Here is a 71,107-nt window from a genome sequence, read left to right as displayed (position 1 = left end):
GGCTGAGGAGTTTTACAAGGAGCACAGGGAGAAGCCATTCTTCACGCAGCTGGTGGATTTTATGTGTCGGTTGGTTTGTCCCCACACACGAACACAGGAGCAGGGCGAACAGACCAGCTCCTTTTTCCACAGCCAGTCTCATCTTCAATTTATACTGTGATATTGGAAGCTCAGTCGAGGCAGCCTGGGGCCAGAGGCTTGGAAGTCAATCTCAGTTTCATTCTTTGTTCAACATCACATCCAGTCTCTGGACTTGTCTTCCGCTCCGATTAGTCCCTTCACCAGGTTGTTACGCAACCGCTAGGGCGCTGGCAGAGGAGCGACTGTGCGCATCAGACTCAGATTGTGAGCTGATATGAGCTTAGATTGTGTTCTTGTTCCTGTATTGTTGAGATTAAGTCAAAGAGAGTAACATACTCCTAGCAAGAGCTGAATTGTTAGAGGGAGGCGGCTGTGCTTTAAAGGGTAACTTTTCCCTGGAGCGTATTTTTCAGCAGCTCTTTAGCAGCTTATTTCAGGGAGCTGAGTTTCAGGAATTGGCTGGTATAAAACTTGTCTGATTAGATAAGCTGGAGTGAAAATGTCATTGTGTTAAAACTAAAAATTCTAGGCAAATATGAATAACATGTTCAAATTGCTTTCATTTAAAACTTTAAGTGTAAAACAAAGCTGAATTTAGTCAGTTTACAAGCAAACATACTTATTGCTGCTGCTCTGGCATTCATGAAGTAACACAGGTAAGCTGATATTAGCTCGGTTATCAGTAGCCGGCCAGCAGTCATACAGCACATGACTCACTAAATGCAGTTTAAGAAAAAAACATCACATTTAATAGGCGTGATGGCTGATGCTTCATTGGTTTCCACACCGTGCCCGTTAGTATTTTTGTGAAAGATTTCCAAACAACTAAACATTTCTTTCTAAGGAAGAGAAAAGTGTACATTTTTAGCCAGCACAGTGACAGGCGGAGGGTGGGCAGTGATTTGCTTTTCTGTCCTCCATACAACCAGGAAAGCGCTAGTAATTTGGTATTTGCAGTTTTGAGATTGTAACTTTTACAAAATCTTTGTGTACCTCCATGCATGACTCATGCCTAGTTGTGAGCAAAGTTTGCAGTAATAATTTGAAATCAACGAATCGTAATCTGAACCAAAAGCCACATAAAGCCTCCACCTGCACTTGTACAAGGTCCTTTCTAAGCTTATTTAACTGCAAACTACTGCTGCTTGAGAAAGTTATCGTGCAATTACAGAACAATCCAAATTAATTTTGTCGCTCCACATTCTTTTATATTTAGTATGAAATAATTAAATCAGCTATATTATTTCAATCTGGAGAGACTCAGACGGAGAAAGAAAGCGATTAAAAGAGTCTAATGACAAAATGAACATGAAAATAAACACAAAGTCCTTTGGCGTTCAGGCCCCGGCCGGGGATGTCGAGCTGGAACTTTGATAAGCTCGATAAACATTCCTGATGCTGCATAGGAATGTAATCCCCCCCGGGGGCCTGTACTGGTGGCGGCTGTCGAAGAAGGATGTGGCCTGAGTGCCAGGAGCAGAAGCTGGAGATGGGGCGGAGGTGGGTTGATCGCAGCTGGTAAGCGGAGGAGGCCGTGACCAGGAGGTTCTTTTCAACTGGAGCTCGAACGATGATTGGCCGAAGTGAGGCTTCATCCAACGCTGATAGGTCCAGGGTGAAGAGAGGGAGGCGCTGATTGATGAGGCAGGTGAGGCTAAAGAGCCTTCCAGATTGAACTTTTGTCAAGACTCCATATTCATTTCAAAGTTCCTTTAAATGGTTTTTCAGGTGACTTTCAGTTTTCCAGAGGATGATATTCACTCAATATCACTTCAAACTTGTTGCAAAAACACAATTTGTTCCTGTTTTAATGAGTAAATCTTTGAAAAAATACCAAGGATATCAATTTGACAGACAGGAAATAGTGTTTTATCACTGACAGCGAGCTTTTGGAAAAAAAAAAAAAAAAAGAACATCAAATGCAGAACCTGAAGAATGTTCTCAAAGGTCCTAAGCCAGGTCTTTGAATTTTTTTGGTTTTGCTCTTATTTTCCACTTCTACTGTGGATAGTTCTTGTATTCCTGAACACTTCTCCTTTTGCCCTATTCTCTCCGTAGTAAAGTCACCACACAATCTGCTGTATTATCAGCTACAGGGATTAGGGCCAATCCACAAACGAGTGAAAATGGAGCAAACATATTTGAAAGATCATCAGAAAGTCTTCACCAAGACCACTTAAGAAGATCACAAAAAGATCTGGCTTATCAGAAGTAAAACAATACCACAAAAAATGGTTGTTTAAAAAAAAAACAAATAAATTACAACTTATGTTTTGTTCAGATCTATAAAGACATGACAGTAATACATGTGTAGAATGCTGGATCAAAAATCATATTGCCCAATATTTTGTCCTTTCCACAAATACCTTCTCTGTTTGTTTCAGTGGGCCCTGCATGATGCTCATCTTGACCAAGGAGAATGCAGTGGAGGAGTGGCAGGCCATGATGGGCCCCAGCGATCCAGAGAAAGCTAGAGAAATCTCCCCATGGTCTCTGAGGGCCCGCTTCGCTGCCGACATCCTCCACAACTCGGTTCATGGTTCCTCCAACGAGCAGCACGCAGAGGAAAAGATCCGGTTTGTCTTTGGCGACATCAGCGCAGACGCAGCTCCAACTGCTGACAGCGAAACCAGCAGAACCACCTCAGGTATCCTGATCGTTTGTCATTCTTGTTTTTTTTTGTTTTGTTTTTTTTTTATCTTCAGCGTCACATACCAGCAAACATTTACGCTTCTTTTGTCGTACATTTCGTTTTTATGATAGCGAGAGATATTTCCGTCAGTAATGTTTTTCATTGGTTGAAATACGTTTTTGTAAGTTTAAATTTAAAGTTAAGATCTGTTTGTTTCAGCTGAATGGCCAGGCGGTTCTGGAGATGAAAACAAAGAAATATCAAGATCTACAACTGAAGACACCTCTAATATCTAGGGTCACCATGAGGTCTCTTTAATTAGGGGATTAAATGATCATGTCTCAAAAGTGGCTTAGCATGTGTAATGGTGTAAAAAGTTGGAATAAAATGGGAATCTAAAAAAATGGATATGAACCATTAGTCTTTTTTTCTTTCCTTTTTGAAATGACATTTTTTTTTTTTTTACTTTTTCTCAACAGTCATATCCTACTTCACAGCTACCATTACTCTAAAATATTAAAATTGTGCCCACAAGGCAGAAAATAGCCTTATGAGAAAAAAAAATAGCCATCTCTCAGTTTGTCATATAATTAAGAAAATAGAGTTAACGGGAACAGCCAGGGCTATAAGGTCTTGATTACTAAGAACATTTTCAGGCCAGGTTGTCCAGGGAATGACTAGAAAAAAAGGCTGGTCATATATGCAAGGTCATTTACAAATTCTTTAAAGAAAAAAAAAAAAAGAAAGGAGAAATGATATTTGATGCATTTGATGAAAATGAATTGGAGGGAAAAAAAACAATGGGCAGCTGTCTTATAGGACAAATAATATCTCAGCGTAATGACTTTAAAAACAATAAAACTCAAACTCCAAAATAAGCTACAGACTGTGGTCCTTTACCTACCGGCAATAAACACATCGTCTAAAATCTGTGATAAGGAGTCCATGCAGGACAGCACTTCTCCTTTTCACAGGAGGCTTGGATAAAAATCCTCAGTGAAAATAACTGAAAGGTTTTCAGCTGGCAACAGATAGCTCCACAAGTAGACAAGCTGTCATACTTATTAAAAGGCTGCTGCTGCAGTAAGTACACAGTGCACAGGGTGCCCACATTTGGCATCAGGGCATTTCAGTTTATATTTTGAAATGGAAAAACAGGAAATATTACCTTCACGTAAACTGTACAACATCCCTCTAAACACAAGGAGCGCTTTAGAGGAAACTGATTATATTTATCACAATGTCACAAGCAGCATCTAGAGATTCTCTAAGTGGACAAAGTAAAACATAAAATGTTGGTCCTCTGACTATATCCAGACCTGGGAGGGGAAAACTTACATGTCAAACAATCGACTGGCTTGTCCATTTATTCGTTGCAGGGAAATCTGCACATTACAGAGTCAATGTGTTTTCTCATTAGTGACAATTTAGAATAATATGACCTTCCTTCATTGCTTGCTTTTAAATCCCAGCCGCCTCCCATTACAAAGAACAGCTCAATTCAAGGAAATCAGCCCATTTTCTCTTGTAATTATAATGTGTGGCATCATGGGAACACAGTGCCTTTCAATTCAGTAACAGGGATGAAAAAAAAAACAGACAAAAAAACATCACATTTTACACCATCAGTGGGTGGTGTCTGTGTTATATTGAGGAACCGCAGTGTTCCTGGTTTAACAATAATTTCTAGTCTTTCCAGACCGCCACTGGAGAATCCTGACAATATGTTAAAGACAACACAGTTTTGATTAAACGTTTAAATACACTCGCCTGTCATAACTTTTAAGGTTTATTTGAGCCATCTTCCTTCAGCACACCCTCAAATAATCTGAATTAATATCCTTCTGCCAAATGCATCTATAAGATACAATTCTGGATGGATATTCGACCAATCTTCATGTCAGAAATAGTAGAACTCATTTAATTTAGCTTCCTGTTCAAACATTTTTAAAATCATTGAAGCTGATCGATCTGCTCCAAAATCAGTTTTGGTGTTTGGGATCATTATTGCCAGAACATCCGACTGGGTTCAAGTTTTAACCATTTGACTCAAATGTTCTCCTCCAACGAAAGGAAATTGACTCAGATGTCCAATAACAACGCAGGAACCACAAAAGCTGCAGCTGCCAACATGGATAACCTAAATGCCTCCTGGACAAAGGTTTTATGGTGTTTCTATGGGCAACCGACAACTTAGATACAACTGGAGATTGATCATGATCCCTAACATATCAAATGACTAAACCAAGGGACATTTGAGATATTTGTGAAATTAATTAACGACCAACACTGAGGAACTGATTCAATTTTAGACCCTTTTGAGTTTTATTTAGGCATTTTCTTTAATCGTAGAACACATACATTTGACATAAGATCAACTCTAGTGTGTTTTATATTTGCAAAAGAGCTGAAACATTTAACTTGAATCATGATAGAACAGGAGCTAGGTCTGGCTCCAGTGAAGGAATAAACAGTTTCTTAATTTACAGCAGTTTTCCCAGAGTCATCTGGTGAAGAAGTCTTTCATTGTCTTTTTGTGGGTGTCTTTGCTAAAACTGGTGCCAGTGCAGGACGGAGCAGGCGCCGCTTCTGGTGGCTCGTCCTTCCAGTCGTTTGCAGCCTCCATTAGGATGGCCTCATCGAAATCATCTTCCTCAGAGAAAGATCTCTGGAACATCTCCATGATGCTCCTCTGGTTCGGGTCCTGGGCAAATACAAGATATAACGATCATCTCATGGCAAATGTTTTTTTTTTTTTTGTTTGTTTTTATAAGCGAGGTGATTTATTGGGATTTTAAGTAACTTAACAAAACAATGCAATTGTTGTTTATGTTCACATAAAACCTACCTTTGAGTGGAAGCTTTCGTTCTCAGCTTTGTCCAAAAGGTTGGATTCAGACAGACCCACCTCTTTCAACACGTTCATTTTAGCCTGAATCATTGGCCTGGATCAGAACATAAATAATTAAATGACAGCAGACATCACTGCTAAAGTTTTGGTCTAGTGGCTGACAAATGTGCAAAAATGACTAACAAGAAAGAATATTTTCTGAATTTACATAATAATACTTCCACCTAATTAAGACGTACCACAGATGATCATCAGCAGTTCCTTTGGCAACCAGGTAGTGAATGTCAACGTTGCTAGTCTGCCCAATACGATGAACCCTGTCCTCCGCCTGAATGAGAACCTGCAGGAAACAGACAACATTTCCACTGCTCTGCAGGCTTTCCAGCTTCATCTGCTGCTACAGAATGACGACAACCGAACTAAAATCATCATTGGATTCTTCTGTGAGAATAAGACAACCTGCTGACCGGTGACGAGAGTGAAAAATAATAATATGAGACACCATGGATAAGAAACGTGCACTTTGTGACATCCTGTTGCCAAAGGAAGAAATTAGTGCATCTCATAAATTATGGATCTAGTCCCCAACATATTTAGACATTTCTTCTGTGGGACAGGTCTTAAAAAAATGACTAGTAATCAGTATTTTGTTATTCTGAAATAGAGAACAAATTAGTAGAAAACGGGGGAAAATACACAAACTTAGTACAGTATCGGTAGCTTCGAGTCTTCCAGGACTTGTTCCAACAGAATTAAACCAGAACCAGACATAGGATTTAAAACGAAGCCTCCAAAATCTCAAAACTTTTACAGCAGCATCGGCAGGTACAGGCAAACCTTGCAGCTGGATTTTCTACAATTCAAGCTTGTAAACTAAAAAGGTACAGGATGAGTTTTACCGACTTGAGCTGTACGCCAACAGAAAAGCATCTGCTGTGCAAAACTTGCCGGGGGAACGAATATAACAGCAGGTCAGAAAACTTTTCCAGAGCTGATGGATACAAGCCTCTTGGACAAACAGAGCCTCAACATTTCTCAGACATATTGATTCTTTTCTTTTTTTTTTATTCAATTATTAATAGGTTGTTTGTCTCTCTTCATTCTGTCTGAATAAAACTAATCCATTAACCAGAGCAATTTTAGGATGTTTTTAGTGATCACTGATCTCCCCTTTTCCTTAATCTCCTGCCTGGCAGCTTGGGTTTCACACTTTCTCATTTATTCATTACATAATAATGGCCGAGTATTGATCTATTGATCTTTCAGGGGAGCATTTATACGTTTTATAGCCACAAGGCAACAAAGCTTTGGAAAATATGGCACAAACAGAGCTACACACATACATACAAAGCAGAGACTGCAGCGCTTACTGTAGAGCACCAGCAGACAGTGCGGTATGTTTTGAGTCGGCTGTTAGAAACGTCTGGCTGCGACGGCTTACCCCTGGGTTCCAGAAAAGCTCGGCAAAGATCACCAGATCTGCAGAGTGCAGGGTGAGACCCATGTTAGCTGCAGTGACGGACAACACGGCCACGCAGGACTTGGATGAAAACTGAAACTTTTCACACAGCTGCTGCCGCTCTGCTGACGGAGTCGCCCCGTCGATGCGAATGAAGCTGACGTTCTGTTGGGAAGTTAAAAGCTCTTTTGAATACTCTTCTGTACCTTTTATAACATTACAACCCGAAAATAATCAACTTAGTATACAATTGTTAAGTGGAAGGTGAAACTATACACGGTTTTCAAAACGTGTGTGAGTAATTTAATCTCATATGAATGCAAAAGTTTTACATTTTGAAACTTTTTTAGAAACGAATCATAAAATCTTCATTTAAAAGAAAAATTTTTTTGAATTGCTATGTGAAGGAAATTTACCTTTTTCAGCAGTTCGGTGGTGATGTGATCCAGGACTAATTTGTGGTGGGCAAACACGAGAAACTTCTCCCTGCCGCACTCCAGCATGTCTGTGATGTACTCCCTGGCCGTGACGGAGTAACACAGAGACGTTTAACAGAGATTTATAGGAATATCTGCGTACAAAGTCTTTATCCTGTCCGCGATCCACTTTGATCTCATTGTTGTGACAAATGATCCGGTTTCATTTTTACATTTTTATCTCCACACCCATCAAACGAGCTCTGATCTGACTCCCTGATCTCCAACATTAAGGGCGACTGTACTCACATAATGGCCTGCAGCTTGGCTTCAGCTGTGTGGTTGTAGAAGACGAGCAGAGCCTCCTTCTCCTCCATTTTCTGAGAAAAGAAAAAAAATAGATAAGGAAGAGCAGAAGATAAGAAATGACAGGATTCCGTTTGATGATTTGACACGACTGCCATTACTGTGATGAGCCCTGTGATTATGCACAATCATGCTCAGCAACTGGCCCCCATTAGAGTGAAATACGGCTCGACTGGAGCACTCCTCGCCGTTTAAAGCCACTTCTGTGTTTGAAGCTTGAAGCGACTCCCTCATGCACAGAGAGCAAAACTCAAACATCCGCTTTCCTTGCCTAAAGAAACTACTGAGCTTCCTGCTTTCTTTTAGTCCAGAGACTTTGATTTTAACACTGCCACATCAGCATCGCGTTTTATTCATCAGACGATTAGAGCTGGAAATATTCAAGGACAGTGAAACTTGGATTTTTCATTTAATACTGTTCTATATGGATAAAATAAATAAAGACATAAGGTCTGACCTATTCGATTCGATTTGAGGTTATCACTCTAAACAAAAAGTTGTTTTTTTTTCCACGAATGGCTGCTTCTATTATATTTACAGTAACTCCTTATTGCATTGCTAACTTTGAATTACTGATTAGAAAATATCAATTGATTCATGACACAAGCTCAGATACTTTGTTGTGCACATCTTATCACATTACAATCACAAACAACCAGTTTTAATGGGATTTTTTTTACATAGCAGACAAACACAAAGGAGGTTACGTTTCCGTTGTGGAAGAAAAACTTTTTTTGTTTTGTTTTGTTTTTTTTTTTAAATAAAAATCTGAAAACGGTAAAATGTGTATGAATGCATACACGTTTCAGCAAAAGGTTTTTCAAGCAAAAATACTGAGGGAACCTTTCACACTTCCAATTTCAACCCTTGCTTCACCTTTTCAATTAGATTTTCATCTAGACTTTGACTAGGCCATACTAACAGATGAATATGCTTGGTGGTTAACCACTTCCCGTTTGGAGTTGCTGTCCTACTGCATGGTGAAACTACGCCCCCAACATGCTACAGCGTCGCATTTCATCATGGGAACGGTGTGTTCAGGGTGATGTGCAGGTTTAGATTTTTGACACACAATGTGCTTGTCAAACAAGATGGTGGCCCGAGGAATTCATGGGAAAAAAAATAAATAAAAAAAAATCCAGATTTTCCAAAAATGAAATCTTCAGTAACCAAAAAATTGATGATAAAATTGATTTATTGCACAGTGTTATAAATAAATAATACAATAATTTTATTTTATTTTTTTCTTAACCTGGCAGGGTAATATTGGGGTTTATTTAAAAAAAAAAAAGCTCAACATAACAGTTGACTTACACTGCGATGACTTTTGGTCAGCTGCTTGGCTGCAGCCGAGAGGGCAGCTTTCATGCGGCCGCTGACCCCTTCAATGGTTACCGTGACCACCTTGCGCTGCTTGGACGGGAGCTGGGACAGGACGTCAGACTTGAGGCGGCGCAGCATCAGACACTCCTCCAACAACAGCTTTAGCTCTCCCAGATTAGAGGAGCCTGAGTAGTCCCAGCCCCAGGTCTTCTGCTGGTGCTGGAGGCAGAAAAGACCAGAGAGCAAATGTGATGATGGGAAAAATGAACCGACTGAAAAGAGATGCAGACGACACAAAAAAGGGCAAACTAGATTTTGCTCATAAAAACTTGATAAGAAAAGATCCGATATCTAGTCTAAGTACTGATCCAACTATCTCTTTTCATCATGTGTTTTTTGGTTGAGTCCACTAAATTAAACATTACCTTTTAAGGGCTTAGCAGGGATGCAAATAGAAATAACCAAATGTGACACAGACACATGAATTAAACATTAACCAAAGTCTGAGAATCTTCTAAAAATTACAGAAAAGTAAAAACTTAATGCCTTCAAGTGCTTATGAGATTTTACATGTTACCTGTCGGGCATCACAGTAGCGCACCCCGAACTCGTGGAAGCGAGGGAAGAGTGAGGGTTTGACGGAAAGAATCTGAGTGTAGAGCTCACAGGGTCTGGACATCGCGGGGGTACCCGACAGAAGGATCACTCTCTTCGCCGCCTGAGGATTTAAAAAAAAAAAAAAAAAAAAAAAGACAATCACTTTGGAGAACCAGCTCTTGCTTTAATTACGGCTGCAAGTCTTCAGGGATATCGATCAGTTTTGCAAAATACAGACAATTAATGTTTCGATCATCACTCTTTGCAAAGCAGCTCAAACTCATTCAGACTGGATAAAGAGAAATCCTCAATTTTCTTGCCACAGATTCTCAATTAAATTTAGGTCTGGACTTTATATAGGCCATTCTAACACACAAAAATGCTTTAATCGAAACCATCAAAGCTCGGGCTGTACGTTTAGGGTCAATTCTGCTGCTGGAAAGTTAACTTCCACCCTTTGTAACCTCCAAAGGTTCAAATTCTCTTTTCTCACCTTCAGCAGAGGTAAGGCGGCTTTGCAACGAGCCGTCTTCATGTTCTTCAGGAAGTGAGACTCGTCCTGCACATATTTTGTTGCTTGAAACATTTTTCAAAAGACAGAAGCTAACGGATCATTGACGAGGAGCCGATTCAACAGCAGCTCACCATGATGAGGACGTTGAAGGGAGGACCTGCGTGCTGCTTGTCCATCCTGCTCAGCAGGTCGTAGCTGACGATGTTGACCAAACCAGACCTGATGTTTTCTTTGGCCTTTACCGCCACGTTGATGCTGTCGGGACTCAGGGAGGGGAGCCAGCGTCTGAAGGCCTACAGGCATGAATCATTAAGGGACCACCTCAAAAGAAACCACAACTATTAAGATTCACAGGTCATGTTTGAAGCCCTGATGTGAGAAGGTGTAGAAAATGCTATTATTCTTTGTCAGATGGACAAAAACTTAACCCAGGTGGTAAATTATAGCCAAAGGACAAGCAATTCAGATTTTTATCTTTTAGACAATGATAATGTCTGTTACCCAATGACCATTAGATATAGCTACCGCCAACCAGATGACGCTGCATGTGGATATGGATACATACGTGAGCTACAGTTCGCTTTTTATAGCTATTATTCACTACTTTGTGTCCTACAGGTGACATGCTGTCAGAAATCACCAGCAATTCAGGCTCAATGAACCCATAAGTCTCCACCGCCGCCGTTTTTTTCCCCCCAAATCACTTCCCATTTACTTGTCAGTCGCCTTTCAAGCTGACTGAATGTCCATGGAAATGTCCTTTAAGAAGGGAAGTTTACTTTGTGATCTCCCACAGGGGGGGATGGGTTTGTTCAGAGAGGAACAACTCAGTCGAGGGAAGCGAGGCCAAATTAACAGTTAACACTCAAATACGTTTTACTTCTGTATTCCAGTTGAGAAGAAGTATGGGGGAAGAAAAGAAAATAAGGATGTGTAAAAACAGTTGTGTTTCCACTAAACTCGTAATACAACTGCATTCTTTTCCCCCATTCTGTTCCAAATGCTGAAATCTGATACAAACTTTTCTATTTAATTAGAAAAATGCGCACTTATTGCACACCAGAGTTTACACCCTGAAGGCATTTTCAGAGTTCAGACAAGACTTAATTTACGTTCTGATCCAGACAAGTGTTCAGCAGGAAAATAATCACGTCTCCGTAACAAAAGACTTGAATCACATGGCTAACAGGGTAAAATGAAAAGGATGAAGATGTTCAGTGTTTTTAGCTTTATTGATGTCACTTGACTGTGATTTAACTTGTCCAAATCCATGACTACAGTAATTTCCTGCACATATACAAACATGTATATGTTTGTAATTTGACATAAAAAAAAAAAAATGCCGACAAAACAATGGGAAATTTTTTTTATATTGTATTCTGGAGAGGTAGGGAATTTTAAAATTGAAATGGTCTAAATGATTTAATAAGTACAGCTTGTATTATAAGTAAAGCTTAGCCTCTTTTCTTTGGGCATCATTAAATGCAAACAAAGAGTTAAATAGTTAGCTTTATTTTTGTACCTCCGCCCAGGTGAACCGAACAGATGAAGGCGTCACCACCAACAAGGGCCACTCGTTCCTGTAGTAGGCCGCTATGCAGATGGCCTGCACCGTCTTTCCCAAGCCCATGTCATCAGCCAGGAGGAGGCGGCCTTGCTTAGACACTGCAAAGCTGCGTGCAAGTAAAAAAAAAATACAAAATTCAAAATTACAGATAACTCTCAGCAAACAACCTAAAACTGAACTGGTCAACAAAGACTCATTATCTCCAGACTTTTACGAACGACCCGAGATGTAAAGTGGTATTGACTTATTGGGTATGTTGTGCTGAGAGAGCAGCAGCTGCTGCCCAGATACACCTACTTGACTCCCTCCTTCTGGAAGGGCATGAGGCTGGAGGTCAGGGTGGGGTCGATGCTTGAGAGGTCCGCCTCAGGGACGTCTGAAGACTTGGCGACGGTCCCGTTGAAGCTGGCAGCGAACGCCTGAATTACTGCCCTGGGAAGAGGCTCCACCTCCACTCCTGCCATCCCACTGAGCAGATCCACTGAGCAGGAAACACGACATGGTTAGACAAGATGGTGAAGGCAGCACAGACAGTGAGGAGAGCAGCAATAAAATGGTGTTACTCAGTCTCTTGTAGTCCTCCAGTGAAAAGCTCCACTTTCGTGTCTTCATGTCTGCAATAAAGGTGAATTTTGAGGAAACCTTTAGAACGCCACAAAAACATTAGGAAAGCCTGAAATTAATAAAAAAAAAAAAAAAAAAAAAGGAGGCTTTTGTACCATAGTTTTTTGTTGGCATCTGCTTAAACACTGCGATGACGTCAGCATGGTAAGGAATGTCAACCTCAAACTTCGTCCGCGACACCAGGATGCACTGCCCTTGCACACTGGCGCCGGGTTTCTGCCAGCCATTGCATAGCTTCAGCAGCGCCGCCAGTGCTGCACCGTCACAGGGTCGGCTGGGCGCCGAGTCCAAAGCGGCGATTCCCTCCAGCGGCCTCAGGGAAACCGAGGGAATGGCAGCCACCTGGTCCACTGCAGCAGGACGTCAAAATACAGAAACACCACAAATTGTGCTTTCAACCTTTAAGCTTACTTTAAAGAGCTGATTTGTTCTTAGTTTCCATACTCAGCTGTGTGTAATCATCCAGACTGAAGTTCCATGTTTTTGTGGCAGGATCTACGGCAGAGAAAAAGATTTCATTGCTCCAAAAGAAAGTGCAAACTTGGGATACTTACTTAAAGTCAGACAAATATCCAGATCAACAACAATCAAGGCATCTAGTCTATTGCAACTATGGATGATTTATTCTCTTCATCAGGAAAAAGCACAACAATGCTCCCATCATTAAAAGAGTTGTTGTTTTCTTAAATAATTAATTTTTATCTCATTTAAGTGCTCTTTCAATCCTAACCCTGTGGCTGACTTTACATTGATTTGGCTTTAATGATCAAAACTGAGCATCAGCTGAAGGATTAAATATATATTTGGTGTCCAGAATTTGTACAAATTTCCATTACAGAGTTAATATTATATCATATTATATTATAATTTACGAAAACTCAAACTTCCCACTATTTTGTTCATTTGCAAGCCATTAAAAAAACAACAAAAAAAAACATTTCAACATGAATTTGTGGTATGTATTTAAAGATGAGGTTTTATCAATGACAGATGGCTCAACATCTGTCATTGCAGATCGATGGATAGACAGATGCATGGACAAACAAATATATTGATGGATAAGTAAACAGGCACATGGATGGGTTGACGAATGAATGGACGGTTTGATAAACAGATGAATAAATGCAGCTTTGAGAGAATGGGATATGGACTAATGTCTGCAGCTAAAAATGTATTTTTTCATCATGCTTTTTTTTTTTTATTCGCACTTATATTCACCTGGCGGATACTTAAATTTTACTCCTGATTCATTAGACTGCGAACTAACCCATGATTTTTACAGAAAGTTTACTTTTATGGTCTCTTTTAAATGTCATAAGTGTGAAGGTGGTTACACTGTTGGATACTCACCATAGTTCTTTGAAGGGATGGACTTAAAAACGGCAATAAGCTCTGCATGATAGCCCACTTCTACCTTGAAACGATCCTCTGCATGAGGCACACACTTCCCTCTCACAGAGATGGCAGCCTTCTTTGCAGCAGCCGATGTGCTGCATCTTGGAGGAGGCTGCGCTGCAGGTATGCTGGGTGGCTTGTAGAATGAGCCAACTGCACTTCCAGATGTGACAGAAATGGCCTGAACTGGCTTCACACCAACATTTCCTCCACCAGATGACCCAAGGTTTTGCAAGTGCTGATTTGTTCGAGGAGGAGGAGCAGTGACCTGAAAATATAACTTATCGATTAAAGAATAAAGAAAACTTCTCGCAGGTTAGATCTGTATGAAAATTTCTCACCTGTCTGAACGAGTTATTCTGAGTATTCTTGTTGACTTGATTGCTAGTACCAGGTAGCAGCTGTTGGTTTGGTCTGTGGATCTGATTGCTGGTTATTTGTGAGTCTTGTTTAAAAGGTGGGACAAACCGTGGTGGTACAGACAAAGGAGGATTTCTGTGATTTTCGCTCTGCTTGGGGAAATCTGTCTGCACTGAAGCACCATTAAATCCCGCTGAAGTCTGCTGTCCGAGTCTTTGGGCTCTTCGCTCCAAAGCTTTCCGTCTGTTCTCCTCAATCTTCCGCTGCTGCTCTGCAGTCAGCTGGTTGGACATGGTGGGAGATTCCTAATTAATTAACACAAATTCGAGCTCACCTTAACACGCGGTTACCAGTAAAAGGGTGATCCATGGAGAAAACACAGGGCTAAGCGTTAAGCTTACAGGCTGTAAACAGACAGTAGCCAACAGCCAATTAGGCTAATGTGTAATCAACGGCCAGATATTATCACTCCGGTTTAACTGGAAATTGAGTTTGTTCAGCTTATATGACCATCATCATTGTCAAAACTACTGAATATCCTCATAAAAACAAGCCGAATCAGCTGCTAACTTTTTAGCTAGTTTAGGATCTGCCGCGCAGGAAGTGACGAATGACAACAAGCGGTTCACGTGTAAGTGGCAGTTGCTAGGAGTGATGGGAGGTACGATTGTTTTGAAAGATTCAAGTCTTTTGGCTCGGTTCCCTTAAAAGAAACGGCTTTTAAGGTTCCCAGTTCCTTACTTCAGCATTTATCACTAAGATACATCTATTTTAGCATAATTTGGGGATTTCGTTTTTGATAAGCAATTTTCATATTCACTATTTCATAAAAGGCGTTTTCCAGCATTGTTTTCAGTTTAAAAAAAAGTGTCGTTGTTTAAAACAAACAACTTGTGTTTCCTCCCTGAAGCTTTTGCCTTTGGGTTTATTTCTCTTGAGAGTCCAGTAGCTTAATGTCTGATGAAGACAGTGAAAATGCTCAGATTTGCACATTACATTTTATTTAATTATATGTTCTTTATTGAAGATTTGTATTACATTCTATTTCTATTTTGTGGTTTTGATTGTATGTTGGACGGACCAGTTGTCTGTTATGAATTATGATAGAAATTACTAATTAAACTAAAATAACTCAACTGAGTAACCTTCTAGAATATATTAGAAGTCAGTTTCAACTGCATTCAGTAAAGTACGAAAACATACAAAATTTCTTTACTCGTAAATAGCTAGTAGTCAATACACAAAACAGCCCTGTTTCTGGCTAAAACTTTATGAATGGCCAAGATATTGCATAGCATCTTTTTTAGTTGGGTTTAGACATTTCATATTTTGACTTTTTTCTTCTCTGGGTTTCCATTCTGTGCACCTGAAATGATTTTTGCTCTTCCTTTTTAACTTTCAGTGGCAACAAGGTATATTTTTTACAACTGGTAGCAGCTGATTAGCCTCTCAGAAGCTCAAATAACCCCAAATCCTAGAGGCGATTAAAAGTGCATAAAAACACCATATTAAGTAACATAACCTTTTTCTCACTGCTTTAAATTAAATCTGACTCAACTTCAGGTCAGTTAGGATTCCGAAGATAATTTCTATTGGCTATATGCTGGAATAATTACATTTTTGAAGGATTTTTATAAACTTCAGATTTAGGATTGCATACAGACATTTTCTTATTTGGTACCAGTTTTTTTTTTTTAATAGAATGCCTGGGGTCAAATGTTTTGGGTTTCCTTCTTCAACCTTCTGCAATAGTTTGCTGTAATTTTGGCCCATTCCTCTGGATAAAACCGGTGTAACTGAGTCACGTTTTTAGGTCACTGTGCTAGAAATCTGAAGAACCAAGGGATGACAATGTACAGTACTTAAAAATATTAAGGCAGAGTAAATAAAACTATAACTTTTGCATAGATGGGTGATCATAAAAACTGAATACTTGTGGAGTTGTCTGATTTGTTTCTAAAAGTTAAAAATAATCAGCAATTGAGGTTATTTTCAGCTTGTATTTAATCAGGGACCACTTTAGACTCGAGATGTTATGTAAGAGCAATCAGTTGCACTCTCCCACCAGAGCAGAAAACCAGCATGAGTAAGCTCTCTGTGTGGCAGTTTACTGTTGGTCCTTCATTAATGTTCACAGCCTGATGGCTGTTATATTTGAATTCTCCCACAGAGTTTTGCAGAATGGTACAGTACAGCTACAGGTGTTAATGGCTCCCCCTCGGTGTCCTCCTGGCCTCTTCAGCACTCCTCGCAATGCTAACTTTTTTAATTAACCAATTTTCGCTCTTTGTGAAAAGTGAAGGTTGCAAGTTACACCAAAATGCCTTTTTTGAGGTCAATTTCTAGGTTGTTCTAAAAACAATGTACAATCTTCACTTGGGTTCAGTTCTTAAAGTGACGTAGCTGAACTAAATTTACTGAATTACAAAACACAAATCCAAAACTTGTAACCAATTTTAGACCAATTTATTTAAGGATGGCCTCATAATAGTAACAAGGTCTCAGGTTCTGATTCATTCAACAGTTTGGTCGTTATATGTCTCTAAACTTTTGTGAGTTTATGTCCTGTTAGGCGGTGATAACATGGCCAGAATTTGTGTCAGCTCTCTTTTCATAACAGCAACCTGCTTACTTTAACATGGTAAAAAAAAAAAACGCATCCTTGTTCACACTATCATATCCAAGCATACCAGATCTCCTGCAGGGAGATGTGTCATCTAAGACATTTTGTAGAACCATTTTGTAGATTTCGTGCCAAGCATTTGACTCAGTAACTGCTGACATTTAGAACCTTGCTGACTTTAAATGTTTAGCAGGACTTCAGAGTTACTACATTGTGAACATGCATGAGGTACTGGAAGAGGGACCCTGTATTAGATAAATGAACAAGTTTGTGATATTTTCAGATTTTCCACACCAGATGGTCGAAAGGGACTTTCACTTTCTGTAGAGTAGTTCAGAATACTTTCTGTTTTTGTGTTTTTCTGAATATCAACAGCAAAACGTTTATTTTACAATATCCAAAGAGTTTGACATCAAGGAGAGGGATTGTATTAAAATCCAATAGTTATACTTTACTGATAGAAGTTAGTTTGTAACTTTTTTATATTTAAGTATAACACACAGTTTCAGTGGCTTTGGGACATTTGTGACTCAGATTAAGACAGAAAAACTTGTAAAAAACCTGCCTTTCACAAAATGAAACATTATTGACTACAGCATGCAGTCTTTGAAAAAAAGACAGCATGCTGAAAGAAACAAAAGCATGGCAGCATAAACACTACTGACTGAGATCTAGACTATATTCAATTAAAAAATGAATCCATTCATTGAAAACTAAACTTTGAGACGTTATTGTATTTAGCTTCCTTTGCTCCAATACCTACAAATAACATCCAGTGCAGCAAATTGTCTTTCGAAGCAAGTAGAAAGTTGCTAAAATAAGTGCAGGGAATCAGTTTAATGTTATTTCCCAGCTGTTCTTCTCAGTCCATCTTCTAGTCAAGATGTCTTAAGGTCCAGCATGCTGCAACTTTTAAATGCAATTCTGGTCCAAAGCCAGAATCAAATTGCTGAAATACCTTCTCAGAAGCCAATCACGTTCTACAGAGTCCAACTAATCTCTTGAGTATTCGATTAAGGTGTGTTGACACGGAAACATATGTAAACACTGTAGCCCACCAGCCCTTGAAGACTGGAGTTTGTTATCCCCTTCCTGTATCTCTGCTTTTCCTCACACCTGCTGACTGTTTATGGATTCAAGTAATCAATTTCCTAACATTTTAGCGACTCCGTTCAACTAGTTCAAGATCTTTCTGTTGTCATGCTTGTTGTCTTCCCCTCATCTTGCAGGTTGTTCTTTGTTTTATTCCTACTCCTCCAATTCATTTTGCAAGTTTAATTAAACACTCTTTACCATGGCCTGCCTGCCTGGTTTGGCCTGCTTCCTGCCTCCTTTTGAATTCTCCACTTGGATGTTTAACTGAGCACTGTCATGCTCATCACCTAAGAGCAGAAATAGTACCACAACTACATACCTACCAAGACATGGCCTTGCATTTCATTTCATCAGCAGTTGAGGAATCTTTTGTTGAAGACACATAAAATACAGGTCAATCCTGGAAGACAATCTGTTAAAAGCTGCAAAAGAGTTGAGACTGGGGCAAAAGTTGACCATTTAGGTCTGTCTGTCAGACAAAACTGCAACAAAAAGTTCATGAAATTTTGTGGATGTAATGTGACAAACGGGAGGAATGAATATGTTTTTGCAAGACACCAAAAATCAAAAAGAGCATGTTGAGGACGGAGACTGACTGGAAAGCCAAATACATATCATGATATATCCAGGCCTTAAAGCCAGAAATGAATTCCAGCATCTTTCTGTCAGTCAGGCTGTTGCAGTGTTGCAGTGTTTTTCTGTTATTGCCGAAATCTCCCTGTTTGTTTCTTCTTCTCCTGCCTGGTTGCCACCCGCTGGTTACACTCTTCATCTGTCATCCCAGAGCCCATCAGACTGGAGCTCAGGTGTCAGCTCCCATCAGGTGTCTGTAAACATCCCAAATGTACAAAGTAGAGGAAACCGGCTACACATCCATTTTTAATGGCACATAGACCATGAAGGCAATGAGATCTAGAGATGTAATTATTTTAGATTGGTAAGATTGCTAAATAAAACAGTTGTATTTCGTAATTAATCCAGCTAATTGTCGATTTTGTTTTGATATTAGAGGTTGTAGATGGATTACATCTAATCCTTTTAGTGTAATCAGATTGCCTACAATCAAGGAATTGCATATATATTACATTTAAAGAAAGATCAAAAGCCACCAATAAACATACACCCATGTCTGCCACAGCGCTGTAATCCAGCCCTTGGATGTAAAGAAGTCCCTTTGTTTAAAAAAGCTACAACATACAGAAAACAAGTCCAGGCTAATTATGCATATTCCTGTTTTTTTTTTTTTTTTTTTGCACAGTTGTAGTAATGAGTTGGCCGCTTGCATCACTGTGCGGCGGTGACGTGCGGCGTCTGGGAGCTGTCCCAGGAATAATGGTGCTGAAGCTGCAGCACCCATCCAGCAGCCAATGATCACAGGAGGATCCGGGGGCTCTGTGCGGACGCTTTTCACCCGGAGCAGGACGGTCCGACAGCCCGGGTGGATTTTTTCCACCCCTTTATACCGGATGGATTTAAACCCCCCTCTGGTTCAGTCCTCGGATGCGGCGAGATTTGATGATTTGGGAATGTAAATGCTTCCCGGTGAGACGTGCAGCTGAGACCTGCAGTCTGGATGAAAATCTGTGAGGGAAACAGAGAAATTGCGGATCGTGTTGCTTGAAATCGGTGTATATTTCCTCAGGTAAGACCGAATCTGCTTCCCAAATATGGCAAACCATCGGTTGACTTAATTTGGTCAGAAAGCCTTGCAAGACATCGACATCACTCTGCTGGATTAAATTGCAGGGGCTTTCTCTGTGAGAAATGTTTTAATTCAAAGATCAAGTGCTTAGTGTTTTGTTTCCGATTTTGTTTCAAAGGCAGATTGTGAATCAGGAGGGATAAGCCTGTCCATACAGTTCATGTTGTAGCAGACAGTTTTAATTATGAGGCCATGAAAGGAGGTGAAAATGTAGCTTTATGAAATAAATTAATGTTTCCATATGTCTAATATTTAAATTTCCTCTTTTAGATGTTTCATTCTCATGGACCTAATGGCTTCAGACACTTGTTTGCATCGATGGGATTTATTTCCATTTTCTGTTTACATCTTCGCGGGAAGACAATAAAAGTCCAACCTTTGGAATAGTGATCCGATTCAAAATAACATAAACTAAAAGAGCTCATTTAAACCCCGACAACCCGCGTTTCATCCAACCACGCATGCAAAGGTGTTTGCTTATGCCGGGGACACAAACAGCACTCGTCTTCCAGCACCTCGGCTCGGTGCTGTGATCTTCTGGCCGGACACAGCCCGATGCAGCGCAGCCGGGGCATGCTGAAGAGCCGCTGCTGCGTCCTGCTTGGTGACCTGAGGGTGCTCCTTCTCGGGCCACGGGCACCGCCGACACCGCTGCCTCCGCTGACCCCCATGAGCGGCCAAGCTTCGGAAAGCCATGAGGCGAGCGTCACCGTCACCGTCCCCGACAACAACAACACCCTAACGCGGAGCCACCAGCAGCAGCAGCAGCAGCAGAACGGAGGCGACCGAACTGTGCCGTCTGCGGCCGGAGCCGCCGGGGCCCCGGGCGGAGAGCGGCCGGTTGGGGGCTGGGTGGACGCCGCCGAGCTGTCCGCGGCTCTTCGCGGCTGTAGCAGCTCTTCTGATGACTGCTCAAAGGGGAAGCTGGAGGAGAGGTTCTCTCTTACCAGCTACACGGAGAGTGGCTTCAGGACGCCTGTCTGCAGGATCTGCTTCCAGGGACCAGAGCATGTAAGTCCTGGGAAATATGCTCCTCTTGATCAAAGCAGGATTAACACCCTCTTTGGGCGCCTGCAGGCGATAATACTCGGGGATCCGGCTTAATTACATGAATATATCTGAAGTCTTCCATACAGTCCTGTAGCAAAAATATTTACCACCTTGCAGATTTCTTCTACTTCTCCCCTTTACTTGCACTTGTTTCAAATAATCACAATATAGATTTGTCTTTAAATTCCCTTTTTTTTGTAAAGGTGAGTTCATTAGATTTCACTCGCCACACCCAGCTCTGATTACTGTCAGACTTGAATCAATCAGTTTCCAACTTGGACCTGTCTGACAACATGAAGCAGGCACCACACCATGTGTCTAAAGAACCTGCAAAACCAATCGGTCACAATTAAAGGACTCCTTGCTATTGCAAATGCTTGAAGGCATAATTAGTTAATTGGTTTAGGTTGTTATTTTTTGAGAATTTTAGTCCTATTCATGTTGTCAGACCAATTCTATTCATTTGCTGAGTGAATAGAATAACTACATTCTTGTTTTTGCAATGAATTCTTGCAAAAATGAGAATTCGATGAATTCTCGTTTTTGCAGATCAAGTCACTGCCTTAGCGCTCTAGGCAGTAATCCTGGGTGTGATAGTGAAACTGAACTCAGCTTTCTAAAACATTGGGATTAAACTCAATTGGTTCCCATTTACCTTTTTTTCCCCATTGATGAAATAAAATCACCAAAAGGTTATTTTTGTATTTTCTCAGATTAACTTTGATGATCTAAAACAGAATAAATCTTTAAGAGGGATAAATACTTTCTAAGAACTAATTGTTATCCCTCTGCCCTGTGTTTCTCAGCAGTTAGTGTCACAATTATTTCTGCCGCATAAAAGCATAAAAATACATACTTCCTGGTTTGATAACACTTGCATAACATTTATGTGAATATTAAGTCACACTTGTATTAGAAGCCAGAACCGATGCTGTTCAGCTTCATGAAGAAGTGTCCCATTTCTCAGTGGAATATTGTCACCTGAATTAAGTGCTGGGAGATAGAGAGGAGGGAAAGGGTTTAGTAGAGCGGAAAGTCTAGATACCACTTTGACCTTTAACCTTCATTAATCCTACAGTTTTAAAGAGCAGTATGTCCAAGTTGTTTGTTTTGTGTTTGGGGAAAGCAAACAGACATGCCTAGCCCTAAATCTTTGCAAAAAAAAAAAAAACATGCAAAAATAAAATGTCTCCCCATATAAACAATTAGAAATAGGCTGTGGTGTTTAAAAGTGCCAAGAACATATCTCCCACATCATCACACCTCCTCTACCAGTGTGAGGCAGGGTGTATCCAGGCTTCCAGATTGTTCATGGCGCAGGTGAAATCAAAACTCATTGAACCAGTAAATAGTTTTCCAATCTGTTACTGTCCAATTTTGTTGAGCCTGTGGGAATTAGCCTCAGCTTCCTGATCTTGACAGATGGGGGAGCCTTTGCGGTTTTCTCCTGTAGCCCATCTGGTCCAAGATTTGATGTATTGTTCTTTCAGAGATGGTATTCTGCATACCTTGGTTGTAATGAGTGGTTATCTGAACAAATGTTACCTGCCTGTCAACTAGAATTAGCTTGCCCAGTTTCAAGACATTTTAATCCTCAAAACTGAGGCTCACTGGATACTTAATCATGTTCCAGGCTGTTCTCCATACACCGGAGTGACAGTTGTGTGCGAAAACCTCAGGACCAGTTTCAGAATCAGTCAGATCAACTCGCCTGACACCAGCAACCATCCAATATCCAAGGAGACTTCAATGCATTTTTTCCCCTATTCTGATTCTTGGTTTGAACAACAACTCATAGTTTTCCATATCCCTAAATGTTGAGCTGCTGTAAAATTATTGTTTTTTTTTTCATATTTTTATGGAGCAAGCAGTTGGAAAATTGTTCATAATAAAGTAGATTGTAGGACTTTAGTGCCAATTCACAACAAATGTCTATACAGTCCAATTCAGCAAAGATTTATTTGAAATTCAGATTATCTCATGGAACAATGTCATTGTTCTCTAGTTTGACTGGGTTATGAATGTTTCTTTACATCTTGCACTGATAGTTTGTGTTTCAAGCATTTTGCTTTGCTATTTTGGGAGTTAGGAGCCAAACGATGTGAAGATCACTGCTGTAGCAGACCAGAAAATCCACATTATCATCTCAAGTTGAGCAGAGTTCAAAGAAGGGTGAAAATGTTTGCAACATTGACACCTTTTGTAGAATAAACCACATATCTAATTAAGCTGCATCACTGAATCACATTGCAGAGACTCAATTAAGAGCACAACAAAGCACAGCTGTTGCAATAAATACAGGTCTGTGCAGAAGCAGCTTAATGCTTGTCTTTTTTTTCACTTCTGGAGTTTACTAGCCTTGTTTTCTAGCCATGGGTCTGACACTGAAGTCTCCTCATTTGGCTCCACTGGCTGAGAAACAGTAGCACACACTTCCAAGATCGCAATGCTACTCAGTGTTCTCAGATTTGTCACTAACTTGTTTTACAGAAGCTGTTCATCAAATGAATAAAATATATTCAGTGGCTAGAAACCTCCCCGCATCGTTTTAACTTCACACGGGTTGGAATGTTCAGAGGATTCAGGTTTTTTTTTTTTTTTTCTCTCTCTCTCTCGAGGTTTCGGGTTTACAGCTGCAACTTCGTTTCCAAAATAAAAAGAATAAAATTTACTTTTAGTATCTTATGAAAGCAGCCACACAGCTCACGGTTTGCACTTTTGCCTCTTCTTATCCCACTGCATGGCTTGTAAAGATAGCTGCTGCTGCTGCTGCTGGTGCTGCTGCTGCTGGTGCCGGAGGGATAATGAAAGACCTTGTCCTGCTGGCTGACAAGTGTGGAGGATACGCAGAGATGCAGAAACAACTCATTACAGTCAGACACATCAAAGCGTTACCTGCATGACAAAATCAAATAATACCTCCGCCTCGGCTCCTCATGTCCGCCACCCACAACAGACAAATATTAATAATAATAATAAATATAACATGATGCTTGACAGCAGAAGGAAAGAGCATTCGGGTTAATCATGTTGCAGTTCTACACATTTGGAGCCGTATTGGTGATAATGTCACACATCATCAAACAGAGCAGGAAAAAAAAAAAAGTGAGAGTAGGTGCCTGAAATAAAACATAAAAGTAGAAATTATAATTCCTGCAGAAATGGGTTAGCTGATCTGTTTAAGAGGCTGAGCTGAGCATTAGGAATATTAGAATAGCAAATGGTGTAAAAGGAATACGCAGAAGAAATCCCGTCAAAAACTGTGTCAGCAGTGGGTTAAAAGTAAGGATGCATAATTTACGTCTCAGAAAACCATAGCTTTTCACATGTACAGTATGGAAAAATTTATGTGATTTTCCTGTTTGAAGGACAGGCTATTGCCATTCCCATTTGAAAGTCACACTTTGTGAAAGATGATGAATTTACATGTGTATAAATTATTACAGTTTTATTAGAGAAATACCAGTGGGAAGAACAAGTATGTAAAAAAAAAAAACATAGCCTTGCTTTTGAGCAGAGCGGACAATGTCCTTCAGTTTGAAGCAAAGCAGCATCTGATCAAAATGTCATGAAACCTGTGATGAAATATGTGTTGCTGCAATTTTCTAAAATCAGTAAAACACAATAAAAACTGAAATATGTGGTAATAACTGCTTTCATCCGTTTAAAGCTTGATTAGTGCATATAGCTGAACGTAAGAGGAGTAAAAATACATTTCAAAGAGCAAAATCTTACAGTGATTTAAAGGTTTACATGAGTTATTTATATGGAGACTTTGTTTAAAAAAAGTGGAATATTTTAAAAACCTATTAAAGTGATATAAAGTAGAGACTACAGCTATTATATTCTCAACATAGTTGAATGTTTTGATATTTGAATAGTTGAAATTACCCAAAGATTGTCAAAGTAAAGCCATGAGAAAAACATGTTTGCTTTTTCTCTATACTGAAATATTTTAAATCAACAATCATTTCAATATCAGACATAGAGTGAATAAAAAATGTAGTTTTCAAATCACAATTTTATTTATTGATAGAAAAACAAACTGTTAAAACCAACCCGGCATATCTGAATAAGCAAATCATAAAACAGCAGAGTTAATTCTTTTTTTTTTCTTTTTCTTTTATGGGAAACCTGAAGAGCTGCAGAATCAAGAAATCAGCATGAAATAAGCACAAATGTCTCAAAAAATAGCATGTCATCTAACAAATTTCAAGAACAGATGACAAATTCATTGACATCTTTTGGCCTGGAAACTGTTACAAAGCCTCTTTGAAGGCTTTTGAAATTCGGTGAAGCTCAGTGAGATCCAATATCCACAAATAGAGAAAGCATGGAAGAGTGGCAGACCATTTAAATTGCTCTTAGAGAACTTGCCTGAGTTAAGGCCAGTGTTTATGAAAAATGGCCTTTTATGCGTCTTCCAGGCACATAGTGCAATTTTAAAGCACAATCAAGCAACTATATTACCAGTTGTTATATAAAAAAAAGACTGTTTATAAATATCAGACATGATTTAAAATAAATTTCAATTTAATTGAGCTTCTTCCTCTTTTAGAAGCTCCTACAACAATGCTCCTACATTATGCTGTTTACAGCCGTTTCAGGAGTGATGAGCTAAGCAGACTTGCAGCTCCACTGGGTGTTTGCTAATTGCTGCAGCCGCTAGTCTGGAGGAACCTGAAGGAACGGGCGAGGGGTGCTCTGTGAGGTGGAAGCTCGACTTCAGACTGCAGCTCCTTATAGAAGCAAACATTCAGGCACCCTCGAATCGCTGCCATGGGAAATTAAACGATTCCTCAAGCACTCATAAAAGAAACAAAGTAATACTCCAGGTATGTTTTTGGTGAGGGAATAATGACATATTGTGACACACAGCTGTAAAAAGTCAATTTTACATAATACCCCCGCCATTAAATTTAATTGCGATGTTGTGGCATGACTTTACACCGATAATTTATTCTGTGAGGGAATTAAAACAGTTCTACAAAGAAGAGTGGGCCAAACAGATGCTTGACTGCAGCTGTTGCCACCAAGGTTGGCAAAACCGTTTGTCAGGGTTAGTTGTAAATTACTTTTTCAAAATGGGCTGGGTTCCTTTGGAGAGCTTTCTCGCTTAGTAAATGAAATCATAATTTAAAAAATATGTCTTATATGTGCCTTTATCTAATCACACCATTTGGCTTAGTATCTAAAGCAATTAACTTTGTCAAGAAAAGAAATCTTTAAGGGGGCAAATACTTTTTCACAGCACTGTAGTTGAGAACAGGGGAAAGTCTCAGCTGCTGAAGGATCTCTACCGTGTGGGACTTTTACAGCATTCTCACAGTAAAATAAGAAAGAGTCTCCGATAAATTGGTTACGCTTTTTGGCAGCGCTTTTGAGACCACCCCGAAGAAAATGTCCCACCTCATCTGTTCAAAGAAAATATCAAGAAGCAAGACAACCGAGGTGAAGAGCAGAACTTCTGATCTGAATGAGCCTCATTGTTATTTCTCCTTTGACTCAGCAACAGATTCACTGTATCACTTCATGTTCTTTTCACTGTGTATAATCTCTCGATGTGTCATCTGCTAATTACTACAACACCAATTTTGCATATCAGTCCACCTCTGGGCTCAGCCTTTGTAATTATTACTGGCATGAGGTCCATTATGAGACTTAGAGACAAGGCGTCGTCATTGTTTTCTTAGAAACTCCACAGATAGTCGGCAAGACTCTGCACTGCATGCAAAGTACCGTCTTGCGAAAAATCGCAGTATTTCCCATGGCCTCCTCCAACATGTCTCATTAAGGCTTCCCAGAAACATCGCAGCGAGTCGATAGCACTTGATTTCATTGCATCCCATCAATATGCATGTTTTTATCTTCCTTTTTCCTGCCGTCCGTGAGTTGTTGCTTTGGGTGGAGTCCAGATATGGATCTGCTGAGGTGTAAAGGAGAATGAGGCTCCGCTCGGAAAGAGAGATGAGTGCGCTCTCTGTGTATCCCTGTATGTTGCAAGCAGTACTGGCAATATTTATCTGCTTTTTTTTTAAGCCTCTAGGATGTCACCCAAACTACGTCAGGTGGTATCTGATCTGACAGTCCACCTCCAAAACACTTCCATCTTCACGGCTGAGACAGTCGACACAGAGTAGAGAAGACGCAGGTTTTTTCCTCCAACATCCCACTAAGAAAGGGCCTTGAATGTCTGACAGAGGAAGCCACTGAAAGATGATTGCATTCTGATTTAATATGACACCACTGAATGAAATAAGCTTGTGTAATAGCTCCCCTCTATTTTCCATGAGGTAAGCCTTACAGTTTGAATTCTGCTGTGATAATGGGTAGTTTCGACTTTCATTTTCTATCTGTCAGAATATTAAAGTTGTAAAATGCAGACTTTAAGAGTTTTCCTGTCAAGGTGACAGAGGAACAGGTATGTTTTAAATGGTTTTCTTTCTAAAGGCAGGCAAACCTGAAATAAATGCCTGCTTTAAGATCAGTAATGTACAAGTTTAAAGGAAATTACCCAATTCAATAACTGGGCATTTGACATGTCCTTCTGTGATCCAATTCTGCAGAAAATTTGAGTAGTAACATTTTTCATGCAAATATAGCTGTAGTATATAAGTTATTCGATTTAATCTGAAAAAAAAAAAATACTATGCATTGCAGAAGTGTTTAAACTCACATATAACCACAAACTGTAAAAGGGTTTTATGTGATAGACAAACACAAATGAGTGCATTAAAGGAAAACGATACAAGGTTTAGCCGTTTTTTTGTTGTTGTGTATTTTACAAATTGCATCAAACCTATATACTATTTGCAGAACTACTTTTGTTGAAATTTTATCTTTTTAAAAATACATCTCCTCCTGCTTTGCACACATATAGACTAAACATTTTTAGTTCCATACATGACTCATGTCAAGCTGTGTTTGGGATTAATAGTTGTGCTATCTGTAGATTTTTCCCAACAGAGCTGTGAATCTCTGCAGCTCCTCCANAAACAAGCCGAATCAGCTGCTAACTTTTTAGCTAGTTTAGGCTCTGCCGCGCAGGAAGTGACGAATGACAACAAGCGGTTCACGTGTAAGTGGCAGTTGCTAGGAGTGATGGGAGGTACGATTGTTTTGAAAGATTCAAGTCTTTTGGCTCGGTTCCCTTAAAAGAAACGGCTTTTAAGGTTCCCAGTTCCTTACTTCAGCATTTATCACTAAGATACATCTATTTTAGCATAATTTGGGGATTTCGTTTTTGATAAGCAATTTTCATATTCACTATTTCATAAAAGGCGTTTTCCAGCATTGTTTTCAGTTTAAAAAAAAGTGTCGTTGTTTAAAACAAACAACTTGTGTTTCCTCCCTGAAGCTTTTGCCTTTGGGTTTATTTCTCTTGAGAGTCCAGTAGCTTAATGTCTGATGAAGACAGTGAAAATGCTCAGATTTGCACATTACATTTTATTTTATTATATGTTCTTTATTGAAGATTTGTATTACATTCTATTTCTATTTTGTGGTTTTGATTGTATGTTGGACGGACCAGTTGTCTGTTATGAATTATGACAGAAATTACTAATTAAACTAAAATAACTCAACTGAGTAACCTTCTAGAATATATTAGAAGTCAGTTTCAACTGCATTCAGTAAAGTACGAAAACATACAAAATTTCTTTACTCGTAAATAGCTAGTAGTCAATACACAAAACAGCCCTGTTTCTGGCTAAAACTTTATGAATGGCCAAGATATTGCATAGCATCTTTTTTAGTTGGGTTTAGACATTTCATATTTTGACTTTTTTCTTCTCTGGGTTTCCATTCTGTGCACCTGAAATGATTTTTGCTCTTCCTTTTTGACTTTCAGTGGCAACAAGGTATATTTTTTACAACTGGTAGCAGCTGATTAGCCTCTCAGAAGCTCAAATAACCCCAAATCCTAGAGGCGATTAAAAGTGCATAAAAACACCATATTAAGTAACATAACCTTTTTCTCACTGCTTTAAATTAAATCTGACTCAACTTCAGGTCAGTTAGGATTCCGAAGATAATTTCTATTGGCTATATGCTGAAATAATTACATTTTTGAAGGATTTTTATAAACTTCAGATTTAGGATTTTATACAGACATTTTCTTATTTGGTACCAGTTTTTGTTTTGTTTTTTTGTTTTTTTTTTAATAGAATGCCTGGGGTCAAATGTTTTGGATTTCCTTCTTCAACCTTCTGCAGTAGTTTGCTGTAATTTTGGCCCATTCCTCTGGATAAAACCGGTGTAACTGAGTCACGTTTTTAGGTCACTGTGCTAGAAATCTGAAGAACCAAGGGATGACAATGTACAGTACTTAAAAATATTAAGGCAGAGTAAATAAAACTATAACTTTTGCATAGATGGGTGATCATAAAAACTGAATACTTGTGGAGTTGTCTGATTTGTTTCTAAAAGTTAAAAATAATCAGCAATTGAGGTTATTTTCAGCTTGTATTTAATCAGGGACCACTTTAGACTCGAGATGTTATGTAAGAGCAATCAGTTGCACTCTCCCACCAGAGCAGAAAACCAGCATGAGTAAGCTCTCTGTGTGGCAGTTTACTGTTGGTCCTTCATTAATGTTCACAGCCTGATGGCTGTTATATTTGAATTCTCCCACAGAGTTTTGCAGAATGGTACAGTACAGCTACAGGTGTTAATGGCTCCCCCTCGGTGTCCTCCTGGCCTCTTCAGCACTCCTCGCAATGCTAACTTTTTTAATTAACCAATTTTCGCTCTTTGTGAAAAGTGAAGGTTGCAAGTTACACCAAAATGCCTTTTTTGAGGTCAATTTCTAGGTTGTTCTAAAAACAATGTACAATCTTCACTTGGGTTCAGTTCTTAAAGTGACGTAGCTGAACTAAATTTACTGAATTACAAAACACAAATCCAAAACTTGTAACCAATTTTAGACCAATTTATTTAAGGATGGCCTCATAATAGTAACAAGGTCTCAGGTTCTGATTCATTCAACAGTTTGGTCGTTATATGTCTCTAAACTTTTGTGAGTTTATGTCCTGTTAGGCGGTGATAACATGGCCAGAATTTGTGTCAGCTCTCTTTTCATAACAGCAACCTGCTTACTTTAACATGGTAAAAAAAAAAAACGCATCCTTGTTCACACTATCATATCCAAGCATACCAGATCTCCTGCAGGGAGATGTGTCATCTAAGACATTTTGTAGAACCATTTTGTAGATTTCGTGCCAAGCATTTGACTCAGTAACTGCTGACATTTAGAACCTTGCTGACTTTAAATGTTTAGCAGGACTTCAGAGTTACTACATTGTGAACATGCATGAGGTACTGGAAGAGGGACCCTGTATTAGATAAATGAACAAGTTTGTGATATTTTCAGATTTTCCACACCAGATGGTCGAAAGGGACTTTCACTTTCTGTAGAGTAGTTCAGAATACTTTCTGTTTTTGTGTTTTTCTGAATATCAACAGCAAAACGTTTATTTTACAATATCCAAAGAGTTTGACATCAAGGAGAGGGATTGTATTAAAATCCAATAGTTATACTTTACTGATAGAAGTTAGTTTGTAACTTTTTTATATTTAAGTATAACACACAGTTTCAGTGGCTTTGGGACATTTGTGACTCAGATTAAGACAGAAAAACTTGTAAAAAACCTGCCTTTCACAAAATGAAACATTATTGACTACAGCATGCAGTCTTTGAAAAAAAGACAGCATGCTGAAAGAAACAAAAGCATGGCAGCATAAACACTACTGACTGAGATCTAGACTATATTCAATTAAAAAATGAATCCATTCATTGAAAACTAAACTTTGAGACGTTATTGTATTTAGCTTCCTTTGCTCCAATACCTACAAATAACATCCAGTGCAGCAAATTGTCTTTCGAAGCAAGTAGAAAGTTGCTAAAATAAGTGCAGGGAATCAGTTTAATGTTATTTCCCAGCTGTTCTTCTCAGTCCATCTTCTAGTCAAGATGTCTTAAGGTCCAGCATGCTGCAACTTTTAAATGCAATTCTGGTCCAAAGCCAGAATCAAATTGCTGAAATACCTTCTCAGAAGCCAATCACGTTCTACAGAGTCCAACTAATCTCTTGAGTATTCGATTAAGGTGTGTTGACACGGAAACATATGTAAACACTGTAGCCCACCAGCCCTTGAAGACTGGAGTTTGTTATCCCCTTCCTGTATCTCTGCTTTTCCTCACACCTGCTGACTGTTTATGGATTCAAGTAATCAATTTCCTAACATTTTAGCGACTCCGTTCAACTAGTTCAAGATCTTTCTGTTGTCATGCTTGTTGTCTTCCCCTCATCTTGCAGGTTGTTCTTTGTTTTATTCCTACTCCTCCAATTCATTTTGCAAGTTTAATTAAACACTCTTTACCATGGCCTGCCTGCCTGGTTTGGCCTGCTTCCTGCCTCCTTTTGAATTCTCCACTTGGATGTTTAACTGAGCACTGTCATGCTCATCACCTAAGAGCAGAAATAGTACCACAACTACATACCTACCAAGACATGGCCTTGCATTTCATTTCATCAGCAGTTGAGGAATCTTTTGTTGAAGACACATAAAATACAGGTCAATCCTGGAAGACAATCTGTTAAAAGCTGCAAAAGAGTTGAGACTGGGGCAAAAGTTGACCATTTAGGTCTGTCTGTCAGACAAAACTGCAACAAAAAGTTCATGAAATTTTGTGGATGTAATGTGACAAGCGGGAGGGATGAATATGTTTTTGCAAGACACCAAAAATCAAAAAGAGCATGTTGAGGACGGAGACTGACTGGAAAGCCAAATACATATCATGATATATCCAGGCCTTAAAGCCAGAAATGAATTCCAGCATCTTTCTGTCAGTCAGGCTGTTGCAGTGTTGCAGTGTTTTTCTGTTATTGCCGAAATCTCCCTGTTTGTTTCTTCTTCTCCTGCCTGGTTGCCACCCGCTGGTTACACTCTTCATCTGTCATCCCAGAGCCCATCAGACTGGAGCTCAGGTGTCAGCTCCCATCAGGTGTCTGTAAACATCCCAAATGTACAAAGTAGAGGAAACCGGCTACACATCCATTTTTAATGGCACATAGACCATGAAGGCAATGAGATCTAGAGATGTAATTATTTTAGATTGGTAAGATTGCTAAATAAAACAGTTGTATTTCGTAATTAATCCAGCTAATTGTCGATTTTGTTTTGATATTAGAGGTTGTAGATGGATTACATCTAATCCTTTTAGTGTAATCAGATTGCCTACAATCAAGGAATTGCATATATATTACATTTAAAGAAAGATCAAAAGCCACCAATAAACATACACCCATGTCTGCCACAGCGCTGTAATCCAGCCCTTGGATGTAAAGAAGTCCCTTTGTTTAAAAAAGCTACAACATACAGAAAACAAGTCCAGGCTAATTATGCATATTCCTGTTTTTTTTTTTTTTTTTTTGCACAGTTGTAGTAATGAGTTGGCCGCTTGCATCACTGTGCGGCGGTGACGTGCGGCGTCTGGGAGCTGTCCCAGGAATAATGGTGCTGAAGCTGCAGCACCCATCCAGCAGCCAATGATCACAGGAGGATCCGGGGGCTCTGTGCGGACGCTTTTCACCCGGAGCAGGACGGTCCGACAGCCCGGGTGGATTTTTTCCACCCCTTTATACCGGATGGATTTAAACCCCCCTCTGGTTCAGTCCTCGGATGCGGCGAGATTTGATGATTTGGGAATGTAAATGCTTCCCGGTGAGACGTGCAGCTGAGACCTGCAGTCTGGATGAAAATCTGTGAGGGAAACAGAGAAATTGCGGATCGTGTTGCTTGAAATCGGTGTATATTTCCTCAGGTAAGACCGAATCTGCTTCCCAAATATGGCAAACCATCGGTTGACTTAATTTGGTCAGAAAGCCTTGCAAGACATCGACATCACTCTGCTGGATTAAATTGCAGGGGCTTTCTCTGTGAGAAATGTTTTAATTCAAAGATCAAGTGCTTAGTGTTTTGTTTCCGATTTTGTTTCAAAGGCAGATTGTGAATCAGGAGGGATAAGCCTGTCCATACAGTTCATGTTGTAGCAGACAGTTTTAATTATGAGGCCATGAAAGGAGGTGAAAATGTAGCTTTATGAAATAAATTAATGTTTCCATATGTCTAATATTTAAATTTCCTCTTTTAGATGTTTCATTCTCATGGACCTAATGGCTTCAGACACTTGTTTGCATCGATGGGATTTATTTCCATTTTCTGTTTACATCTTCGCGGGAAGACAATAAAAGTCCAACCTTTGGAATAGTGATCCGATTCAAAATAACATAAACTAAAAGAGCTCATTTAAACCCCGACAACCCGCGTTTCATCCAACCACGCATGCAAAGGTGTTTGCTTATGCCGGGGACACAAACAGCACTCGTCTTCCAGCACCTCGGCTCGGTGCTGTGATCTTCTGGCCGGACACAGCCCGATGCAGCGCAGCCGGGGCATGCTGAAGAGCCGCTGCTGCGTCCTGCTTGGTGACCTGAGGGTGCTCCTTCTCGGGCCACGGGCACCGCCGACACCGCTGCCTCCGCTGACCCCCATGAGCGGCCAAGCTTCGGAAAGCCATGAGGCGAGCGTCACCGTCACCGTCCCCGACAACAACAACACCCTAACGCGGAGCCACCAGCAGCAGCAGCAGCAGCAGAACGGAGGCGACCGAACTGTGCCGTCTGCGGCCGGAGCCGCCGGGGCCCCGGGCGGAGAGCGGCCGGTTGGGGGCTGGGTGGACGCCGCCGAGCTGTCCGCGGCTCTTCGCGGCTGTAGCAGCTCTTCTGATGACTGCTCAAAGGGGAAGCTGGAGGAGAGGTTCTCTCTTACCAGCTACACGGAGAGTGGCTTCAGGACGCCTGTCTGCAGGATCTGCTTCCAGGGGCCAGAGCATGTAAGTCCTGGGAAATATGCTCCTCTTGATCAAAGCAGGATTAACACCCTCTTTGGGCGCCTGCAGGCGATAATACTCGGGGATCCGGCTTAATTACATGAATATATCTGAAGTCTTCCATACAGTCCTGTAGCAAAAATATTTACCACCTTGCAGATTTCTTCTACTTCTCCCCTTTACTTGCACTTGTTTCAAATAATCACAATATAGATTTGTCTTTAAATTCCCTTTTTTTTGTAAAGGTGAGTTCATTAGATTTCACTCGCCACACCCAGCTCTGATTACTGTCAGACTTGAATCAATCAGTTTCCAACTTGGACCTGTCTGACAACATGAAGCAGGCACCACACCATGTGTCTAAAGAACCTGCAAAACCAATCGGTCACAATTAAAGGACTCCTTGCTATTGCAAATGCTTGAAGGCATAATTAGTTAATTGGTTTAGGTTGTTATTTTTTGAGAATTTTAGTCCTATTCATGTTGTCAGACCAATTCTATTCATTTGCTGAGTGAATAGAATAACTACATTCTTGTTTTTGCAATGAATTCTTGCAAAAATGAGAATTCGATGAATTCTCGTTTTTGCAGATCAAGTCACTGCCTTAGCGCTCTAGGCAGTAATCCTGGGTGTGATAGTGAAACTGAACTCAGCTTTCTAAAACATTGGGATTAAACTCAATTGGTTCCCATTTACCTTTTTTTCCCCATTGGTGAAATAAAATCATCAAAAGGTTATTTTTGTATTTTCTCAGATTAACTTTGATGATCTAAAACAGAATAAATCTTTAAGAGGGATAAATACTTTCTAAGAACTAATTGTTATCCCTCTGCCCTGTGTTTCTCAGCAGTTAGTGTCACAATTATTTCTGCCGCATAAAAGCATAAAAATACATACTTCCTGGTTTGATAACACTTGCATAACATTTATGTGAATATTAAGTCACACTTGTATTAGAAGCCAGAACCGATGCTGTTCAGCTTCATGAAGAAGTGTCCCATTTCTCAGTGGAATATTGTCACCTGAATTAAGTGCTGGGAGATAGAGAGGAGGGAAAGGGTTTAGTAGAGCGGAAAGTCTAGATACCACTTTGACCTTTAACCTTCATTAATCCTACAGTTTTAAAGAGCAGTATGTCCAAGTTGTTTGTTTTGTGTTTGGGGAAAGCAAACAGACATGCCTAGCCCTAAATCTTTGCAAAAAAAAAAAAAACATGCAAAAATAAAATGTCTCCCCATATAAACAATTAGAAATAGGCTGTGGTGTTTAAAAGTGCCAAGAACATATCTCCCACATCATCACACCTCCTCTACCAGTGTGAGGCAGGGTGTATCCAGGCTTCCAGATTTTTCATGGCGCAGGTGAAATCAAAACTCATTGAACCAGTAAATAGTTTTCCAATCTGTTACTGTCCAATTTTGTTGAGCCTGTGGGAATTAGCCTCAGCTTCCTGATCTTGACAGATGGGGGAGCCTTTGCGGTTTTCTCCTGTAGCCCATCTGGTCCAAGATTTGATGTATTGTTCTTTCAGAGATGGTATTCTGCATACGTTGGTTGTAATGAGTGGTTATCTGAACAAATGTTACCTGCCTGTCAACTAGAATTAGCTTGCCCAGTTTCAAGACATTTTAATCCTCAAAACTGAGGCTCACTGGATACTTAATCATGTTCCAGGCTGTTCTCCATACACCGGAGTGACAGTTGTGTGCGAAAACCTCAGGACCAGTTTCAGAATCAGTCAGATCAACTCGCCTGACACCAGCAACCATCCAATATCCAAGGAGACTTCAATGCATTTTTTCCCCTATTCTGATTCTTGGTTTGAACAACAACTCATAGTTTTCCATATCCCTAAATGTTGAGCTGCTGTAAAATTATTGTTTTTTTTTTCATATTTTTATGGAGCAAGCAGTTGGAAAATTGTTCATAATAAAGTAGATTGTAGGACTTTAGTGCCAATTCACAACAAATGTCTATACAGTCCAATTCAGCCAAGATTTATTTGAAATTCAGATTATTTCATGGAACAATGTCATTGTTCTCTAGTTTGACTGGGTAATGAATGTTTCTTTACATCTTGCACTGATAGTTTGTGTTTCAAGCATTTTGCTTTGCTATTTTGGGAGTTAGGAGCCAAACGATGTGAAGATCACTGCTGTAGCAGACCAGAAAATCCACATTATCATCTCAAGTTGAGCAGAGTTCAAAGAAGGGTGAAAATGTTTGCAACATTGACACCTTTTGTAGAATAAACCACATATCTAATTAAGCTGCATCACTGAATCACATTGCAGAGACTCAATTAAGAGCACAACAAAGCACAGCTGTTGCAATAAATACAGGTCTGTGCAGAAGCAGCTTAATGCTTGTCTTTTTTTTCACTTCTGGAGTTTACTAGCCTTGTTTTCTAGCCATGGGTCTGACACTGAAGTCTCCTCATTTGGCTCCACTGGCTGAGAAACAGTAGCACACACTTCCAAGATCGCAATGCTACTCAGTGTTCTCAGATTTGTCACTAACTTGTTTTACAGAAGCTGTTCATCAAATGAATAAAATATATTCAGTGGCTAGAAACCTCCCCGCATCGTTTTAACTTCACACGGGTTGGAATGTTCAGAGGATTCAGGTTTTTTTTTTTTTTTTCTCTCTCTCTCTCGAGGTTTCGGGTTTACAGCTGCAACTTCGTTTCCAAAATAAAAAGAATAAAATTTACTTTTAGTATCTTATGAAAGCAGCCACACAGCTCACGGTTTGCACTTTTGCCTCTTCTTATCCCACTGCATGGCTTGTAAAGATAGCTGCTGCTGCTGCTGCTGGTGCTGCTGCTGCTGGTGCCGGAGGGATAATGAAAGACCTTGTCCTGCTGGCTGACAAGTGTGGAGGATACGCAGAGATGCAGAAACAACTCATTACAGTCAGACACATCAAAGCGTTACCTGCATGACAAAATCAAATAATACCTCCGCCTCGGCTCCTCATGTCCGCCACCCACAACAGACAAATATTAATAATAATAATAAATATAACATGATGCTTGACAGCAGAAGGAAAGAGCATTCGGGTTAATCATGTTGCAGTTCTACACATTTGGAGCCGTATTGGTGATAATGTCACACATCATCAAACAGAGCAGGAAAAAAAAAAAAGTGAGAGTAGGTGCCTGAAATAAAACATAAAAGTAGAAATTATAATTCCTGCAGAAATGGGTTAGCTGATCTGTTTAAGAGGCTGAGCTGAGCATTAGGAATATTAGAATAGCAAATGGTGTAAAAGGAATACGCAGAAGAAATCCCGTCAAAAACTGTGTCAGCAGTGGGTTAAAAGTAAGGATGCATAATTTACGTCTCAGAAAACCATAGCTTTTCACATGTACAGTATGGAAAAATTTATGTGATTTTCCTGTTTGAAGGACAGGCTATTGCCATTCCCATTTGAAAGTCACACTTTGTGAAAGATGATGAATTTACATGTGTATAAATTATTACAGTTTTATTAGAGAAATACCAGTGGGAAGAACAAGTATGTAAAAAAAAAAAACATAGCCTTGCTTTTGAGCAGAGCGGACAATGTCCTTCAGTTTGAAGCAAAGCAGCATCTGATCAAAATGTCATGAAACCTGTGATGAAATATGTGTTGCTGCAATTTTCTAAAATCAGTAAAACACAATAAAAACTGAAATATGTGGTAATAACTGCTTTCATCCGTTTAAAGCTTGATTAGTGCATATAGCTGAACGTAAGAGGAGTAAAAATACATTTCAAAGAGCAAAATCTTACAGTGATTTAAAGGTTTACATGAGTTATTTATATGGAGACTTTGTTTAAAAAAAGTGGAATATTTTAAAAACCTATTAAAGTGATATAAAGTAGAGACTACAGCTATTATATTCTCAACATAGTTGAATGTTTTGATATTTGAATAGTTGAAATTACCCAAAGATTGTCAAAGTAAAGCCATGAGAAAAACATGTTTGCTTTTTCTCTATACTGAAATATTTTAAATCAACAATCATTTCAATATCAGACATAGAGTGAATAAAAAATGTAGTTTTCAAATCACAATTTTATTTATTGATAGAAAAACAAACTGTTAAAACCAACCCGGCATATCTGAATAAGCAAATCATAAAACAGCAGAGTTAATTCTTTTTTTTTTCTTTTTCTTTTATGGGAAACCTGAAGAGCTGCAGAATCAAGAAATCAGCATGAAATAAGCACAAATGTCTCAAAAAATAGCATGTCATCTAACAAATTTCAAGAACAGATGACAAATTCATTGACATCTTTTGGCCTGGAAACTGTTACAAAGCCTCTTTGAAGGCTTTTGAAATTCGGTGAAGCTCAGTGAGATCCAATATCCACAAATAGAGAAAGCATGGAAGAGTGGCAGACCATTTAAATTGCTCTTAGAGAACTTGCCTGAGTTAAGGCCAGTGTTTATGAAAAATGGCCTTTTATGCGTCTTCCAGGCACATAGTGCAATTTTAAAGCACAATCAAGCAACTATATTACCAGTTGTTATATAAAAAAAAGACTGTTTATAAATATCAGACATGATTTAAAATAAATTTCAATTTAATTGAGCTTCTTCCTCTTTTAGAAGCTCCTACAACAATGCTCCTACATTATGCTGTTTACAGCCGTTTCAGGAGTGATGAGCTAAGCAGACTTGCAGCTCCACTGGGTGTTTGCTAATTGTTGCAGCCGCTAGTCTGGAGGAACCTGAAGGCACGGGCGAGGGGTGCTCTGTGAGGTGGAAGCTCGACTTCAGACTGCAGCTCCTTATAGAAGCAAACATTCAGGCACCCTCGAATCGCTGCCATGGGAAATTAAACGATTCCTCAAGCACTCATAAAAGAAACAAAGTAATACTCCAGGTATGTTTTTGGTGAGGGAATAATGACATATTGTGACACACAGCTGTAAAAAGTCAATTTTACATAATACCCCCGCCATTAAATTTAATTGCAATGTTGTGGTATGACTTTACACCGATAATTTATTCTGTGAGGGAATTAAAACAGTTCTACAAAGAAGAGTGGGCCAAACAGGTGCTTGACTGCAGCTGTTGCCACCGAGGTTGGCAAAACCGTTTGTCAGGGTTAGTTGTAAATTACTTTTTCAAAATGGGCCAGGTTCCTTTAGAGAGCTTTCCCGCTTAGTAAATGAAATCATAATTTAAAAAATATGTCTTATATGTGCCTTTATCTAATCACACCATTTGGCTGAGTATCTAAAGCAATTAACTTTGTCAAGAAAAGAAATCTTTAAGGGGGCAAATACTTTTTCACAGCACTGTAGTTGAGAACAGGGGAAAGTCTCAGCTGCTGAAGGATCTCTACCGTGTGGGACTTTTACAGCATTCTCACAGTAAAATAAGAAAGAGTCTCCGATAAATTGGTTACGCTCTTTGGCAGCGCTTTTGAGACCACCCCGAAGAAAATGTCCCACCTCATCTGTTCAAAGAAAATATCAAGAAGCAAGACAACCGAGGTGAAGAGCAGAACTTCTGATCTGAATGAGCCTCATTGTTATTTCTCCTTTGACTCAGCAACAGATTCACTGTATCACTTCATGTTCTTTTCACTGTGTATAATCTCTCGATGTGTCATCTGCTAATTACTACAACACCAATTTTGCATATCAGTCCACCTCTGGGCTCAGCCTTTGTAATTATTACTGGCATGAGGTCCATTATGAGACTTAGAGACAAGGCGTCGTCATTGTTTTCTTAGAAACTCCACAGATAGTCGGCAAGACTCTGCACTGCATGCAAAGTACCGTCTTGCGAAAAATCGCAGTATTTCCCATGGCCTCCTCCAACATGTCTCATTAAGGCTTCCCAGAAACATCGCAGCGAGTCGATAGCACTTGATTTCATTGCATCCCATCAATATGCATGTTTTTATCTTCCTTTTTCCTGCCGTCCGTGAGTTGTTGCTTTGGGTGGAGTCCAGATATGGATCTGCTGAGGTGTAAAGGAGAATGAGGCTCCGCTCGGAAAGAGAGATGAGTGCGCTCTCTGTGTATCCCTGTATGTTGCAAGCAGTACTGGCAATATTTATCTGCTTTTTTTTTAAGCCTCTAGGATGTCACCCAGACTACGTCAGGTGGTATCTGATCTGACAGTCCACCTCCAAAACACTTCCATCTTCACGGCTGAGACAGTCGACACAGAGTAGAGAAGACGCAGGTTTTTTCCTCCAACATCCCACTAAGAAAGGGCCTTGAATGTCTGACAGAGGAAGCCACTGAAAGATGATTGCATTCTGATTTAATATGACACCACTGAATGAAATAAGCTTGTGTAATAGCTCCCCTCTATTTTCCATGAGGTAAGCCTTACAGTTTGAATTCTGCTGTGATAATGGGTAGTTTCGACTTTCATTTTCTATCTGTCAGAATATTAAAGTTGTAAAATGCAGACTTTAAGAGTTTTCCTGTCAAGGTGACAGAGGAACAGGTATGTTTTAAATGGTTTTCTTTCTAAAGGCAGGCAAACCTGAAATAAATGCCTGCTTTAAGATCAGTAATGTACAAGGTTAAAGGAAATTACCCAATTCAATAACTGGGCATTTGACATGTCCTTCTGTGATCCAATTCTGCAGAAAATTTGAGTAGTAACATTTTTCACGCAAATATAGCTGTAGTATATAAGTTATTCGATTTAATCTGAAAAAAAAATACTATGCATTGCAGAAGTGTTTAAACTCACATATAACCACAAACTGTAAAAGGGTTTTAAGTGATAGACAAACACAAATGAGTGCATTAAAGGAAAACGATACAAGGTTTAACCGGTTTTTTTTTTGTAATGTATTTTACAAATTGCATCAAACGTATATACTATTTGCAGAACTACTTTTGTTGAAATTTTATCTCTTTAAAAATACATCTCCTCCTGCTTTGCACACATATAGACTAAACATTTTTGGTCCCATACATGACTCATGTCAAGCTGTGTTTGGGATTAATAGTTGTGCTATCTGTAGATTTTTCCCAACAGAGCTGTGAATCTCTGCAGCTCCTCCAGAGTGAGCCTAGGCCTCTTGGCTGCTTTGCTAAATGATGCATAGGTTTCCAGTTGTTTTATTCTTGTACCATCTTCAGTCGATGGATTGAATAAGGCTCAGAATGATTGTGATATTGTTTTCTAATCTATCTCTGCTTTAAAGTTCTCCACATCTTCATCTCTCACCTTCAGCTGTATTCTTTGCTCATGTTGTTGCTCTTTGTTCTCTAATGTTCTCTAGCAAGCCTCAAAGGCCCAAAATTAAATTAAATTAAATCAAAACCCAGTGCATTTAGATGCACTGGGTTTTGATTAGGGGCATCAGAGTAAAGGGGATTGAAAAGAAAGATACAAATGCATGCCAGACTTAGTATTTTCTTCATAAAACTCCAGTAAAATCAGTCAAAGCTTGTTGTAATGTGACATAATGTGGAATACTTATAAGGGAATCGCTCTGTTAGCCATACAGTTGGATGCACTGAAAATTCAAAGGCGTAGCATTCTTGTTTCCATATGAGTGGATGGTTGTGTTCCTTAAAAAACATGAAGCGCATTTCAACCTGTTATTTGTTCTATTTAGGGAAAGGTCAGTGAGAGGCCTAACAGGGGGTTCTTTGTTGCTTTCTTGCAGCATTTGCTTCATCCCAGCCTACGCTTTCAGACCTGACCTTAACCTGGATCATGTACAGAAAGAACTATCATTTTTATTGCTTTTAACCAGAAACAGAGCAATTGTTCTGGAAAATCTTTGACTGAATCACGCATATTTAAACACTGAGGAATATTTACATGTGTGACAGGTCCTTATGTTGCCCTTCTATTATTTCTAGCGTATGTTGAAACTATAGGATTTCTTGCTTGTCTAGAAAAGAAGAATAGGCTTTCATTCCTAAATCTTATCAGGAATAATGCACTTGGAAAACATGTTTTCCAGAGCGCAAAGAGAGGCCTTAAGGGTCAAGTTGGCATCATTATTTTTATATGGCCTTCCAGCATAGAGGCACTTTGTATGCTAGCTGTACGCAGGATAGGATGCTCAGCCATTTGTTGGGAATGGGAGATAAACAAGTTACATAAACACTTCACTTCTTTTTTTTTATTATTTGTGTTTGGGGAGGTAAACAGACTGAAGATGTTAATGTATAGAGCTGGATGAGAGGCCTTTATTTTATTTCTATAAATGTCACCGTTCTCATAAAAATGTCAGTGTAAGCAAAGGTGAAATTTTATGATCTACATTTTAATTTATACTTTTCTGGGCTCACTTTTTCTTTTGTTTTGTAGACTATTAAAATCCACAGAAGAATCGCTTTTTTAATGTTTTATAGAATAAATGCTTGCAGCCTGGATAATATTGCCCATTATAAAAATCACTTTAGGTCAGTTTCTGTGTGAGCTAGTATATTATACTACAGTTTTCCTCAGCTGGAGTTAATAGAGTTCACTCGTATTGATTCCAGGCTCTTATGTGAATAGCCCAACCTAATTTATTTTCATCCCATTATATATCCATAGCAATACGAGCTAATTTTATACAGAGAAAATTAGATGTTCTGGGTTGTTTTGGGATAATGCAGCACAGGGAGGTGGAATAATGCAGCCAAAGAAGTGCATTTCCTGGATGCATTTCCATTTGATCAGCAAAAGGACAGTAAGTTACCACTTTCTGCATGTGTCGGCTATGATGCCATGTTTGTTATCGGACTCCCCTGCCTTCTCCAGCCACTGTTGTATAGGAGTGATCCGGGTTTCAGCTCTTGGCTGCAATCGGGCCAGTCGCAGCGAGCGGCCCGAGTCCCACTGGACTCGACAGAAGTGTTCTGGTGCTCCTGCCAATACACTCCCACCCTGGCCATCTGTGGATGAGCCTTTTCTCCTGCAACTCACTCGATTTTCCTCTCTTCCCTTCAAACCGGGGTGCTGCTCCATCTGTCGGAGATGTCAGCACAATAATGGGGAAATATTTTGGAAACTTGCAGATTTATTTTTTTTCTATTTTTTTTGTGGGTGTTTCTGTTTCAATCTTTCTGCTCGTTATAGACAGGAAGAGGAAATGCGGCGTTAACCTCAGAATTTAATACCTCAGCTGAAAGAAGAGAGAGGAAGGGGGATTTGTTACATTAGACAGGGTGGGCTAATTTATATGTTTATTCACTACATGTCCCTTCTTTGCCTTGTTAAGATGAAAACCCCAGAAAGAAGCATTAATGTATAAGCTTTTAGCTTTTTTTTACAAGTATTCTCAGGGTATGGTATGACTTTAATGGGTACATTTAATTTTTTTAGATCATAATGAATGTCAAGATTGGCATAGTGCCTTGCAAATGTAGTCATATCTCTTGAACAGTTTACATTATTTTAATGTTACAACTACAAATCTCAATGTCTTTCATTGGGATTTTAGCCAGTGAAACGACAAAAAGCAGTGTATAATTTTAAAGTGAAAGGATCATGTTGTTTAAAAACAAAAAAAAAATTCAAAAGTATAATAATGCACTTGCATCCAGCCCCTTTCACTCTGTGATCTCTAAAGAAAATCTAGTTTTCTGTGCAGGTTTTTCTGCAAACAAAGTCTCTGGTTTGCCTCCATTAGCACTGAACATCTATGTAAAAAACACCTCTAATTTATGATGAAACACTGGCAGCTATGGTTGCCAGAATTATGCTGTATTTATATGATAAATTTCCAGTATTTAACCATAAATAAGAAATATTTTCTTTTTTTTCAATGTACAATTTGTCATTTTTGTCCATTTTTGTCCAAGAAGAATATCTATTCTTCTTTGCAAAGTAGGTTAAACTTAAACTGAAAGTGGAACAGCAATTTCTAGAATAGATATTATTGTTTTCAGTCTTCAGCCAGTAATAACTTTTTTTTTACCAGTATTGTTTTGTGCTTAACACGTTCCATTGCTTTAGTCAGAAACAAAAATAAATACCTGACCACCATAAATAATTTTTCAAAAGATGTCCACATGTCCTAAGCAATGTAAAAGAAATATAAAAAGGATGCAGTAACCTGGTTCAATATGTGCCAACCCTTAAACTAAGACTCCTTTTACTTCAACTTCAGGATTTTGTCTTTTTAAATTCAAACTTACCATCAATTACCATTATAGTGAATAATTTGAAATTTGGCTCAGTTTTCATACTGGGATTCCCATTACTCTTTTCCATATCCATTATTTGACAAAACCACAGAGTGCAGATGGGCTACAAAGGAACAAAACACTCCCTATAGCTATGGTAAAACATGGTAGTGGCTGCATCATATCTGGGGCTTTTTTTTCAGAAGGAACTGTTTTTTTATTAGATTTTTTTGTTCAAATGGATGAAGATTTTGGTTTTTCAGCATCAGAGTGAGTCCAAACATATTTCAACATCCAGAAATATGTTCTGGATATATGTCCTGATATTTGTATCAGAACATATATCTGATACAAATATCAGGTTTTCTCATGAGAGAAAAGGTCATGAGAGAAAAATTAATATTTATGTCGGACAGGAGAATTAAATATGAAACAGATCCATGGTTTCCCCCTAAAGGGATCTATAGTCAAAAAGATCTCCATAATCTTAAACACTTAGAGAACTTTTACTTTTGGAAAACATTGTCAAGTCAAGATGTGTGATCCAGCCTTCAATCAAGCGAATGGATGAAACCAGGTTACTGTAGCTTTATTCTAATAGCTTTGTTAGTTTTTCAGTTGAATTGTAGAGGATTTATGGTGGGAAATATTTAGAAAATGATTTATCATGGTCTCATTCTTTACAACAGCCTCTTTGGACCTATCAAATGTCATTTCCCTCTGCTGATGCTTGATCAAACTGGTTTCTGTCAAGTTGTATTTGCAATCATGAGGTACAGTGTCTTTATGGAGACAATCCCTAAATCTCTTTCACTAGTTCTAATGCTTTGTCCAACACTTCGATCATTTAACGAGCTGCTGCATCAATGTACGTTTAGCACAGTGTTTTGCAGCTTAGTTGCGCTTTGAGTTTCCATTTAGCCTTCGGTGGTTAATCCTCCATCTTCAACAGTAGCAGTAATCAAGTATTTGCCTGTCAAGTAGGTGTAAGGCAAAGCTTTCATTTCACACCTGAATGGTGCTGCGGGCTGCGGCCTGCTTTGTGTATGGGAGTGTGTGTTCCTGTATCTAATGCACATTGAGACTCCTTGCAAAATCAATAAGCCAGAGTAAAGATATATATCTGTGTATGTAGTGTAATTCAGAATATCGTGTGTAGGCAGGTAACAATGGCGGAGTAAATAAGATGAGAGAACTAGTTGTTGTCTGGCTGTCAGTGATTACTGTAGGCAGTGTTTTCCTCTGAATCACAGGCATCAATCAAGCTTTACATAACAAGTAAATATATCATGTTTTAAATTTATCTACAGCTGATTTTTTTTCCCCCAGGTTATTATGGGATCTCATAAATGTCTGGAATTTGACTTTAAGTCTGGAAAAATATGCATACAAAGAAAAAAAAAAAAGAAAGAAAGACAAAGGAGTAAATCTTTAACTTGTTTTCCATTATTTAATACCATAAGTGAGAGTTTAGATTTTTCTGGAACTTACATTGAATTAAACCCAACCAAGTATTGTTTTTGTTTTCTACCTCAATGTCCAAAATGTAGAAGGAACAGCAAGAAAATAACCAGAAAAATGTGGTTCTTTGGAAAAGGAAAATCCACAGGATCCCTTCTTGACTGAGTGTTTGTCCCTGCAGGGAGAGCTCCTGAGCCCGTGTCGCTGCAGTGGGTCGGTACGCTGCACCCACCAGCCATGCCTCATCAAATGGATCAGCGAGAGAGGCTCCTGGGCCTGCGAGCTCTGTTACTACAAATATCAGGTCATTGCCATCAGCACCAAGAACCCATTACAGGTAAGGCTTGGAAGCAAAAAGTGCTACTGCGAAAGTGCTTTTCAGATTTGATCACATTCTCCTTAAATGCTTACTAGTCAGGGATTACTGGGAATAACTACAAACAGCGCCCTGACAAATATAATAAATACTAAGTATTAAAATATTTGTTTCCCCTCGTCTCATCATATTTGTCTTCATATCAAATTGTTTGTTGGATGTCAAGCTCGAAACTCCGTTTTTAGAGCTTGCATTGTAAAAAAAAAAAAAAAAAAGAAAGAAAGAAAAAAGAAAGAGGTTCAGTTCTAGTTTTGCTTTGATCATAAACCAAGGAGGGAAAAAAAATGGGCTTTTTGAATTAAACAAGTCTTTCTCTCTTTGATCCTTAAAACAGAGAGAACACACTTTCCTCTCGGATTTAGCTTCTAGTGGTGTGACAAGAACGTTATTGAGGGAGTTTGTGGTAAGACTGATATCAGAAAGAAAGTATTCGACTGGGGAAACACAGTTCTGGTGGAAAGTTTAGACGCACTCGTTATGTGCATAAACATTATATTAATTTTGTAATAATTCTTAGATAAATGCTCCCTTGCAAACTGCAGAGAAACTACATCATTTTTATTCCCCCCAACAAGCTTCTGGCATTGTTCTGATTGGACTTTTGATCGCTCTTCTTGGCAGAACTGTTTGAGGTTAATTAAACTGATTGGTTTTCTGGCTTTTAACTATAGTGCACACATTTTAAATAAATTGTAATGTCAAGCTAATTTTTAAGCTTAATGTTAACATCATTTATCAACCTAAAAACCAGTTTGGATTGTAGTTTGGCATCATTGTTCTGTTAGAGCATCCAATTAGATCCCAGTTCCAACAATCTGACCCAAACTGGTTAGCAAATTTAGGAACAATCCAGAAACTGCCAAACCTCAAGCAATAACCTCAAATACATAACACAAGGTTTCTGAAATTACTCTGACCTTTGCACTGTTGAAGCTCCAAGAAACAAACAGGCTCAAATAAGAGCTATCATTTATAGCAAGGAAAGTTGTCAAATATCCAGGCAGAATTGTGCCAGAGGCTTATTGACGGCTAGAAAAATGTTGGGTTGAATGAGCAAGTGAGGCAAAAAAGTAACTTAGATATCCCATGTTATTAAATATTCAGGCGCACATGAGTGGTTGCATCTATAGCTTTAAGCCTGGATTCATAATTTCCACCCTGCACTCCTTTAGAAGGACGGACTTTTTGCTAAGTCGGTGGCTTGATGTGGTCGACTTTTTTTTTTAACCAGCTGGCATAATAAACTGAACTTGACTGCATTCATAACTTGGACTGAATTGGAAAATATTGAAATTTAATTGACTAAGTTTCTCTTTTTGAAGGAATGTGTCATGTATTTCTGTATGTAAAGAGGACGTGGTTGTTTCAGAGGACATTTGTTGAGAATTGGCTTGATAAAAAAAAACAAAAAAACAGAGTTGAATTTAATTAAGTATCTTCCTGAAATAGCACCTTAAGTCATTTTTTTTAGCCAAAAGAGATTTTGGAAATAAATAAATAAATAAATAAATAAATAAATAAATAAATAAATAAATAAATAAATAAATAAATCAATCACCCCTTTTGTTAATAAGTGATTATTTTTTTAGACAGAAAAAAACAAAAACACTTTTGGCAAAAAAATAAAAAATAAAAATACTTAGGACATTATTTTAGGAAGGTGATAATATGTTGTCTTCTTCTGTGAAAAAATAAAACAAAATAAACAAATGTTCCTATTATGAATGTGTGTAAATTTCTGACCTTACCTGTAACAAATAAATCTGACATTTCACTTTTGAATGAGTCATCATTTAAAAAGTGATTGTTGGTTTGCTCAGCTCTGTTTTAACGTTTTCCTCTGAAGTAAGAGGATCAGATAAAAACCAAAGCTCTGAGGTGTACTGTGTGTCCTCTTGCAGTGGCAGGCCATCTCCCTGACTGTGATAGAGAAAGTGCAGATAGCAGCAGCCATACTGGGTTCCTTATTCTTGATGGCGAGCATCTCCTGGCTGGTCTGGTCCTCTTTCAGCCCGTCGGCTCGCTGGCAGCGCCAAGACCTGCTTTTCCAGATATGCTACGGCATGTACGGCTTCATGGACGTCGTCTGCATCGGTGAGGAGCCTCACAGGAAGCCCTGATGTTTACTGTTCTTGCAGAAGTGTGAGACAGTGATTTAGAGTGATATTGAGTGCTTCCAGTCTGCTCACATTAATCCAGGTGTGCTCAAGAGGCAGAAGTAAATGTCACGCGTGTTCAGGCTGTAGCCAGTATTTGTGAATGCGGCAAACCATTTAAGCTATTGACAATCGATGGCATTAATCTATACAGCACGCTCAGGTGCTTCGTATCCATTTGCATTGGTTAGTTAAGCATTGCATGGCCACGGTTACATATTTAATCTCGACATTAAAGATGAAAGTCTGCTGCAACAAACTTTGTATAATAAATTAAACATCAACACTAGATATTGAAAAATCTACTGAACTCCATTTTAATCTCTAATAAAAAGCTACAGCCTGAAACTCCAGGAAACTTTTAAAGCTTGCTGTGTACTGTCATAACATCAGAGGTAATAAGGTGCACCGAGGTGTCTATTCGCCGCTTTTTTTTTTTCTGATTTTGAGTGGGTGTCCAAAATGAAACATATCCCATCTGTACTGTAAGCTGGCTCTCCGTCTTTTGCTGCTTGAGGGTCCGCGTGCTTTGGATGAATTCCACCTTAAGAAAACTCCAACTTGTGCTGCTGCAGCAGACAGACAGCAGGGAGAGGAGGAGGGGAAGGAGGAGATTGATTGTCTCCGGTTTGGTGGCGAGAATTGACTGCGCAGTCATTAACGTGGCACTTTACAGAGATTAACTTGTCACCTGGTAGACGTAAAAGAGGAGAGACCTGATTAGCCTCCATAGAGAGAGCAGGACAGAAGAAATTACTCGGATCTAAGGACCTAAGTAGTAATAATACATCATAACTAAGCTCTATTTTTTATGCAGAGTAGTAACACTTTATTACTCATCAATCACATTTATAGTCCGTTGCAAAGGTGTTCTCTGACTGTTTTATAATTATTATTTATTAGGATCTTATAGGCCAACACAAAGTAATGCATAATTGTGAAAGAAAAGGAAAATGGTTTTATTTATTTATTTTTTTAAAACAAAAATATCTGAAAGGTTTGTCACTCATTTGTTTTCAGCCCCCAGTACTCCTAACTCCTAAAATCCAGAGCAATCAAATGCCTTTAGGAGTCACTTAACCAGTGAAGAGAGTCCATCTGTGTGTAATTCATCGTCAAGATTTGTGAAGGCCTCAGAGAACACTGTGAACAAACAGCATCATATAAAGATGGGAACACAGAGAAGTTTATCCCAGAGTCTTAATGTTTCACAAAGTTACCATTCAATTTAGAAAGTTTGAAATTGAGTATAGTGCCACTGGAAACCTAACATGTCATTCCCACCCATCTAAGCTGCCAAACTAGACAAGGAGAGTATTTGTCAGAAGTCCTCAGCTCAGGTGAATCTGTTGACAAGTTGCTTACTCAACAGATCTGGATTTTGTGGAAGAGCAACGAGAAGTCCTCTCTCTAGTTTTCCACAAGCCACAGAGAGCAGCACAGCAAAGCAGGGCAGAAGTTGCTCTGGTCAGATCAGACCAGAATGTAACTTTTTGTTCTGCCTACGAAGCGTTAACTGTGGCAGAAATGTAACACCCCGAACACCCCAGCCCCTCAGTAAAACCTTGTGGTGGCAACAACAGCATGCTGAGGCGATGAGCTGATGGGAAGACGGGTGGTTTTAAATACAGGAAAATACCGCAATGCGATTTGTTAGAGGCTCACCTTCCAGCAGGACAAAAAACAATGAAAATTTAGCCAGAGCTAAAAAGGTTTAGCTCAGAAATACTGATAAAATGGGGAGGCGCGATAGAGCCATTAATTCAATGAATGATCCAGAGAAACGCTAAGCCCAAATCTAACTGGGAATCTGTGACCACACTTAAAAACATTCTGTCCACTGACTCAAGATGAGCTCAGTGGACAGAGATGCTAATTTCTAGATGTGCAAACATGGACCCAACCCAAAAGACTTTCAGTTGTAATTGCAGTGAAACTTGGTCCTACCAAGTATTGACTCAGAGGCTGAATACAAGACACACAACTCTTCTCAGATATTTGAGGATAAATTACACATGGGTGGACTCTATTTACTAATTAGCTTGTGGCACTTCTGAAGATCATCGGTTGCACTGCATTGTAATGAGGGATAATAGAGGAAAGCGGCCTGAATACAAATGCATGCTACACTTTTTAGACTTGCTTGTGAAAATAAAATTTAATTTCTGTTGGTTTGTTGCATAAAACTGCAATAAAATTCTGCTAAATTTGCGGTTGTAATGTGACAAAATGCAGGATGGGGCATGAGGCCCTCAACGAGCAACATAAAAAATTAAAATACCATCAAAAAGTCATGAAAAATAGATTGAAGTAGTTAAAACATTTAAACACTCAATAACATCCTACTAAAGGATGAGCGCATATAAATTGTCTCTCATTAAAGGAGTGAAACTGCTCTTGTTCTGTTTACCTTTTCACCACTTGATCCAGCACATCCTCGGGGTCCAGGCAACTGCGGGCAAGACTGACTCCAATTTTCCAGATACTGAGTTCAATGAACATGAATCAATAAGCAATTTTGGGCCGAGATAAGACGTTATCGAACAACTGCAGTGAGCAGATGCATCGTTTTTACCGACCTAAATCCAAAACCGGTGATTGTTGCGGTGTCATAAGTTGCTCCGTGGCTTTACTTGATCGCACAAATAAAGATTTTATCTCGACTTTACGGCGAGGTGCTTGAAGAATGAGTGTGTTTTGTTCTGCAGCTGTGTCAGTTTATACTTTCTGCTGGCTTTTCCACTGTGAGAACACTGCATGGATATCACTCTGTGGTGTCATTAAGGCTGCAGCCAGACACTGACTTTATCTCACCGCCACTCTCCTTTCCACAGCGTTAATTGTCCACGAGGGACCCTCTGTGTTTCGCATCTTCCACCGCTGGCAGGCCGTCAACCAGCAGTGGAAGGTCCTGAACTATGACAAATCGCTGGACAGCGACGACCTGAAGGAAGCCGTGGTGGACAGGACTCTGTCTCAGCCCGGTCAGGGCTACCAGAACGGGATAGGAGTGTCCGCCTCCAACTCCTCCCTGATGGTGGTGGCCTCCACAGCCAACGGCTCCACTTCCACGGCCGTGGTGACGGCCACAGGGGAACTGGGAGCGCACGTAGACCCCGAAAGCGGCACCACGGTGCCAGACCAACACTGTCCCTACAACATCCTCCACCTACTCAGCCACCTGAGGCAGCCAGAGGCCCGCAGCCAACCCAGCAATAGCACAAGAGAGCTGGTCATGAGAGTCACCACAGTCTGAGCAGTCAGTTGAGGCCTTATTCCACACAATTCCACACAGAGCTGAAAGATTTCTGAACCAGCTGACAGTCAAAAAAAAAGAAAAAAAAAAGCATAAAACAAAAAATAACAACAAAAACAAAACAAGTGCTGTCTTAACCGCACTGGATTGATATCATGTTCTTGTTTATTTTGAAATGCATCTTTAATGTCCTGACATTGATTGAATAAAAGTCAAAGTGGTTTGATTTGCAAACTGGTGGGGGAATAGTTATTTTCATCCCGAAGAAGCGCGTTTTTGATAAAACGGTGTGTTTTATCAAGACTGCAGCAGAAACAACACATATTTCACTTAGGCAAAAAGTAAAGGCCATGCAAAAAATAAAATGGAACAAAAAAGGAGTTTACTCAGTATTTAAAGTTATTACATCATGTCAAGCAAAGTGCAGAAAGATGTAAAACAGATACAGCAAACATTTAGCCTTGACTGGTCTGTAAGGCAACAAAAACAAAATATGAAAGACAAAGGAGCACAATCCTCTGAACGGTGTTCTGTTATTATTATTTTTTTTCATGAAACATGTCCTTGGCTTTGAATGGTGTTGGATCTCTGCAAAGGTAGCAGTAGACAGGATGAGGATTGTGAGGCAGTAGTTATTTATATTTCACAAAATGCTTTGCCATTCGAAAATAAATGTCTTTGAAAATGAGAAATTCAGACTTTTGAAAAACAAGTCATTTTGAAATAACTGAACTTAACTCAGAAATGTCTTTTTGGTGACATTGACAATAAGATGACATTGAATCTAACAATGTCATCTTATTAGATTGAAAAAATATTTTATCCAGAGTCTCTTATCGGAGGCAACCACAGCAGACCTGGTGGGAGCTAAACTGCTTGCAACCACATTTTCAGATGAGTTTTTTCCAAGACCTTTTTTTTTTTTTTTAAAGAGCTCACTCTTTATTTTGTAAATGAACGAAGCAGGCAGAAAGGCCTCCTTTTGTACCAACTAGTCTAAAAAAGCACAAAACAAGAGCGCATTCGTAGTGATCCTAAAACATCTGACAATGAAGTGAAACCTTAGTAAAGGAAGTAATCAACTGGTTTGTTTAATTACTTCAGCCTGTTTCCTGATTCTCATTTCTGCTGGTGTTACTTACAGTCCATTAGACTGATAGTCAGGCTCACATTTGGCACACAAAGCCAGTGTTTTTTTACCCCCTTCTCTTGGCTCTGAGATTCAGTTATGCTCTTTGATATTTCCTCACGGCTCTGGTTTCATGTCAGAGATCGGTTTTTATCTCAGGGGGCACCAGATCTCTGAAGCATGTAGCGGGAGGGAAGAAACGATGCTGAAAACATCCCCAAAGCAGAATACATTGATGGGGATGGGAAGAAACTGAGATTAAGCCTCACAACAAACTGCAAGAAAGATGCTTGCAATGTCCTTATTCTAGATTAATGTTCAGATTCTGATCTGGGTGCAACACTTTTGCAATCCATTTTCTGTTATTCTTCGTATTAATTATAAATGAAAGATGGTAAATGTATAGGAAGACAATTTTATAGATGGATGTGGGGAAAACTGGTACGGTTGTACTAAACTTTCCTTCTAAAAATGATCTACCACATGGTAGCTACCAGGATTCTAAAGTAAGTGAGGCATTTTGAAGCAATAATCTTTTAAAAAGATACTTTTCCATCTTTTTGCTACAGCCAGCTGCGCTACAGCGCTGACACCAACTTATACATAAACAGGAAAAAGTTAAATATTTTGCCAATTCTTTTTTTGTCACTTTCCTCCCTTCACACACACACGAGCTGATCAAAATATATCACACAACTTTTGAAGTAAACATGCAAATATGCTTGCAGCTAGGTATTCCTTCAGCTAACAGATATCTGTGCCGCAGAACTAACACTAGATTGAGCAAAAGACATGATCAAATAAAAATGATATTGAAAACAAGATACACTGAAGGACTAGCCCACTGGAGTTTTAAATTGCTTCTTTTTTTAACTTCATGTTTCATATAAATGTACTTATAAAAATTGACCAGAAAACTGGATCTTCTAGCTGGTAGTGTTTAAATGTTCTTTTTAGGTGTGGCAGCATGCTTGCTAATGCTAACTTGTACAGGAAAACCAATTACTTTCCTTTTCTAGGTATGTGGAAAAAATGAACTAATTAATATGTATTGCACAGCTTTTAATTTTCTTTGTAGCCTCTTAGAGCAGTTAGGTGTGCTGCAGTGCTAATGCTAGTTTGTACATAATAAGGAATAAGTGAAAGTCTGGCTTCAGCTGTCTCATTTCTTTTCCTGTTCTCTACAAATGCAAAAGGCATAAACTGGTCAAAACCTATCCCACACTTTTTGTGGCAATTGTGCTGGCAATTGCGCAACTGCTATGAAATTCCTTCCCCACAGAGCCACATAAATCCCTTGTTCAACACAACAATAATTGGCGTTATCCAATTATGTAAGCAAAAAATAACACATAAAATTTTTTTTTCTTTGTCCTTTTCTAAGTGGACTTAAATCCTAAATAACTTTTTTATAGACTGGTCTTTGAGTTTATTCAAGTCAATTAACATGTCTGTTGAAGTCAGATGTAAGAAAACAACAACACATTTGGATGTGGTTCACACAAATAACTCAAAATTACGTATTTAATGCCCCCAAAGCCACCCTGATACTATGCAATCCAGGCAACTAAGCTTTAAGCCGATTGCAGCGATAACCTTTTTCAGGAGCTTTTCCTCCGATGCCTTTGGGGCTTTAAGAACATGCATCACATTAAAGCACATCATTAACTTAAGAACGATGACAAGGATTAATTTAGGCAATGCTGGGGCTTTATCTCAGTTTTCCATCGCTGTCAGTTCAAAAAGAGGAGAAGATATCTTATCAAAATAGCAGCCTTAAACATCTTCAATTAGCATATTGAGTGTTATACAAACAAAAAAAAACATTTAGATACATAAAGGATTGTGAAGAAAAGACATTCACAAGCTGTATTGTTGTCTTCCAGTTCAGCCTGTGGCGTTAATTTAATCAGTTTTCAAAATGTAGGTTGTTCCTTACTATTTGTCAAATCTGCCTGTTCCCAATAAAATCAAATTTCATGAGTAAAAGATCTGCAAAGACACAGGTGGCACCTTTATTTCTTCCTGAATAATTTATGCCCTGAAGCTGATATCAATAGGAGGGAGCTGGCATTCAGAACAAACTTGCAAGGAGCTGGCAGGTTGCAGAGAGTTCACCATGAATCTGCTTGGTTCTGCTTTTCTTCACACCTCGTATCTCTGAATTCACAGACAAGCTCAGTTCTGATGAAAGATGCAACTCAAAACAACAGCAGCAGGATGTACAGGATCTCATCACTCCATTATTAGGGCAAATATTTACCCCCATTCCTCATTTTAAGATGATAAATATAAACCTCTTGGTGAATAAAAGCCATCCACAAAAATACTGTTGTGGGTGGCTATTATTATTAATGTTACAACTTCATCATTATTTTTTACTCCTTGTCCTCTCAATTGTGTTATGATTTGTAGCTCAGCAAAGCAATAATCAGACTAAGGGCTGAAACAGAACATGTCAAAAGTTTGAAAGGAAAAAAAAGCAGCACAATGCAGCTCATAACTCCAAAAAGCCAAAAGTTGGAGAAGATGTTAAACTCAGACAGCACAATGTCTAACCAGGAAAAAATTATGATTGCAAAGTCTGCAGTTTGAATTTCTGTTTCAAAAAGTGAAGGTTTGAATTGTGCTTCATCCAGTGATCAGGAAAAAGTAGAGAAATGTTGTCTGAGAGCAGCAGCTTGCAAACTTAACAAAATAGCAAAATAGCAACCTATAGAGAGATTTAAAAGTGCTCCATCATTAATCTAGTCTGGCTATAGTTTAAAAACAGCAAGGAAAGACTTCCTGACACGAAACTGTAAATCAAAACACTACAATTCTTGCAGCATCAGGGCGATTGTACATTGCAGTTTCTACATTTTTGATCTGATGTGCGCTGTTTGACCAGATTAATTGACATCTGCAAGACATGCAGTGGTTGTGCAGGTCTTCCTATCTACACTGCAGTAATGCAGTTGTTAAAACATCAATCCTTTTGGCCCTAAAAAGTCACTTCGAGCTAACACTACACATGTGGTGAATGGAAGGGGAACTAAAATGCTTAAGAACAAACAGACTGCTACCTATCACTCTCCTTCATTTGGCTCAGACACAGAGAAAATTCAGTCGCATAGAAAGGTAAGTACCATAACAGAACCATGCGGAATGATCGCTTAGAGAGAGTTTATTAATGTAATATAATCTCTTTATATCCACTGTGGTAAAATTGTTTAGGTATTCTCAAAAAATTAATCAGAATTTTTATTTATTTATTAATGTTTTTGTTTTTTTTTCCTGAGTATAGCGAACTGGTTTTGGAAGCTGAATAAATTGCATTTGCAGCAGGTTGTCTGAAGTCTGAAGCACAAAGCCTACATTATAATCACTCCCAGGACCTCTTGACGCCAAAGATGAAAAAGAGCATTTTCAGGAGGTTTTTTTTTTTATCGAGGTGAGATGAATTGATTCATTTCAGAAGCTGGGAGCCGATATGTGCTATCTATTCGTCTTATTCCCATTCAGGGTCAGAGGCAGCTGAAGGTTGATCAAGTTTTTATTGGATGTTTTTCTGAAAAACACATGTGGGCAATTTAGAGTTTACAGTTAGACTGTGGGAGGAAATCGAAGGACCCTGAGGAACGCGCCGCACACACAACCAGGAAATCTGGAGCTGAGAATCACGCCCAGGACAGACTGTGAGGATGACAAAGCAAACAACAGAGTCTGCATCCTTCATGCATAGGTACCTTTATGTCGTCAAGAGAAAGGAGGGGAAAAAATCCTCATGGGTTTTAATTTTTCTCCCAAATAGACATTTACAGGAGAGGAACAAATAGAAAAGATGAAATGTTCTAGCCTGTCAGGACTGTTCATCTGTCAGTGAAGTGATTGTCTGTGACATGTTTTTGCTGCATTTGTTCCCCCCCTGGTGGTTGATTTATATACTGCCCACGACATCTTGCAAAACAGAGCATCTGAAAGGAAAAAAAAAAAAAATCCCCTTTGAATTTTACACCGAAGGAAAAGAAAATAAACTTGGATCCATGGAGGCAGAAAATTTAATGAAGCAGCTCGCAGGGCGGATAACATAGCATAATTATCTTTTTTTTCTGCATTTCTGTGTTATGTTTATTAAAACACGTCTTAATACATTTATGTAACCTCATTAACGTAGTTGCAGCTTCAGTGCTTTACAATTCACATTCATCTTGAGCTGTAGCCAGCCTTTAGAGGCGCTAAAGCACATATATTTTTAAAAAGACAACTCAGAGGAACCAGAAGCAGAAGCTGAAAAGGATTTTTCAATGATCTCTTTATAATTATGACCTTTTAAAACTTTGCATTTGGCATTAATTAGGACGTCACCAACACGCAAGCAGGAATGCTTTTAGAGAAAATAAACAATGTAATGCTCTCTGCTTCCTCACTACCCTCTCCCTCCCTTTAAACTTTTCTGCGCGTACTAATGACCAGCACTCGATAAGGTCACCGTGATTGCTATTAGTAAAAACTGCGTATAAATAATACATGGACAAAAATAACAGTTAAAGTGTAGCTGGTGCTGCTTGTTGAGGCGCTGTCAGCATCGGGAGGAGTGGTGACTGCTGAAGAGAGAAAAACAGAGATGCTGTTTGCATCAGCTTTGGCCTAATTTCACACATTAACGGTGATGATGAATGCACAGGAGAATAGAGGAGCAAATTGTTGTGAGATTATTTCTAAATGGAGATGTTGTTTTCACTCATTTATAGTCAGGATGCAATGTTTATACTTTTACTGAGAGCAATTTGACATTTTTAAAGACGTACCAGGATGGGTTTTACGTTTATTCTTTTCATTCTTTAGTGCACAAATTTGAAATTTAAGGGTTATTTAAAAAAAACAACAACAACAACAAAAAAAAAAACATGCTGCTAACCCATGGAAGCTGTTAAAAACAGTTTTGATGATCATCCTGATTAGCATCGGGCTGCTCTTGTATAAATTTTCTAGCATAATGGAAATCACACTGTTGAAACTGAAACATTAACTGCTGTGTATTAAACTGTTATATTTTCCTCATAATTATCAAAATAAATAGCAGCAAATAAATAAAAATACATTTTCAACTTGTTGGTGGTGACTAAATGCTTCAGGAGTCACTGTAAAACTGCTTTTAAAAGAGGTTGTGTGGTAAGTCTAGTCAAACTATTGGCTCAACAAACAAAAGTTCTTCCTTTGAATGTTGACATATCTTCAATTTAAAATGATATAATTGGAGTTAAAGGAACAATCTGAAAATATATTATCTTTCATTTCAGTAAAAAAAAAACAAACAAAAAACTGGCTGTTATAGTAAGAATTGTTAGAATCTGGGTTTTGAATGTTCTCATATTCTCCGCTGTGCATGCAGAACTTTTCTTCTGGTACTCCAGTTGTATCCTGCAGTCCAAAAACATGCATGTTAAATTGACCTCAACAATGTTAAAAATACCCCAACTGACTGGACTGAGAGAACATGACTGACCTAAAAAAAACAATACATTTCATACTTTACTAAATGTTAATCGCAATAATGACATGTCAGAAATATTTAAAATCAAATTAAATTTGAAGAACTTCTATTCCCCAGTTTTAGCCATGACTTTCGTGTCAATTAGTACTTCCTGTAATTAACTCCTCTAAAACTGCAGCACAGTCTTTTCTCTGGCTAAAATCTCCCATGAAAAATGAAAGAAAAGGAATTTTCAGTGTCAGAAAAAGAAGAATTAATACAAATGCAACAAATGAGCTGTTGAAAATGTAACAGTTAAATTAATGCCCATGCTCAGAAATAATTATAATGAGAACACTGAATGAACTTGTTGTGTTATCTACAGACCTTTAAAAAAGTATTTATACTTCTTGGAAATTCTGATATTTAACCACATAAAGGCAATAGACTTTTTTTTAGAAGTGTCAGAGTAAAGGTGGCTAAAGACAAAGGCATGTCAAATATTTTAGTATTTTTACTTAAATAAAAAAAAAATTAAAACCTTCCATTCACAACTTAGATTTTATAAATGGTCGTCACAAAGACAGCTTTAAAGGATGACAAAGAAATGAACAATTTAAATTGTGATAAATATATTCCTTTCTGACACATATTCAAGTTTTCTATTAAAAATAAAGATATGGAAATTACAAATGTTCAATGCAGGATTTTAACCAAACATGAGGATTTTTAAAAAGCTGGTCCTTCATTTTCTTTTTTTTTATTAAATTTAACAGCTTGTTCACATATGCTGAGACCAGAAAAAAAAATTTAAAAGCATTGATTGAGTGTATGTTAAACAACTAAATCATTTTGTTTTAAATCATTTTCTAAGTTACTAAGAAAATGAATCTTTATGCAAGCAATTCCCTGTGTGATTTAGCTTTGCACAAGATATACAATCAATCTTCAGGAAATAACTCTTGCCTGCAAAAGAAGATGAAGGTTTTAACAGATGCAAAAAATACAAGTATTTTTTTTTCTGTGTTCTTTTTATTTTTAGATTTTTTTTAACTCTTCTGTTATGTTGCTGGTCAAATTGACCCGTTTTAAAGTTTAATTATTTTTTTTTTTAAAATAGTTGGAAGTATTTTTTTGCATGAAACTTTTTCTACTTGTCTTAATAGGTGCACTCTACATATAAATTGAAAATTTATTCATTTTACACATTTGTAACCCCCCCTGCATCTACTTGTTACATCAATACTGTTCGGGTCAATTTGACCCAGCAGTCAAGTTAAAGTGCAAAAAATGATTAAAAATGTCCAATTCTATATGTTTCCTTACAGCTATGAAGCATATTTCACCACAGACACACAAACACAACACACCACACACACACAAGCACACACAGACACACACAAGCCCACTTTCTCCCTATTCTCTTTACTTCACTATGAACTGCGAGAAAGCAGGTGTTCATACAACTTTTGACGGGAACCTTTTCCGTTCCCGTGGGCAAACTCCACCCACACTGAGTGACAGTAGAAGTGGAGGAAAACATAAATACTCTCTGCATGACTCATTTATTTTGATTTTATTTGGCGGGCCAATTTGACCTTGAACAGTATGTGTGTCTCAAGTTCAATTATAAAGATCACCCATTGAAAAAAAAAAAAAAAATATAAAAAAATTTACCAAAGATCAATTTCAAGGAAATTATTGTTTTTTTGTGTCTAGGTTTTTTTCAGTGGACATAAAAAATGTAAGTTCAATTTTTTTTATGTCCAAATGAGTAATTGAGTAAGTTGTTGTCATTAATCCTTAATTTCTGAGAAATAAAAAAAAAACATCATTGCACAAATATTGATTGAAATGGTTAGTATTGGAGTTAATAATCAGATACAAAAATGTTTTGGAGGAATTTTTTGGTTTCTTGACACTACTGCATGATAAAACACTCCCCAGGTCAAATTGACCCACGAACATTATTGCTGTACCTCAGAAATGAACATAACATGAGGGTTAATTCCATTTAGTTAGAGGCTGTTGCAGTGATCTTGTTTGTGTTTTGAAGTGGAGTTGTTCTGCTGTGAATCTTCATCTGGATGCAGCAGCTGTTTAAAGAGAATGCCGTCCAGGTAAAAGCCTCTTCGATTGTCTGCTTCTTTCTTAATCGCTCCAGTGCTCACTCAGCATCCCATCGGAAATACACCCCCCACCCTCCTCACAGGCACATACACGCAAACACCCATACTTCATCCTCTATTAACAGCAGCAGAGCTCCAGCAGGTCAGTATTGCTGCATTTCTCTAATTGCGCCCCTGATGAGAGACTTCCTGAGCGCGCTGTCTCTGAACGTCGATACAGACCGAAGCATTCCTGCAGTTAGCAAACATCAGACTCTACGGAGTGACCCTGTTTAGAGACATCTCCTAAAGTAGGCCACATGCTTCTCAATTTCCAGCCTCGTAAGGCAATATCCGCAGCTCCCTCCTCTCGTAACATGTCAACTATGTTTTGCTTGCGATTTGAAAGACGGAGATCCACAGTAAACCAAAATAGTGAAGCTACAAGCAGTGATTAAGATCTTCAGTGTAGAAGAATCCCCAACAACAACAACAACAAAAAAGCCTGATCCTAATTGTGGACATTTTAAATATAAAAAAAGGAAATAATGTCATATGTAGCCAACAGTAAGATATAGTTTTTGAGTCAATAATTCAATAAGTGATTTTGTTATTGGAAGATCTTGAAAACTTATTAACAATTCAGGATAATAATGCAATGAAACATAAATATGATGGTATTTCTTGGAAATAAGTACTTGTTGCTCATGAGTTTGCTTATCAAAAGCTGTATGGCAAAACCATCGTACTTAATTATTCAGGGATACAAACTAATCAGCACTGTCTCTTTAATTATGGATGAAAGACCCAATAAAAGAAGTATGTGTTCATTCATAATAAAATTTATTAGCTTGGATATGTAAATTTACATTATTAAATATGAAAAAATATTACTTAAAGAATGACCTTGATGAGGTCCACTGAATCCTTCGGTGGAAAATGCTACAACCCAGGATGGAAATTGTTTTTCTATGACTAACAATTATTAGCCCATTGTGTTGTAAGCTGAAATTCATTTTTATATTATTGGTAAGTTGTTCCATTTATGGTTTTCACACATTTAAAAGCGACAAACTATTTAAGTAGGTATTACGTTAAGTCTTATTCTTACCATCTGTATTAAGGGCAAATTTACACAGAAAGTAAAAAGAGAAAAAGAAATAAAAATTCAATGCATCTTGCAAAGTCAGTGATTCCAAACAACTTGCTAGGCTTCCTTTCATAGGAAACTCCTCAAGTAATTTGAATACTAATATGAACTTGACTGCATTGTTTGATAACTAGGATCAAACTGGAATATAAAAAAAGAACAGAAAGGTTTTTTAACTCAGATATACTGCCTATGCATACTGCAAATGTCTTCTTACCCATTGAATTTTTTCACCTAATCACAAACTTCCATGTATTTTACTAAGATGTGCTGGGTCAACACAAATTATAATTGGGATGTGAATAGAAAAGGATGCATGGTTGTTACATGTGGTTGTCTAACAAGCTCTGAATACTTCTTTAACTCACATTTTAACTCTTCCTCTGGTGGCCAAGAGTCTTGTTCATTCTTTTATCACACACCGCTGCTTCAGATAAGGTCTCTGATACATTTTTTAAATCACTACGAGATAAAGGTGTTTGAGGTCAAAGCTTCCTCAGTTTACTCATAACCTGAACTCCCCAAAGTCCACTGAGCTGTTCACCTCATTTTCTCCAATCACCCTTAATGAGCTGTCGTCAGTCATAGCGTAGCATGAAACACACTCATCATCTTCCTTTGATTTTCCAGCTTCAATCTCTGAATCTTCTTTCAATGCTTTCCCCTTTGTTGCTCACCACTGTTAAAGCTTCTTTGACGCAGGGCTACACTCACAGAGATCATTGCTTTAATAAAAAATAAGTTAACTTTGGGATCCCAGTTTAGTTGCATCCTGTTTCAAAGCTGCCATTAATAAACAGAAGCTTGGAAAAGGGGCAAGAAAGGCAGATTAGATCTTGATGTGCCTGACTGTGAATTTATGATGCTTCTCGGTTTGGCTTATAAAAGGTATTTAATCATCTGTTGATGGCCATCAATGGTGGGATCAATGGACTTTTGTGCTATTTGACAGTAGTGCAGCATTTGACACTGTGGACAGCAGGGTTTCGATTATTGGGTTAAACATTTGGCTCTTGTTTCTGTGTCTTCACTGGACTGGTTTTCCTTCTCTTCATGATATATACATTTTGTTTTAAAAGCTAACAAGTACTCCTCTGTGAAAGTTTCATTAACCTATATGGTTCCCTAAAGCTCAATAAATGAGATGTGGGGAAGTCCGTTATTATTTTCATTTTATATACATCCCTAAGCAGGTATTATGTCTTCATCATTCTGGTGCTAATACCATTTAGGTGAAGGTATTTTTTTTTTAAACCACAGCTGTTCCTCAGTTCATTTACTAAACTAAACTGCCAACACAAGTTAAAGATGGATTGTCTAATAATGATCCTTTTAAAATCCCACTAAAACAGAATAAATACTCATACAGGCAAGCAGTTGACTTTCCATACACTCCATACTCTGACTATGTTACTGTAAACTTTTGAGACTACTGTAATGCCTAGACTGAACAAAGCTGCTGTAAGATGTTTATGAGTTATACAGAATGGTTTCACCAGCTTTCAAACACTGAAGATCAAGATAAACATTAGTTCCTCATGAATGCAACAGTGACTGGTCAGGCACCAGTTCATCTCTCTAAACGTCTAACTAAATAGTTTCTCTTTCTCAAAGTTTCTTACTTATCTGTGGTATAACTCGGTACAGATAACTAAAGGAGATCAAGATTTTCAGGTTGTAGCCTCCATGTTGTGAAAAAGCTTTGCTGCACGGTTTTGTTAGGTTGACTTTTCACTGGACTCTTAAAAAAAAAATTATTTAGTCTGGCATTTACCAATGGCGTCTTCCTGCTGTTAGTATCTACATCTATTTCCACATTGATGTTTCTACATTTTTCTTTTGTTTTACTATTATTTCCTATTTAGTTTGCATAACAGTTTTTGTTTTTTTATGTGCCTCCCATCTTGATCAGCTAGCTGCTCATGCAACTTCTCTTTTATTGCAAGCCACCTATAATCTTGCTCGTATCATCCAAGGTCATCCTCACCCCAACTTGGAGAATCTGGGAAAGAATTAAGCAAAAGAGAAAAAAAAGCAAAGAAAATAATTCAATAAGGCTTAGAGCAACTGATCCATTATCAGGGACTCTTGCCTCTGCTCTCTTTCTTTAAACTTCTTCCCCATTTGATTTATTTTACTACAATCACCTGCTCCATGGCTGTAGCCTTGGTTATTCTGCTGATGGAAAAGAAATATATGTCACACAGGAACCTAAGCGTTTGAAAATAAAGTATTAATGCATTGTGAATGGGACTAGTTTTTCTGACTGAGATGAGTTTAACTGAGATGCATTGAACTGCTGGAAAATAGCTTATTTTTTCCTACAGCAATGGTATTCCTTCAATGTTAGGATTGAAAGCTTCCTAACATTTTCTCTGTAACTAAAATAAGTGTGGAATTACACGAAGAAGCTCTGTCTGTTCAGATTAACCCCAGAATCTCAGTGTGAAATGGTCATCCTAATGGTAGGTGTCCGGGTTCAGAAAACCCACTGCGTACTCACCCACTCCAGAGTCTGAGAGTGTTTCTTATAGCTTCTTTCACCAGAGCACATCCGTAATTGCTTTAAAATACTTTGGTTAAATGAAGCACAAAGTTTCAATCTACGGAGGACAACGGAGGGTCGCAGTTTCTGCAGAGAGGACATGTCCCTGCCCTTGATTCATTCTTGATTCATTAAATTATGAATAAAATCACAGGGGCATGAAAATACAGGCAGGTCATCTGTATTAATCTCTCCACAGAGTATGACTGTGAATAAAAAATGTAAAAAAAAAAGTGTCCTTCAAGAGACAATGAAAAGTTGATGTCATATCTTATAGTGGTGAGAAGAAAGCTTGTGCTGCTGCAGCTAAAGTAGAGTCCTTTGATATTTTTGCAGCGGTTTTGGAGGAATTCAGTTTTGGTTAGCCTAACACATTATTGTGAAAAAATAAAAAAGAAGTTCAAATTCCTGTCGTATTTGAACTAACACACATTTCTTGAACCTTAATATGAATGTGGAAAAGACATTCAGGGGAGATTAAGACCACATCAACAAATAAAACAATTGTTCACAATGTCATATTTAAATTAGAGGTTCCTACAGATAAATACTAAAAGTAATAATCAACAACAAAAAAAAAGATCCTTACAGGTACACATGTAGATTGTATTAATTTCTTAATAAATAAGCAATGCCATGTGTATTATTTGTTTAGATTTTTATTAAGCTAAAAATTCTGTCAAATTTATTTTGATCCATTTGACATGTTGGGATATTTCAAATGAGAATATTATATCCTAAGATTACATCCTAACTTGTACAGAACAAAATGTAAAATATCTTCACAATATTTAAAAAAAGGACATAAAATATGATCTTGTCCATAAGACATAAAACTTTTGTGCCCTAAAATAATTTCAGAAATTCAAACTATTTGCGTGGTTGTGTGCACATCTGGACTGACTAATCAAATAAGAGTTTCTTAATCTGTAAAATTATCTTCTTTTTTTTTTTTTTTTTCCATGTACAGCAGTGCCTGGATTCCGGGATGACATCTCCCATGCTGTTTAACGTAGAGATATAAACAGGGAGTGAGTGTGAGCTGTTCTCTCCATGTAAGGATATGCAGCAGTGGGAGTTGATGTGTTTGTAAAAGCAGAGCATCAGTCTGCGATCTGACACGTGTTCTGTCAGATTCTGTTGATAGATGGTTCGTTCCAGCATGCTGTATTCACCCAAATCCACTTCAAGTCTGCAGAACCGAGTCTTTGTGTTGCAGCTTGTGCTGCTGCCGCTGTCCAGCTGTCGTCCCACACAATAAGCTTTCATCCAAACGTCTCTCTCCAGTGCAGCTCTCCCCAACCGGAGGCTGACCCCGGATGAATCTGCTGATATGGGAACTTTCCGATTGAGATGATTATCTGGACTTTGTAGTCTGTGGAGATTGCTTGAATTTCCTGACTCAGTTTGGAGTTTACATTCTTTGTGTGCTGTTGCCGAGGTAAGAAGTCTTTACCCTATTTTACTTTTTCTTCTTGTTGTTGTTGCTTAGACTAGTTTAACTGAGGCTATACAAGCACAGAGGCAACTTTATTAATAAAGATTATCTTAGAGAGGTGAGTGAATACATTTGATGTTACTCTACAAACTGAAAAACAAAAGTCATTTGAATTTCAGAAAATAAGGTCACAATGGGAACAAGAGTCCAAATTGTAGAGTCAGGGACCATGTTTTAGGGATGGCACTGCTAAATCTTGCAGTTCTTTCATAATTAAGTTTCTGTTTACAGTTTTGTTTTGTTTAAAAGCATTTCTGTACGAGCAACAAAGTGTGGGTGTGGTCAGGGTGGAGAAGTCTGCTTGATTCATGTTACCAAAATAGAGATTTACAGAAATCAGGTAAAAAAATGAAGCAAATTTGATCGAATTGTTAATTTGTCACCTGATTTGTTAGTTTTTTGTTGTTTTTTTTATGAACATGCTGGCAGAGGCGACTGTTGAAACGGGTGGTATGGTTTATTGTTCCTGTTTGTTTATATGCTAGCATTAACACTGCACCACAGCCGGGTGTTATAGGAAGTTGGAAAAGTAGTAAGCTCACTGAGTCTGTTTACATGAAAAGTTGTGAGATAGTTTATGACTTATTTATCTTTTTTTTTTTCCTGTTTGAGAAATTTTTGCCTGTAATTCACTGTCGTGGGCTTGTTTGGTAGTTTTCAACAATGGTGTTGTTGAAATAGTTCTCCCAGCCTTCACCTGTTCAGTATTTGCTGATTTTTCTGTGGAACATGACTGTAATCAATTTGTGGAAAACCTGTCTACTAATGGACTTTGTTTAAGAGAGCATATCTTATCCCTTATCTTTTTGACTGGTGTTTTGAAAACAACCAATCCAGGAGTGATATTTATTTTCCTTAATGCAGATTGGCTGTACCCTCAAGAGCAGATAAAAGGAAAACTGCTGATGTTAGCTTTGTTAGTAGTGCTATTGCATAATTAATGCATATTAAGGTTAATTCAGAGTTTGAACCATTAAAAAAGACAGATACAAGTGTTTTAGATGGGATCTCAGATGTTCATAGAATTTAGCAAAGTTTAGGGGTTTGCTGTTCTGCCACATTAAGAAATATGGAATGACTGTGTAAACTTTAAATTAAGATGTTTATTACATTTTCTTGTGGTATGTCTTAACCTGTTTCCTGATCATCATGTTTTTTTGTTTTTTTTTATTGTGTAAAGAAAAGTATTTTCAAAAAGAAATAATATTGTTTATTTGAAACAACTGACCATCGCTTAAAATGGTTACAGAACATTGGCTGGAGAATGTGAGTGTTTATTTTCTCAGTCATGCTTCAAGCAATAAAAAAAGAAGAAGATTCAGTCGAGCGGTTAAAAGTGATTTAATTCTCAAGTTGTGAACACACAGAAAGGGCTTTTGCATCTGTTAGTTCTTTGCTTGTATCTTTGACCACCATCGGTTTGATCATCTGACTTTGGAACATCTGTTCTGACAGAACACTAGGAAAAAATGCAACAGCCTCCCATCAGCTCGTTACTTTGTTTGTTGCTTGTTGATGTTGACTCACATCATAGTACTTAACTCCAGCCAAAATGTTCCTCGCCACATTTTATTTATAAATTCTTATCAGATAGCACATACAAGCTGAGACTGTTTTTTTCAAACAGAATTCCACGTTGTTAAGGAATTCCTGTTTTCTCAAAACAGATAAATGTGGACATAAATATCAAGAGACATTTTGTTAACACTGTCTGAAACTGCAATAAACATTTGTAAGCTCCCCTGAGACGTCCTCTGTGGAGTCTCACTTCTCTGACAGTAACTTCCTGCACTAAAACAGAGCTTTGGATTAGAAAGCTGACACACAGCAGCTGCTGTGTTTCAGGAAAAAAAATGACTGGAATCAATTCAGTCGCGCCGATGATTTTGTGGGTCGTCATTCTGACGGTGTTCCGAGCCGCATCGCCTCAACCTGCTCCCCCTCGAGGACCCAGGCCCGTACCTGGACGAGGTGACAGTCCGGAACCAACGCTGGCTCCGCTGCCGCCAGAGCCCACACCAAGACCAGAAGGTTGTGAGAGTGAGTTATTTTAATTTAATTTTAGGTCAGGAAACTGCAATATCCACTTTTCTGGATTTGCCTTGAAGGGCTTGAGGTCGTTTTGATTTATATTTAATTTCCAGTGGAAATAAAAATGTAGATGGGTTAAAAGTGCAATAAAGTTCGAGCACGACTGAACATGAAATAGAGACGGTAAAGAAGGATGAAGGAGGCGCTCGTCTGCTTTTCTAACACTTTGCAAAACAGTATTAATTGCACCCTGTGGATGTGAAATTACTGTAATTTAACCAGACAAAAGAGTCTGAGTTATGTGAATGTGAAAAGGCCTTATTTATGCTGTAATTTATTAGATGATTCACATTAATGCCTAAGAGCAGCTTGTAATGCTCTGTCACCTTGAGGCTGAGCTCATTTTAAACCAGGAACACAAAGCTTGTTTTGAACAGACTGATGTTCCGAGACTCACAATGAAAATGGACCTTTTCAAATCTTTGCATGCATTATATGCACTTTCATTTTCATGCAAAAAATTCTAATAGCATAAAAGTTGCAGAGTCTTTAATGGAAGTTTCCTTCGCAGCCCAGCAGTATGAAAAGGCATAAAAGTGAAATTTAGGAATTTTATGGTTCTTGAAAAATAATTGGATTTTCAAACTTCATTCTGTCTCATTCTGCTAGTTTTTCCCCATCATTCCATCAATTCATTCATCCATGTTTCTTCATGGTACTGATAATTATACATAATGTGTTCATCTGCCATTCATTCATGCAGCTATCTAATCATCAATCCGTTCATTATTCTATCCATCACTACATCTGTTTGTCCACCATCTGCTATTCTTTGTTTATTGTTTCCTATCTTCTAGTCTTTTTTTGCAGGTTTCATGTTCAATTTCTGACCACTGAAAACATATCTGCCATGGATTTACTATTAACTTTTGCATTTGCATATAAGAACTTTGCATTTTCTAATATTTGATCTGGAAAAGTGTGCAATTTTGACATAAAAAGTGTGTAGGAACCCTAGTTAAATATTTTTGTAGAGCATCAAAAATTACACTGCATCTTGCCTAATTCATACCTTATCTCTCATTAATGTTAACAAACATTTGCAACTTATTTACATTTTTGTTGGCGTCCTCCTGTCCAGCAACGATCATCGACTGTCCCATCAAGCTGTTTTTCACCATTGACACGTCAGAGACCATCGCCCTGCAGGAATCACCGCCAGGCAGTCTGGTGGAGAGCATCAAGGAGTTCATGAAGATATTCGCCCAGAAACTCGAAGACGAGGAGTACAGAGGCCAGATCCAGATCACTTGGTCCTTTGGGGGATTGCACTTCTCTCAGAAGCAGGTGTTGTTCAGTCAGTTCACGACCAGACAGAGCTTCATCAGGAATCTCAGTCAGATAAAATACCTGGGCAAAGGCACCTACATCGACTGCGCTCTCACAAATATGACCCGCCAGATGACGTACTCAGGGAAACAGGCTGTCCTGTTCTCAGTGGTCATCACAGACGGTCATGTGACGGGGAGTCCATGCGGGGGCATCAAGGTGGCAGGCGACAGGGCTCGGGATCAAGGGATCCACATGTTTTCAGTAGCAGCCTCCACAAGCATCGATGAACTAGGGATGATGGAGATAGCCAGCTCACCCACAGAGGTGTACCGAGACGATTACATAGTCATGGAGATCGTTAATGGAAGACCGAGGATGAACACTGAAACTATTGATCGCATCATCAAAGTCATGGTGATCTGACATCCTATTTTTTCTAAATACTTTTATAAGATTTTATTGGTAGAAGAAACTTGCCTGACTGACTGCTGTTTTTGTTTTGCAGAAATATCAAGCATATCTACAGGTAAGACAATTGAGAAAAAAAAAAAAAAAGATTGCTCCACTAAAACGTCGCTTCATTTGTTCTAGTCCCAAGGTTTTGAAGAAACCATTCCTTTATCTGTTTACCTAATGATTTTGAATCCCTTCTCTAATATTGAACTTAAATAACTACCTGCTAGAGTTCACTAGAGTTATTATGCTTTGATTTGAATCTGTCATATTTACACAGATTAATAAAACCTTAATGACGTCCAAAAAGCGTGTTAGAACTCATCTCATCATGACATTTTCTGCTTTTATTTTTTACTAATTTATTGAGCAATAATAATTTGTCCTTGGAAATATAGCTACAGCTTGTAAAAATATATAGCTCAACTGAAAAATCACAGAAGATCCAATGTGCTTTTAAATGTATAAACAATGAAAGCTTCAATCCACAAATAGTTTCTTAGTCTAACCTACCCAACGTTATGCTCATGAAAAATTTGTTCTTCTGTTCAAGGCGCATCAAAGATTAATGAGGTTGGTCAAACATTTTGAATTGGGATCACCACTGTTTTCACAAATGAGCTAGCTCTTCTAAATCTTAAAACATATGGCACAGGAAGACGTGATGCCATAGAAAAACACCACATCAGCATCACCTTACTCTGCACTGAACACTGTAGGAGACACAATATGATCACCAGGTAACCCAGGCTGCCACAGGTTTTTGGATTTGTTGAACAACTCTTCTACACAAGCACTGCGGGTCACACACGCCGTGTACATTTAATGTGTTTGCAACTTCGAGAGAATCCACTCAACTGTGACTCAGCATGGTTTAATCCCTCACCACACTGTGCTGTCTGCACTGATTTCTATCACCTCAGTGTGCCAGATGCTTGAAACCGAAGCTAAGGACCTGATCTACTTTCAAAATAATGACATTTCATTGCCAGACATTTGAATGATCCCAAAGTATTAATAAAATAAAACTAGAGGGTGATGTCATAGGAAAAAGAAACAAACCCCATCCTGATGCAGCAGAATGCAATGAATTCCACATCCTTGATCCCAATGCACATACATCACTCACAACAAGAAAGCATAGTTCAAAGAGTTAACAAGATGTTTCACAAAATCTCTTTTATATTCTTATGCTTAGACCTCTTGTGTTCTATAATTTGCATGTATAGTGTTTTTCTTTTTTCAAAAAACACTGTACATACATACCATATTTTTCATAATTATATTTGAAAAGTTTGTATATTGTTTAAAAAGTGGAACCAAAGTTAAATTTCTTGTTCCTGTGCGCAAATGTGGCCAATAAAGATGGTTCTCATTTGGTGATGTATAACACAAAGCAATCAAACATGCTGACACAAACCCTTTGTCCACCTGTTGATGAACCTCTGAGTGGTCATGAACTGACATGAATCCAGCAATCTATCACCTCAACTTGTTCAGTACAATATCCTTCAAAAAGCAATGGCGCCTCAGTGCAATAATTGTTTTTCCAACTACGTCTCGGCACTGAACCCATGGTGCCCTGAGGGGTTCCTTCTGCCAACCAGTGTGTTGCAGATGTTCAGATTCAAAACGAAAACATGCAATGAGTCTATAGAAGAAAATAACAGAGCATTTGACAAAAGCCAACCTACACCAACAGAAGACCTGCTTGTGGATTATTTGCTCATATTTGTTGAAAAAAGAGAGAACATAGTTTCTAATCAGGAATTAAAACGTAAATGTATGTAGAACATTTAATGTGGAAACATTTACTTAGTTTCTATCATTATAATTGAACAGTAGAGATACCAGGCAATTTTTATTTTGAAGCAAAACATTCATCCCCCATAAGCACACAAACCAAGGCTTAGCGCAGAACATCCTTAAAACAAAAACCTTTAGAAACTGCTACTGTGTCAAATTCTTTTTCATTTTGAAATTACATTTTGAAATAATATTTTGTTTATTTATTAGTAATTAATTTATTTTTGCTCTTCTTCTACTTGCAGTGTTATAAACCTACATGCCTTGCAGTCCCTGGGAACCCGGGACGAAAAGGGGCCTCGGGTCCAAAAGTCAGTATGATTAGTGCTACGCTAGTTTTCATGTTTTGTCTCCTGTTTTGCTTTGCAAAAACGTTCATTTTGCTCTTATTTTTCTAGGGCATTAAAGGTGACAGAGGCATCAAAGGACCAAAAGGTTATAAAGGTAACCAGGTATGCCTGAGAATACGTCAAACCTAGTAAAAAAAAGAAAAACAACAACTTGTGATTTTATTTTATTATTATTATTTTATTTTCAATGACAGCTCACTTTTAAATAAAATGTTCCAATTCAGGGTGATCCTGGGATTGAAGGTTCAATTGGACTACCTGGTCAAAAGGTTTGGTGAACCTCACCAAATATTTATAAGTTGATCATTTATTTATCTTAATAATTTGTCCCTTCTTGTTTGCCCTCAGGGAAA

At 38.5% G+C, this 71,107-nt stretch overlaps 4 protein-coding genes across 7 annotated transcripts in view; 3 read left to right on the top strand and 1 right to left on the bottom strand.

The window, feature by feature from the left end:
* Nucleotides 1-3,120, top strand: part of nme9 (NME/NM23 family member 9) — a 13,037-nt gene extending 9,917 nt beyond the window's left edge. For both annotated transcript variants that reach the window (XM_016663805.1, XM_007577598.2), the window contains 3 exons: nt 1-69; nt 2,466-2,728; nt 2,933-3,120. The exon at nt 1-69 is cut by the window's left edge and continues 76 nt beyond it. In XM_016663805.1, coding sequence (XP_016519291.1) covers nt 1-69; nt 2,466-2,728; nt 2,933-3,009 — 409 coding nt within the window. In that variant the 3' untranslated portion in view covers nt 3,010-3,120. The remainder of the gene's footprint in view (nt 70-2,465; nt 2,729-2,932) is intronic.
* A 1,894-nt stretch (nt 3,121-5,014) lies between these two features.
* On the bottom strand, nt 5,015-15,088 carry smarcal1 (SWI/SNF related, matrix associated, actin dependent regulator of chromatin, subfamily a-like 1). Of its 2 annotated transcripts, none has more exons than XM_016663813.1 (17): nt 14,167-15,088; nt 13,781-14,093; nt 12,875-12,925; nt 12,526-12,780; nt 12,370-12,420; nt 12,104-12,287; nt 11,762-11,912; nt 10,371-10,532; nt 10,219-10,284; nt 9,706-9,846; nt 9,120-9,347; nt 7,749-7,819; nt 7,440-7,542; nt 7,006-7,191; nt 5,804-5,904; nt 5,562-5,658; nt 5,015-5,417 (listed from the first exon to the last, which is right to left on the bottom strand). In XM_016663813.1, the coding sequence occupies exons 1-17, from the start codon at nt 14,476-14,478 to the stop codon at nt 5,217-5,219; spliced, it is 2,673 nt and encodes an 890-aa protein (XP_016519299.1). In that variant the 5' UTR covers nt 14,479-15,088; the 3' UTR covers nt 5,015-5,216. The 2 variants fall into 2 exon arrangements, with proteins under 2 accessions (XP_016519299.1, XP_007577659.1); XM_007577597.2 differs by having other exon boundaries at nt 7,006-7,188; nt 14,167-15,075.
* A 4,100-nt stretch (nt 15,089-19,188) lies between these two features.
* Nucleotides 19,189-51,006, top strand: marchf4b (membrane associated ring-CH-type finger 4b). Of its 2 annotated transcripts, none has more exons than XM_007577594.2 (5): nt 19,189-19,545; nt 19,876-20,616; nt 45,291-45,446; nt 47,387-47,579; nt 50,476-51,006. In XM_007577594.2, exons 2-5 carry the CDS (start codon nt 20,161-20,163, stop codon nt 50,895-50,897), a joined length of 1,227 nt encoding a protein of 408 aa, XP_007577656.1. In that variant the 5' UTR covers nt 19,189-19,545; nt 19,876-20,160; the 3' UTR covers nt 50,898-51,006. The 2 variants fall into 2 exon arrangements, with proteins under 2 accessions (XP_007577656.1, XP_007577655.1); XM_007577593.2 differs by lacking the exons at nt 19,189-19,545; nt 19,876-20,616 and adding exons at nt 32,127-32,479; nt 32,810-33,550.
* A 13,334-nt stretch (nt 51,007-64,340) lies between these two features.
* LOC103155767 (collagen alpha-2(VI) chain-like) overlaps nt 64,341-71,107 on the top strand; it is a 17,809-nt gene continuing 11,042 nt past the window's right edge. Inside the window, exons 1-8 of the mRNA XM_007577590.2 lie at nt 64,341-64,725; nt 66,628-66,822; nt 67,955-68,559; nt 68,651-68,671; nt 70,650-70,715; nt 70,803-70,856; nt 70,979-71,023; nt 71,103-71,107. The exon at nt 71,103-71,107 is cut by the window's right edge and continues 22 nt beyond it. Coding sequence (XP_007577652.1) covers nt 66,636-66,822; nt 67,955-68,559; nt 68,651-68,671; nt 70,650-70,715; nt 70,803-70,856; nt 70,979-71,023; nt 71,103-71,107 — 983 coding nt within the window. The 5' untranslated portion in view covers nt 64,341-64,725; nt 66,628-66,635. The remainder of the gene's footprint in view (nt 64,726-66,627; nt 66,823-67,954; nt 68,560-68,650; nt 68,672-70,649; nt 70,716-70,802; nt 70,857-70,978; nt 71,024-71,102) is intronic.

This window comes from Poecilia formosa, unplaced genomic scaffold, assembly GCF_000485575.1.
Source record: "Poecilia formosa unplaced genomic scaffold, Poecilia_formosa-5.1.2 Scaffold447, whole genome shotgun sequence".
Classification (NCBI taxonomy): Eukaryota; Metazoa; Chordata; class Actinopteri; order Cyprinodontiformes; family Poeciliidae; genus Poecilia; species Poecilia formosa.
This window is presented reverse-complemented; position numbering and strand designations above follow the sequence as displayed.

Excerpts from the sequence above, each read along its gene's own strand:
- smarcal1 (XM_016663813.1), bottom strand. The coding sequence starts at position 14,478 with ATGTCCAACCAGCTGACTGCAGAGCAGCAGCGGAAGATTGAGGAGAAC. Across the intron at positions 12,421-12,525 it reads GATGCCAACAAAAAACTATG|ACATGAAGACACGAAAGTGG; the intron begins GTACAAAAGCCT and ends CCTTTATTGCAG. Across the intron at positions 10,533-11,761 it reads TTCGGTTCACCTGGGCGGAG|GCCTTCAGACGCTGGCTCCC; the intron begins GTACAAAAATAA and ends TCATGCCTGTAG.
- marchf4b (XM_007577594.2), top strand. The coding sequence starts at position 20,161 with ATGCAGCGCAGCCGGGGCATGCTGAAGAGCCGCTGCTGCGTCCTGCTT. Across the intron at positions 45,447-47,386 it reads GCACCAAGAACCCATTACAG|TGGCAGGCCATCTCCCTGAC; the intron begins GTAAGGCTTGGA and ends GTCCTCTTGCAG. Across the intron at positions 47,580-50,475 it reads CATGGACGTCGTCTGCATCG|CGTTAATTGTCCACGAGGGA; the intron begins GTGAGGAGCCTC and ends TCCTTTCCACAG.